We start from the raw sequence: 72,089 nt of genomic DNA on the forward strand, positions 1-72,089 counted from the left end.
AAAGAGGCAGAACGTCCACAATGATACACTTGGCCAAAAAGGGCGTATGCGTTTTTTCCTGAATATATTCAGGAAAAAACGCATACGCCCTTTTTGGCCAACCAAGCAAGCTTGCAAAGGAAATCTGCACTACAATGAAGTCTCACTTCCCCCCGGTCAAAAGGGCCATCTGAAAAAAGTGTAAAATCCAGAAAGGCAGGACAGGCCATGGAGAACTGGGAGCCTTGGTATGCTGATGGGCGGGATGTAAATTGCCAACAGACACTCGGGACAAGTGTATGGTGTTTCCTGAAACATCTAAAAAACAAAGCAACAGAGCCTAGGGCACTTCCACTTATGGTCCTATAGCTTAGGGAAATTAAAATCAAAAAGACACAGCCACCCCAAAGTTTGGAACGGCTCTGTTTACAAGAACCTCGTTTACAGTACAAGTTCAACATCGCAGAAAGTGAAAAATGGATAAAGAAGTTGTGGTATTTACTTACAAAGCAATATCACTCAGCAATGAAATCTATGTCATCAGGCCCTTAGCAGCACAATGAGTGGATTCAGGTACGATGATTCTAACTGAAATAAGTCACACAGAAAAAGAAACGTCATAAGATATCAGTAATACACGGAATGTAAACTTGGCTACACAGGAACTGAATTACAGAACAGAACAGGGTCTCAAATTTAGAAAACCAACTTATGCTTGCTTAAGGGGAAAGGTGAGTTGGGGTGCTGCATAAAACCAGAGATTGAAATGAGCACAGATAAAGTTCCTTAAGCCAAATATGGAATAGACAAGAGCTACTCCTTGCTCAACGAAATGGACTCAACACTGCATATTAAACGCCTAAGTATTTACCTGACTAGTAAGTATCTTAAAACCTATGGATTGCTATGTCTCCCAAAGAGAATCAAGCATGTGTACAGGGGCATAAACACAGCAGTGATAGGATTGGAGAGGTTCGGTGAGCAAATGAAGACCCTTTGAAGTCATATTGCATGGTACCCATTCCACGGGTCTCAACTCTCCAGGTTTAAGGTATTCTTCCTTCAGCTAAAACATGCATGTGTAACCCAGAGTATGATCAACCATGTGATCGTGAGACGTGTTCAAATATGTCTCAGTTTTCGTACCCTGGTACTCGGGTGCAACATTCCAGACGCTTTACTAACACTCTCCCGACTTGGAGAGTCAGTCCCTTTAACCTCCTGTTTGGCCCAGTTTGCAATTTCTGTGGAAGATGAACAGGAATAGCGAGAACCAATGAGAGACTAGCTGGAGGTGTCTGGACGGGCAAATTTAACTCTCATTTCCCACCAGGAAGAGGAATTAACCAAAGGCTCAGCATGCCGTGCCGGAACCAGATTAGGGCCTGAAGCCATCCTGCGGTGTTGCGGCCAGGTTACAAGAAAGCGAGTTGAAGAAAGGAGCTCAGGGGCACTGTAATTCACAAACCTGCAGAGTTATAAATGACAGCTATCGTCCAAAAATATACTGAAGTAAGGCTGCCAAGAGGACTTGAAAGCGGGGCAGAATTGCAGGAAACCGATTTCAGGAGGTAGACTGGAATTGCATTGAAAGCATAGGAAAAGAGGCAGAACGTCCACAATGATGCACTTGGCCAAAAAGGGCGTATGCATTTTTTCCTGAATATATTCAGGAAAAAACGCATACGCCCTTTTTGGCCAACCAAGCAAGCTTGCAAAGGAAATCTGCACTACAATGAAGTCTCACTTCCCCCCGGTCAAAAGGGCCATCTGAAAAAAGTGTAAAATCCAGAAAGGCAGGACAGGCCATGGAGAACTGGGAGCCTTGTTATGCTGATGGGCGGGATGTAAATTGCCAACAGACACTCGGGAGAAGTGTATGGTGTTTCCTGAAACATCTAAAAAACAAAGCAACAGAGCCTAGGGCACTTCCACTTATGGTCCTATAGCTTAGGGAAATTAAAATCAAAAAGACACAGCCACTCCAAAGTTTGGGACGCCTCTGTTTACAAGAACCTCGTTTACAGTACAAGTTCAACATCGCAGAAAGTGAAAAATGGATAAAGAAGTTGTGGTATTTACTTACAAAGCAATATCACTCAGCAATGAAATCTATGTCATCAGGCCCTTAGCAGCACAATGAGTGGATTCAGGTATGATGATTCTAACTGAAATAAGTCACACAGAAAAAGAAACATCATAAGATATCAGTAATACACGGAATGTAAACTTGGCTACACAGGAACTGAATTACAGAACAGAACAGGGTCTCAAATTTAGAAAACCAACTTATGCTTGCTTAAGGGGAAAGGTGAGTTGGGGTGCTGCATAAAACCAGAGATTGAAATGAGCACAGATAAAGTTCCTTAAGCCAAATATGGAATAGACAAGAGCTACTCCTTGCTCAACGAAATGGACTCATCACTGCATATTAAACGCCTAAGAATGTACCTGACTGGTAAGTATCTTAAAACCTATGGATTGCTATGTCTCCAAAAGAGAAACAAGCGTGTGTACAGGGGCATAAACGCAGCAGTGATAGGATTGGAGAGGTTCGGTGAGCAAATGAAGACCCTTTGAAGTCATATTGCATGGTACCCATTCCACGGGTCTCAACTCTCCAGGTTTAAGGTATTCTTCCTTCAGCTAAAACATGCATGTGTAACCCAGAGTATGATCAACCATGTGATCGTGAGACGTGTTCAAATATGTCTCAGTTTTCGTACCCTGGTACTCGGGTGCAACATTCCAGACGCTTTACTAACACTCTCCCGACTTGGAGAGTCAGTCCCTTTAACCTCCTGTTTGGCCCAGTTTGCAATTTCTGTGGAAGATGAACAGGAATAGCGAGAACCAATGAGAGACTAGCTGGAGGTGTCTGGACGGGCAAATTTAACTCTCATTTCCCACCAGGAAGAGGAATTAACCAAAGGCTCAGCATGCCGTGCCGGAACCAGATTAGGGCCTGAAGCCATCCTGCGGTGTTGCGGCCAGCTCAAAAGAAAGCGAGTTGAAGAAAGGAGCTCAGGGGCACTGTAATTCACAAACCTGCAGAGTTATAAATGACAGCTATCGTCCAAAAATATACTGAAGTAAGGCTGCCAAGAGGACTTGAAAGCGGGGCAGAATTGCAGGAAACCGATTTCAGGAGGTAGACTGGAATTGCATTGAAAGCATAGGAAAAGAGGCAGAACGTCCACAATGATGCACTTGGCCAAAAAGGGCATATGTGTTTTTTCCTGAATATATTCAGGAAAAAACGCATACGCCCTTTTCGGCGAACCAAGCAAGCTTGCAAAGGAAATCTGCACTACAATGAAGTCTCACTTCCCCCTGGTCAAAAGGGCCATCTGAAAAAAGTGTAAAATCCAGAAAGGCAGGACAGGCCATGGAGAACTGGGAGCCTTGTTATGCTGATGGGCGGGATGTAAATTGCCAACAGACACTCGGGACAAGTGTATGGTGTTTCCTGAAACATCTAAAAAACAAAGCAACAGAGCCTAGGGCACTTCCACTTATGGTCCTATAGCTTAGGGAAATTAAAATCAAAAAGACACAGCCACCCCAAAATTTGGGACGCCTCTGTTTACAAGAACCTCGTTTACCGTACAAGTTCAGTATCACAGAAAATGAAAAATGGATAAAGAACTTGTGGTACTTACGTACAATGCAGTATCACTCAGCAATGAAATCTATGTCATCAGGCCCGTAGCAGCATAATGAGTGGATTCAGGTACGATGATTCTAACTGAAATAAGTCACACAGAAAAAGAAACGTCATAAGATATCACTAATACACGGAATGTAAACTTGGCTACACAGGAACTGAATTCCAAAACAGAACAGGGTCTCAAATTTAGAAAACCAACTTATGCTTGCTTAAGGGGAAAGGTGAGTTGGGGTGCTGCATAAAACCAGAGATTGAAATGAGCACAGATAAAGTTCCTTAAGCCAAATATGGAATAGACAAGAGCTACTCCTTGCTCAACGAAATGGACTCAACACCCCATATGAAACGCCTAAGAATGTACCTGACTAGTAATTATCTTAAAACCTATGGATTGCTATGTCTCCAAAAGAGAATCAAGCGTGTGTACAGGGGCATAAACGCAGCAGTGATAGGATTGGAGAGGTTCGGTGAGCAAATGAAGACCCTTTGAAGTCATATTGCATGGTACCCATTCCACGGGTTTCAACTACCCAGGTTTAAGGTATTCTTCCTTCAGCAAAAACATGCATGTGGAACCCAGAGTATGATCAACCGTGTGAATGGGAGACGTGTTCAAATATGTCTCAGTTTTCCTCCCCTGATACTCGGGTGTAACATTCCAGACGCTTTACTAACACTCTCCCCACTTGGAGAGTCAACGCCTTTAACCTCCTGTTTGGCCCAGTTTGCAATTTCTGCGGAAGATGAACAGGAATAGCGAGAACCAATGAGAGACTAGCTGGAGGTGTCTGGACGGGCAAATTTAACTCTCATTGCCCACCAGGAAGAGGAAATAACCAAAGGCTCAGCGTGCCGTGCCGGAACAAGATTAGGGCCTGAAGCCATCCTGCGGTGTTGCGGCCAGCTCACAAGAAAGCAAGTTGAAGAAAGGAGCTCAGGGGCACTGTAATTCACAAACCTGCAGAGTTATAAATGACAGCTATCGTCCAAAAATATACTGAAGTAAGGCTGCCAAGAGGACTTGAAAGCGGGGCAGAATTGCAGGAAACCGATTTCAGGAGGTAGAGTGGAATTGCATTGAAAGCATAGGAAAAGAGGCAGAACGTCCACAATGATGCACTTGGCCAAAAAGGGCGTATGCGTTTTTTCCTGAATATATTCAGGAAAAAACGCATACGCCCTTTTTGGCCAACCAAGCAAGCTTGCAAAGGAAATCTGCACTACAATGAAGTCTCACTTCCCCCCGGTCAAAAGGGCCATCTGAAAAAAGTGTAAAATCCAGAAAGGCAGGACAGGCCATGGAGAACTGGGAGCCTTGTTATGCTGATGGGCGGGATGTAAATTGCCAACAGACACTCGGGACAAGTGTATGGTGTTTCCTGAAACATCTAAAAAACAAAGCAACAGAGCCTAGGGCACTTCCACTTATGGTCCTATAGCTTAGGGAAATTAAAATCAAAAAGACACAGCCACCCCAAAGTTTGGAACGGCTCTGTTTACAAGAACCTCGTTTACAGTACAAGTTCAACATCGCAGAAAGTGAAAAATGGATAAAGAAGTTGTGGTATTTACTTACAAAGCAATATCACTCAGCAATGAAATCTATGTCATCAGGCCCTTAGCAGCACAATGAGTGGATTCAGGTACGATGATTCTAACTGAAATAAGTCACACAGAAAAAGAAACGTCATAAGATATCAGTAATACACGGAATGTAAACTTGGCTACACAGGAACTGAATTACAGAACAGAACAGGGTCTCAAATTTAGAAAACCAACTTATGCTTGCTTAAGGGGAAAGGTGAGTTGGGGTGCTGCATAAAACCAGAGATTGAAATGAGCACAGATAAAGTTCCTTAAGCCAAATATGGTATAGACAAGAGCTACTCCTTGCTCAACGAAATGGACTCAACACTGCATATTAAACGCCTAAGTATTTACCTGACTAGTAAGTATCTTAAAACCTATGGATTGCTATGTCTCCCAAAGAGAATCAAGCATGTGTACAGGGGCATAAACACAGCAGTGATAGGATTGGAGAGGTTCGGTGAGCAAATGAAGACCCTTTGAAGTCATATTGCATGGTACCCATTCCACGGGTCTCAACTCTCCAGGTTTAAGGTATTCTTCCTTCAGCTAAAACATGCATGTGTAACCCAGAGTATGATCAACCATGTGATCGTGAGACGTGTTCAAATATGTCTCAGTTTTCGTACCCTGGTACTCGGGTGCAACATTCCAGACGCTTTACTAACACTCTCCCGACTTGGAGAGTCAGTCCCTTTAACCTCCTGTTTGGCCCAGTTTGCAATTTCTGTGGAAGATGAACAGGAATAGCGAGAACCAATGAGAGACTAGCTGGAGGTGTCTGGACGGGCAAATTTAACTCTCATTTCCCACCAGGAAGAGGAATTAACCAAAGGCTCAGCATGCCGTGCCGGAACCAGATTAGGGCCTGAAGCCATCCTGCGGTGTTGCGGCCAGGTTACAAGAAAGCGAGTTGAAGAAAGGAGCTCAGGGGCACTGTAATTCACAAACCTGCAGAGTTATAAATGACAGCTATCGTCCAAAAATATACTGAAGTAAGGCTGCCAAGAGGACTTGAAAGCGGGGCAGAATTGCAGGAAACCGATTTCAGGAGGTAGACTGGAATTGCATTGAAAGCATAGGAAAAGAGGCAGAACGTCCACAATGATGCACTTGGCCAAAAAGGGCGTATGCATTTTTTCCTGAATATATTCAGGAAAAAACGCATACGCCCTTTTTGGCCAACCAAGCAAGCTTGCAAAGGAAATCTGCACTACAATGAAGTCTCACTTCCCCCCGGTCAAAAGGGCCATCTGAAAAAAGTGTAAAATCCAGAAAGGCAGGACAGGCCATGGAGAACTGGGAGCCTTGTTATGCTGATGGGCGGGATGTAAATTGCCAACAGACACTCGGGAGAAGTGTATGGTGTTTCCTGAAACATCTAAAAAACAAAGCAACAGAGCCTAGGGCACTTCCACTTATGGTCCTATAGCTTAGGGAAATTAAAATCAAAAAGACACAGCCACTCCAAAGTTTGGGACGGCTCTGTTTACAAGAACCTCGTTTACAGTACAAGTTCAACATCGCAGAAAGTGAAAAATGGATAAAGAAGTTGTGGTATTTACTTACAAAGCAATATCACTCAGCAATGAAATCTATGTCATCAGGCCCTTAGCAGCACAATGAGTGGATTCAGGTATGATGATTCTAACTGAAATAAGTCACACAGAAAAAGAAACATCATAAGATATCAGTAATACACGGAATGTAAACTTGGCTACACAGTAACTGAATTACAGAACAGAACAGGGTCTCAAATTTAGAAAACCAACTTATGCTTGCTTAAGGGGAAAGGTGAGTTGGGGTGCTGCATAAAACCAGAGATTGAAATGAGCACAGATAAAGTTCCTTAAGCCAAATATGGAATAGACAAGAGCTACTCCTTGCTCAACGAAATGGACTCATCACTGCATATTAAACGCCTAAGAATGTACCTGACTGGTAAGTATCTTAAAACCTATGGATTGCTATGTCTCCAAAAGAGAATCAAGCGTGTGTACAGGGGCATAAACGCAGCAGTGATAGGATTGGAGAGGTTCGGTGAGCAAATGAAGACCCTTTGAAGTCATATTGCATGGTACCCATTCCACGGGTCTCAACTCTCCAGGTTTAAGGTATTCTTCCTTCAGCTAAAACATGCATGTGTAACCCAGAGTATGATCAACCATGTGATCGTGAGACGTGTTCAAATATGTCTCAGTTTTCGTACCCTGGTACTCGGGTGCAACATTCCAGACGCTTTACTAACACTCTCCCGACTTGGAGAGTCAGTCCCTTTAACCTCCTGTTTGGCCCAGTTTGCAATTTCTGTGGAAGATGAACAGGAATAGCGAGAACCAATGAGAGACTAGCTGGAGGTGTCTGGACGGGCAAATTTAACTCTCATTTCCCACCAGGAAGAGGAATTAACCAAAGGCTCAGCATGCCGTGCCGGAACCAGATTAGGGCCTGAAGCCATCCTGCGGTGTTGCGGCCAGGTTACAAGAAAGCGAGTTGAAGAAAGGAGCTCAGGGGCACTGTAATTCACAAACCTGCAGAGTTATAAATGACAGCTATCGTCCAAAAATATACTGAAGTAAGGCTGCCAAGAGGACTTGAAAGCGGGGCAGAATTGCAGGAAACCGATTTCAGGAGGTAGACTGGAATTGCATTGAAAGCATAGGAAAAGAGGCAGAACGTCCACAATGATGCACTTGGCCAAAAAGGGCATATGTGTTTTTTCCTGAATATATTCAGGAAAAAACGCATACGCCCTTTTCGGCGAACAAAGCAAGCTTGCAAAGGAAATCTGCACTACAATGAAGTCTCACTTCCCCCTGGTCAAAAGGGCCATCTGAAAAAAGTGTAAAATCCAGAAAGGCAGGACAGGCCATGGAGAACTGGGAGCCTTGTTATGCTGATGGGCGGGATGTAAATTGCCAACAGACACTCGGGAGAAGTGTATGGTGTTTCCTGAAACATCTAAAAAACAAAGCAACAGAGCCTAGGGCACTTCCACTTATGGTCCTATAGCTTAGGGAAATTAAAATCAAAAAGACACAGCCACCCCAAAATTTGGGACGCCTCTGTTTACAAGAACCTCGTTTACCGTACAAGTTCAGTATCACAGAAAATGAAAAATGGATAAAGAACTTGTGGTACTTACGTACAATGCAGTATCACTCAGCAATGAAATCTATGTCATCAGGCCCGTAGCAGCATAATGAGTGGATTCAGGTACGATGATTCTAACTGATATAAGTCACACAGAAAAAGAAACATCATAAAATATCAGTAATACACGGAATGTAAACTTGGCTACACAGGAACTGAATTCCAAAACAGAACAGGGTCTCAAATTTAGAAAACGAACTTATGCTTGCTTAAGGGGAAAGGTGAGTTGGGGTGCTGCATAAAACCAGAGATTGAAATGAGCACAGATAAAGTTCCTTAAGCCAAATATGGAATAGACAAGAGCTACTCCTTGCTCAACGAAATGGACTCAACACCCCATATGAAACGCCTAAGAATGTACCTGACTAGTAATTATCTTAAAACCTATGGATTGCTATGTCTCCAAAAGAGAATCAAGCGTGTGTACAGGGGCATAAACGCAGCAGTGATAGGATTGGAGAGGTTCGGTGAGCAAATGAAGACCCTTTGAAGTCATATTGCATGGTACCCATTCCACGGGTTTCAACTACCCAGGTTTAAGGTATTCTTCCTTCAGCAAAAACATGCATCTGGAACCCAGAGTATGATCAACCGTGTGAATGGGAGACGTGTTCAAATATGTCTCAGTTTTCCTCCCCTGATACTCGGGTGTAACATTCCAGACGCTTTACTAACACTCTCCCCACTTGGAGAGTCAACGCCTTTAACCTCCTGTTTGGCCCAGTTTGCAATTTCTGCGGAAGATGAACAGGAATAGCGAGAACCAATGAGAGACTAGCTGGAGGTGTCTGGACGGGCAAATTTAACTCTCATTGCCCACCAGGAAGAGGAAATAACCAAAGGCTCAGCGTGCCGTGCCGGAACAAGATTAGGGCCTGAAGCCATCCTGCGGTGTTGCGGCCAGCTCACAAGAAAGCAAGTTGAAGAAAGGAGCTCAGGGGCACTGTAATTCACAAACCTGCAGAGTTATAAATGACAGCTATCGTCCAAAAATATACTGAAGTAAGGCTGCCAAGAGGACTTGAAAGCGGGGCAGAATTGCAGGAAACCGATTTCAGGAGGTAGACTGGAATTGCATTGAAAGCATAGGAAAAGAGGCAGAACGTCCACAATGATGCACTTGGCCAAAAAGGGCGTATGCGTTTTTTCCTGAATATATTCAGGAAAAAACGCATACGCCCTTTTTGGCCAACCAAGCAAGCTTGCAAAGGAAATCTGCACTACAATGAAGTCTCACTTCCCCCCGGTCAAAAGGGCCATCTGAAAAAAGTGTAAAATCCAGAAAGGCAGGACAGGCCATGGAGAACTGGGAGCCTTGTTATGCTGATGGGCGGGATGTAAATTGCCAACAGACACTCGGGACAAGTGTATGGTGTTTCCTGAAACATCTAAAAAACAAAGCAACAGAGCCTAGGGCACTTCCACTTATGGTCCTATAGCTTAGGGAAATTAAAATCAAAAAGACACAGCCACCCCAAAGTTTGGAACGGCTCTGTTTACAAGAACCTCGTTTACAGTACAAGTTCAACATCGCAGAAAGTGAAAAATGGATAAAGAAGTTGTGGTATTTACTTACAAAGCAATATCACTCAGCAATGAAATCTATGTCATCAGGCCCTTAGCAGCACAATGAGTGGATTCAGGTACGATGATTCTAACTGAAATAAGTCACACAGAAAAAGAAACGTCATAAGATATCAGTAATACACGGAATGTAAACTTGGCTACACAGGAACTGAATTACAGAACAGAACAGGGTCTCAAATTTAGAAAACCAACTTATGCTTGCTTAAGGGGAAAGGTGAGTTGGGGTGCTGCATAAAACCAGAGATTGAAATGAGCACAGATAAAGTTCCTTAAGCCAAATATGGAATAGACAAGAGCTACTCCTTGCTCAACGAAATGGACTCAACACTGCATATTAAACGCCTAAGTATTTACCTGACTAGTAAGTATCTTAAAACCTATGGATTGCTATGTCTCCCAAAGAGAATCAAGCATGTGTACAGGGGCATAAACACAGCAGTGATAGGATTGGAGAGGTTCGGTGAGCAAATGAAGACCCTTTGAAGTCATATTGCATGGTACCCATTCCACGGGTCTCAACTCTCCAGGTTTAAGGTATTCTTCCTTCAGCTAAAACATGCATGTGTAACCCAGAGTATGATCAACCATGTGATCGTGAGACGTGTTCAAATATGTCTCAGTTTTCGTACCCTGGTACTCGGGTGCAACATTCCAGACGCTTTACTAACACTCTCCCGACTTGGAGAGTCAGTCCCTTTAACCTCCTGTTTGGCCCAGTTTGCAATTTCTGTGGAAGATGAACAGGAATAGCGAGAACCAATGAGAGACTAGCTGGAGGTGTCTGGACGGGCAAATTTAACTCTCATTTCCCACCAGGAAGAGGAATTAACCAAAGGCTCAGCATGCCGTGCCGGAACCAGATTAGGGCCTGAAGCCATCCTGCGGTGTTGCGGCCAGGTTACAAGAAAGCGAGTTGAAGAAAGGAGCTCAGGGGCACTGTAATTCACAAACCTGCAGAGTTATAAATGACAGCTATCGTCCAAAAATATACTGAAGTAAGGCTGCCAAGAGGACTTGAAAGCGGGGCAGAATTGCAGGAAACCGATTTCAGGAGGTAGACTGGAATTGCATTGAAAGCATAGGAAAAGAGGCAGAACGTCCACAATGATGCACTTGGCCAAAAAGGGCGTATGCATTTTTTCCTGAATATATTCAGGAAAAAACGCATACGCCCTTTTTGGCCAACCAAGCAAGCTTGCAAAGGAAATCTGCACTACAATGAAGTCTCACTTCCCCCCGGTCAAAAGGGCCATCTGAAAAAAGTGTAAAATCCAGAAAGGCAGGACAGGCCATGGAGAACTGGGAGCCTTGTTATGCTGATGGGCGGGATGTAAATTGCCAACAGACACTCGGGAGAAGTGTATGGTGTTTCCTGAAACATCTAAAAAACAAAGCAACAGAGCCTAGGGCACTTCCACTTATGGTCCTATAGCTTAGGGAAATTAAAATCAAAAAGACACAGCCACTCCAAAGTTTGGGACGGCTCTGTTTACAAGAACCTCGTTTACAGTACAAGTTCAACATCGCAGAAAGTGAAAAATGGATAAAGAAGTTGTGGTATTTACTTACAAAGCAATATCACTCAGCAATGAAATCTATGTCATCAGGCCCTTAGCAGCACAATGAGTGGATTCAGGTATGATGATTCTAACTGAAATAAGTCACACAGAAAAAGAAACATCATAAGATATCAGTAATACACGGAATGTAAACTTGGCTACACAGTAACTGAATTACAGAACAGAACAGGGTCTCAAATTTAGAAAACCAACTTATGCTTGCTTAAGGGGAAAGGTGAGTTGGGGTGCTGCATAAAACCAGAGATTGAAATGAGCACAGATAAAGTTCCTTAAGCCAAATATGGAATAGACAAGAGCTACTCCTTGCTCAACGAAATGGACTCATCACTGCATATTAAACGCCTAAGAATGTACCTGACTGGTAAGTATCTTAAAACCTATGGATTGCTATGTCTCCAAAAGAGAATCAAGCGTGTGTACAGGGGCATAAACGCAGCAGTGATAGGATTGGAGAGGTTCGGTGAGCAAATGAAGACCCTTTGAAGTCATATTGCATGGTACCCATTCCACGGGTCTCAACTCTCCAGGTTTAAGGTATTCTTCCTTCAGCTAAAACATGCATGTGTAACCCAGAGTATGATCAACCATGTGATCGTGAGACGTGTTCAAATATGTCTCAGTTTTCGTACCCTGGTACTCGGGTGCAACATTCCAGACGCTTTACTAACACTCTCCCGACTTGGAGAGTCAGTCCCTTTAACCTCCTGTTTGGCCCAGTTTGCAATTTCTGTGGAAGATGAACAGGAATAGCGAGAACCAATGAGAGACTAGCTGGAGGTGTCTGGACGGGCAAATTTAACTCTCATTTCCCACCAGGAAGAGGAATTAACCAAAGGCTCAGCATGCCGTGCCGGAACCAGATTAGGGCCTGAAGCCATCCTGCGGTGTTGCGGCCAGGTTACAAGAAAGCGAGTTGAAGAAAGGAGCTCAGGGGCACTGTAATTCACAAACCTGCAGAGTTATAAATGACAGCTATCGTCCAAAAATATACTGAAGTAAGGCTGCCAAGAGGACTTGAAAGCGGGGCAGAATTGCAGGAAACCGATTTCAGGAGGTAGACTGGAATTGCATTGAAAGCATAGGAAAAGAGGCAGAACGTCCACAATGATGCACTTGGCCAAAAAGGGCATATGTGTTTTTTCCTGAATATATTCAGGAAAAAACGCATACGCCCTTTTCGGCGAACAAAGCAAGCTTGCAAAGGAAATCTGCACTACAATGAAGTCTCACTTCCCCCTGGTCAAAAGGGCCATCTGAAAAAAGTGTAAAATCCAGAAAGGCAGGACAGGCCATGGAGAACTGGGAGCCTTGTTATGCTGATGGGCGGGATGTAAATTGCCAACAGACACTCGGGAGAAGTGTATGGTGTTTCCTGAAACATCTAAAAAACAAAGCAACAGAGCCTAGGGCACTTCCACTTATGGTCCTATAGCTTAGGGAAATTAAAATCAAAAAGACACAGCCACCCCAAAATTTGGGACGCCTCTGTTTACAAGAACCTCGTTTACCGTACAAGTTCAGTATCACAGAAAATGAAAAATGGATAAAGAACTTGTGGTACTTACGTACAATGCAGTATCACTCAGCAATGAAATCTATGTCATCAGGCCCGTAGCAGCATAATGAGTGGATTCAGGTACGATGATTCTAACTGAAATAAGTCACACAGAAAAAGAAACATCATAAGATATCACTAATACACGGAATGTAAACTTGGCTACACAGGAACTGAATTCCAAAACAGAACAGGGTCTCAAATTTAGAAAACCAACTTATGCTTGCTTAAGGGGAAAGGTGAGTTGGGGTGCTGCATAAAACCAGAGATTGAAATGAGCACAGATAAAGTTCCTTAAGCCAAATATGGAATAGACAAGAGCTACTCCTTGCTCAACGAAATGGACTCAACACCCCATATTAAACGCCTAAGAATGTACCTGACTAGTAATTATCTTAAAACCTATGGATTGCTATGTCTCCAAAAGAGAATCAAGCGTGTGTACAGGGGCATAAACGCAGCAGTGATAGGATTGGAGAGGTTCGGTGAGCAAATGAAGACCCTTTGAAGTCATATTGCATGGTACCCATTCCACGGGTCTCAACTCTGCAGGTTTAAGGTATTCTTCTTTCAGGTAAAACATGCATGTGGAACCCAGAGTATGATCAACTGTGTGAACGGGAGACGTGTTCAAATATATCTCAGTTTTCCTTCCCTGGTACTCGGGTGTAACATTCCAGACGCTTTACTAACACTCTCCCCACTTGGAGAGTCAACGCCTTTAACCTCCTGTTTGGCCCAGTTTGCAATTTCTGCGGAAGATGAACAGGAATAGCGAGAACCAATGAGAGACTAGCTGGAGGTGTCTGGACGGGCAAATTTAACTCTCATTGCCCACCAGGAAGAGGAAATAACCAAAGGCTCAGCGTGCCGTGCCGGAACAAGATTAGGGCCTGAAGCCATCCTGCGGTGTTGCGGCCAGCTCACAAGAAAGCGAGTTGAAGAAAGGAGCTCAGGGGCACTGTAATTCACAAACCTGCAGAGTTATAAATGACAGCTATCGTCCAAAAATATACTGAAGTAAGGCTGCCAAGAGGACTTGAAAGCGGGGCAGAATTGCAGGAAACCGATTTCAGGAGGTAGACTGGAATTGCATTGAAAGCATAGGAAAAGAGGCAGAACGTCCACAATGATGCACTTGGCCAAAAAGGGCATATGCGTTTTTTCCTGAATATATTCAGGAAAAAACGCATACGCCCTTTTTGGCCAACCAAGCAAGCTTGCAAAGGAAATCTGCACTACAATGAAGTCTCACTTCCCCCCGGTCAAAAGGGCCATCTGAAAAAAGTGTAAAATCCATAAAGGCAGGACAGGCCATGGAGAACTGGGAGCCTTGTTATGCTGATGGACGGGATGTAAATTGCCAAAAGACACTCGGGAGAAGTGTATGGTGTTTCCTGAAACATCTAAAAAACAAAGCAACAGAGCCTAGGGCACTTCCACTTATGGTCCTATAGCTTAGGGAAATTAAAATCAAAAAGACACAGCCACCCCAAAGTTTGGGACGCCTCTGTTTACAAGAACCTCGTTTACCGTACAAGTTCAACATCACAGAAAGTGAAAAATGGATAAAGAACTTGTGGTACTTACGTACAATGCAGTATCAATCAGCAATGAAATCTATGTCATCAGCCTCGTAGCAGCATAATGAGTGGATTCAGGTACGATGATTCTAACTGAAATAAGTCACACAGAAAAAGAAACATCATAAGATATCACTAATACAGGGAATGTAAACTTGGCTACACAGGAACTGAATTCCAAAACAAAACAGGGTCTCAAATTTAGAAAACCAACTTATGCTTGCTTAAGGGGAAAGGTGAGTTGGGGTGCTGCATAAAACCAGAGATTGAAATGAGCACAGATAAAGTTCCTTAAGCCAAATATGGAATAGACAAGAGCTACTCCTTGCTCAACGAAATGGACTCAACACCCCATATTAAACGCCTAAGAATGTACCTGACTAGTAAGTATCTTAAAACCTATGGAATGCTATGTCTCTGAAAGAGAATCAGCATGTGTACAGGGGCATAAACGCAGCAGTGATAGGATTGGAGAGGTTCGGTGAGCAAATGAAGACCCTTTGAAGTCATATTGCATGGTACCCATTCCACGGGTTTCAACTACCCAGGTTTAAGGTATTCTTCCTTCAGCTAAAACATGCATGTGGAACCTAGAGTATGATCAACCATGTGATCGGGAGACGTGTTCAAATATGTCTCAGTTTTCGTACCCTGGTACTCGGGTGCAACATTCCAGACGCTTTACTAACACTCTCCCCACTTGGAGAGTCAGTCCCTTTAACCTCCTGTTTGGCCCAGTTTGCAATTTCTGCGCAAGATGAACAGGAATAGCGAGAACCAATGAGAGACTAGCTGGAGGTGTCTGGACGGGCAAATTTAACTCTCATTTCCCACCAGGAAGAGGAATTAACCAAAGGCTCAGCGTGCCGTGCCGGAACCAGATTAGGGCCTGAAGCCATCCTGTGGTGTTGTGGCTAGGTCACAAGAGAGCGAGTTGAAGAAAGGAGCTCAGGAGCACTGTAATTCACAAACCTGCAGAGTTATAAATGACAGCTATCGTCCAAAAATATACTGAAGTAAGGCTGCCAAGAGGACTTGAAAGCGGGGCAGAATTGCAGGAAACCGATTTCAGGAGGTAGACTGGAATTGCATTGAAAGCATAGGAAAAGAGGCAGAACGTCCACAATGATGCACTTGGCCAAAAAGGGCGTATGCGTTTTTTCCTGAATATATTCAGGAAAAAACGCATACGCCCTTTTTGGCCAACCAAGCAAGCTTGCAAAGGAAATCTGCACTACAATGAAGTCTCACTTCCCCCCGGTCAAAAGGGCCATCTGAAAAAAGTGTAAAATCCAGAAAGGCAGGACAGGCCATGGAGAACTGGGAGCCTTGTTATGCTGATGGGCGGGATGTAAATTGCCAACAGACACTCGGGACAAGTGTATGGTGTTTCCTGAAACATCTAAAAAACAAAGCAACAGAGCCTAGGGCACTTCCACTTATGGTCCTATAGCTTAGGGAAATTAAAATCAAAAAGACACAGCCACCCCAAAGTTTGGAACGGCTCTGTTTACAAGAACCTCGTTTACAGTACAAGTTCAACATCGCAGAAAGTGAAAAATGGATAAAGAAGTTGTGGTATTTACTTACAAAGCAATATCACTCAGCAATGAAATCTATGTCATCAGGCCCTTAGCAGCACAATGAGTGGATTCAGGTATGATGATTCTAACTGAAATAAGTCACACAGAAAAAGAAACATCATAAGATATCAGTAATACACGGAATGTAAACTTGGCTACACAGGAACTGAATTACAGAACAGAACAGGGTCTCAAATTTAGAAAACCAACTTATGCTTGCTTAAGGGGAAAGGTGAGTTGGGGTGCTGCATAAAACCAGAGATTGAAATGAGCACAGATAAAGTTCCTTAAGCCAAATATGGAATAGACAAGAGCTACTCCTTGCTCAACGAAATGGACTCATCACTGCATATTAAACGCCTAAGAATGTACCTGACTGGTAAGTATCTTAAAACCTATGGATTGCTATGTCTCCAAAAGAGAATCAAGCGTGTGTACAGGGGCATAAACGCAGCAGTGATAGGATTGGAGAGGTTCGGTGAGCAAATGAAGACCCTTTGAAGTCATATTGCATGGTACCCATTCCACGGGTCTCAACTCTCCAGGTTTAAGGTATTCTTCCTTCAGCTAAAACATGCATGTGTAACCCAGAGTATGATCAACCATGTGATCGTGAGACGTGTTCAAATATGTCTCAGTTTTCGTACCCTGGTACTCGGGTGCAACATTCCAGACGCTTTACTAACACTCTCCCGACTTGGAGAGTCAGTCCCTTTAACCTCCTGTTTGGCCCAGTTTGCAATTTCTGTGGAAGATGAACAGGAATAGCGAGAACCAATGAGAGACTAGCTGGAGGTGTCTGGACGGGCAAATTTAACTCTCATTTCCCACCAGGAAGAGGAATTAACCAAAGGCTCAGCATGCCGTGCCGGAACCAGATTAGGGCCTGAAGCCATCCTGCGGTGTTGCGGCCAGGTTACAAGAAAGCGAGTTGAAGAAAGGAGCTCAGGGGCACTGTAATTCACAAACCTGCAGAGTTATAAATGACAGCTATCGTCCAAAAATATACTGAAGTAAGGCTGCCAAGAGGACTTGAAAGCGGGGCAGAATTGCAGGAAACCGATTTCAGGAGGTAGACTGGAATTGCATTGAAAGCATAGGAAAAGAGGCAGAACGTCCACAATGATGCACTTGGCCAAAAAGTGCATATGTGTTTTTTCCTGAATATATTCAGGAAAAAACGCATACGCCGTTTTCGGCGAACCAAGCAAGCTTGCAAAGGAAATCTGCACTACAATGAAGTCTCACTTCCCCCTGGTCAAAAGGGCCATCTGAAAAAAGTGTAAAATCCAGAAAGGCAGGACAGGCCATGGAGAACTGGGAGCCTTGTTATGCTGATGGGCGGGATGTAAATTGCCAACAGACACTCGGGAGAAGTGTATGGTGTTTCCTGAAACATCTAAAAAACAAAGCAACAGAGCCTAGGGCACTTCCACTTATGGTCCTATAGCTTAGGGAAATTAAAATCAAAAAGACACAGCCACCCCAAAATTTGGGACGCCTCTGTTTACAAGAACCTCGTTTACCGTACAAGTTCAGTATCACAGAAAATGAAAAATGGATAAAGAACTTGTGGTACTTACGTACAATGCAGTATCACTCAGCAATGAAATCTATGTCATCAGGCCCGTAGCAGCATAATGAGTGGATTCAGGTACGATGATTCTAACTGAAATAAGTCACACAGAAAAAGAAACATCATAAGATATCACTAATACACGGAATGTAAACTTGGCTACACAGGAACTGAATTCCAAAACAGAACAGGGTCTCAAATTTAGAAAACCAACTTATGCTTGCTTAAGGGGAAAGGTGAGTTGGGGTGCTGCATAAAACCAGAGATTGAAATGAGCACAGATAAAGTTCCTTAAGCCAAATATGGAATAGACAAGAGCTACTCCTTGCTCAACGAAATGGACTCAACACCCCATATTAAACGCCTAAGAATGTACCTGACTAGTAATTATCTTAAAACCTATGGATTGCTATGTCTCCAAAAGAGAATCAAGCGTGTGTACAGGGGCATAAACGCAGCAGTGATAGGATTGGAGAGGTTCGGTGAGCAAATGAAGACCCTTTGAAGTCATATTGCATGGTACCCATTCCACGGGTCTCAACTCTGCAGGTTTAAGGTATTCTTCTTTCAGGTAAAACATGCATGTGGAACCCAGAGTATGATCAAATGTGTGAACGGGAGACGTGTTCAAATATATCTCAGTTTTCCTTCCCTGGTACTCGGGTGTAAGATTCCAGACGCTTTACTAACACTCTCCCCACTTGGAGAGTCAACGCCTTTAACCTCCTGTTTGGCCCAGTTTGCAATTTCTGCGGAAGATGAACAGGAATAGCGAGAACCAATGAGAGACTAGCTGGAGGTGTCTGGACGGGCAAATTTAACTCTCATTGCCCACCAGGAAGAGGAAATAACCAAAGGCTCAGCGTGCCGTGCCGGAACAAGATTAGGGCCTGAAGCCATCCTGCGGTGTTGCGGCCAGCTCACAAGAAAGCGAGTTGAAGAAAGGAGCTCAGGGGCACTGTAATTCACAAACCTGCAGAGTTATAAATGACAGCTATCGTCCAAAAATATACTGAAGTAAGGCTGCCAAGAGGACTTGAAAGCGGGGCAGAATTGCAGGAAACCGATTTCAGGAGGTAGACTGGAATTGCATTGAAAGCATAGGAAAAGAGGCAGAACGTCCACAATGATGCACTTGGCCAAAAAGGGCGTATGCGTTTTTTCCTGAATATATTCAGGAAAAAACGCATACGCCCTTTTTGGCCAACCAAGCAAGCTTGCAAAGGAAATCTGCACTACAATGAAGTCTCACTTCCCCCCGGTCAAAAGGGCCATCTGAAAAAAGTGTAAAATCCAGAAAGGCAGGACAGGCCATGGAGAACTGGGAGCCTTGTTATGCTGATGGACGGGATGTAAATTGCCAAAAGACACTCGGGAGAAGTGTATGGTGTTTCCTGAAACATCTAAAAAACAAAGCAACAGAGCCTAGGGCACTTCCACTTATGGTCCTATAGCTTAGGGAAATTAAAATCAAAAAGACACAGCCACCCCAAAGTTTGGGACGCCTCTGTTTACAAGAACCTCGTTTACCGTACAAGTTCAACATCACAGAAAGTGAAAAATGGATAAAGAACTTGTGGTACTTACGTACAATGCAGTATCAATCAGCAATGAAATCTATGTCATCAGCCTCGTAGCAGCATAATGAGTGGATTCAGGTACGATGATTCTAACTGAAATAAGTCACACAGAAAAAGAAACATCATAAGATATCACTAATACAGGGAATGTAAACTTGGCTACACAGGAACTGAATTCTAAAACAAAACAGGGTCTCAAATTTAGAAAACCAACTTATGCTTGCTTAAGGGGAAAGGTGAGTTGGGGTGCTGCATAAAACCAGAGATTGAAATGAGCACAGATAAAGTTCCTTAAGCCAAATATGGAATAGACAAGAGCTACTCCTTGCTCAACGAAATGGACTCAACACCCCATATTAAACGCCTAAGAATGTACCTGACTAGTAAGTATCTTAAAACCTATGGAATGCTATGTCTCTGAAAGAGAATCAGCATGTGTACAGGGGCATAAACGCAGCAGTGATAGGATTGGAGAGGTTCGGTGAGCAAATGAAGACCCTTTGAAGTCATATTGCATGGTACCCATTCCACGGGTTTCAACTACCCAGGTTTAAGGTATTCTTCCTTCAGCTAAAACATGCATGTGGAACCTAGAGTATGATCAACCATGTGATCGGGAGACGTGTTCAAATATGTCTCAGTTTTCGTACCCTGGTTCTCGGGTGCAACATTCCAGACGCTTTACTAACACTCTCCCCACTTGGAGAGTCAGTCCCTTTAACCTCCTGTTTGGCCCAGTTTGCAATTTCTGCGCAAGATGAACAGGAATAGCGAGAACCAATGAGAGACTAGCTGGAGGTGTCTGGACGGGCAAATTTAACTCTCATTTCCCACCAGGAAGAGGAATTAACCAAAGGCTCAGCGTGCCGTGCCGGAACCAGATTAGGGCCTGAAGCCATCCTGTGGTGTTGTGGCCAGGTCACAAGAGAGCGAGTTGAAGAAAGGAGCTCAGGAGCACTGTAATTCACAAACCTGCAGAGTTATAAATGACAGCTATCGTCCAAAAATATACTGAAGTAAGGCTGCCAAGAGGACTTGAAAGCGGGGCAGAATTGCAGGAAACCGATTTCAGGAGGTAGACTGGAATTGCATTGAAAGCATAGGAAAAGAGGCAGAACGTCCACAATGATGCACTTGGCCAAAAAGGGCGTATGCGTTTTTTCCTGAATATATTCAGGAAAAAACGCATACGCCCTTTTTGGCCAACCAAGCAAGCTTGCAAAGGAAATCTGCACTACAATGAAGTCTCACTTCCCCCCGGTCAAAAGGGCCATCTGAAAAAAGTGTAAAATCCAGAAAGGCAGGACAGGCCATGGAGAACTGGGAGCCTTGTTATGCTGATGGGCGGGATGTAAATTGCCAACAGACACTCGGGACAAGTGTATGGTGTTTCCTGAAACATCTAAAAAACAAAGCAACAGAGCCTAGGGCACTTCCACTTATGGTCCTATAGCTTAGGGAAATTAAAATCAAAAAGACACAGCCACCCCAAAGTTTGGAACGGCTCTGTTTACAAGAACCTCGTTTACAGTACAAGTTCAACATCGCAGAAAGTGAAAAATGGATAAAGAAGTTGTGTTATTTACTTACAAAGCAATATCACTCAGCAATGAAATCTATGTCATCAGGCCCTTAGCAGCACAATGAGTGGATTCAGGTACGATGATTCTAACTGAAATAAGTCACACAGAAAAAGAAACGTCATAAGATATCAGTAATACACGGAATGTAAACTTGGCTACACAGGAACTGAATTACAGAACAGAACAGGGTCTCAAATTTAGAAAACCAACTTATGCTTGCTTAAGGGGAAAGGTGAGTTGGGGTGCTGCATAAAACCAGAGATTGAAATGAGCACAGATAAAGTTCCTTAAGCCAAATATGGAATAGACAAGAGCTACTCCTTGCTCAACGAAATGGACTCAACACTGCATATTAAACGCCTAAGTATTTACCTGACTAGTAAGTATCTTAAAACCTATGGATTGCTATGTCTCCCAAAGAGAATCAAGCATGTGTACAGGGGCATAAACACAGCAGTGATAGGATTGGAGAGGTTCGGTGAGCAAATGAAGACCCTTTGAAGTCATATTGCATGGTACCCATTCCACGGGTCTCAACTCTCCAGGTTTAAGGTATTCTTCCTTCAGCTAAAACATGCATGTGTAACCCAGAGTATGATCAACCATGTGATCGTGAGACGTGTTCAAATATGTCTCAGTTTTCGTACCCTGGTACTCGGGTGCAACATTCCAGACGCTTTACTAACACTCTCCCGACTTGGAGAGTCAGTCCCTTTAACCTCCTGTTTGGCCCAGTTTGCAATTTCTGTGGAAGATGAACAGGAATAGCGAGAACCAATGAGAGACTAGCTGGAGGTGTCTGGACGGGCAAATTTAACTCTCATTTCCCACCAGGAAGAGGAATTAACCAAAGGCTCAGCATGCCGTGCCGGAACCAGATTAGGGCCTGAAGCCATCCTGCGGTGTTGCGGCCAGGTTACAAGAAAGCGAGTTGAAGAAAGGAGCTCAGGGGCACTGTAATTCACAAACCTGCAGAGTTATAAATGACAGCTATCGTCCAAAAATATACTGAAGTAAGGCTGCCAAGAGGACTTGAAAGCGGGGCAGAATTGCAGGAAACCGATTTCAGGAGGTAGACTGGAATTGCATTGAAAGCATAGGAAAAGAGGCAGAACGTCCACAATGATGCACTTGGCCAAAAAGGGCGTATGCATTTTTTCCTGAATATATTCAGGAAAAAACGCATACGCCCTTTTTGGCCAACCAAGCAAGCTTGCAAAGGAAATCTGCACTACAATGAAGTCTCACTTCCCCCCGGTCAAAAGGGCCATCTGAAAAAAGTGTAAAATCCAGAAAGGCAGGACAGGCCATGGAGAACTGGGAGCCTTGTTATGCTGATGGGCGGGATGTAAATTGCCAACAGACACTCGGGAGAAGTGTATGGTGTTTCCTGAAACATCTAAAAAACAAAGCAACAGAGCCTAGGGCACTTCCACTTATGGTCCTATAGCTTAGGGAAATTAAAATCAAAAAGACACAGCCACTCCAAAGTTTGGGATGGCTCTGTTTACAAGAACCTCGTTTACAGTACAAGTTCAACATCGCAGAAAGTGAAAAATGGATAAAGAAGTTGTGGTATTTACTTACAAAGCAATATCACTCAGCAATGAAATCTATGTCATCAGGCCCTTAGCAGCACAATGAGTGGATTCAGGTATGATGATTCTAACTGAAATAAGTCACACAGAAAAAGAAACATCATAAGATATCAGTAATACACGGAATGTAAACTTGGCTACACAGGAACTGAATTACAGAACAGAACAGGGTCTCAAATTTAGAAAACCAACTTATGCTTGCTTAAGGGGAAAGGTGAGTTGGGGTGCTGCATAAAACCAGAGATTGAAATGAGCACAGATAAAGTTCCTTAAGCCAAATATGGAATAGACAAGAGCTACTCCTTGCTCAACGAAATGGACTCATCACTGCATATTAAACGCCTAAGAATGTACCTGACTGGTAAGTATCTTAAAACCTATGGATTGCTATGTCTCCAAAAGAGAATCAAGCGTGTGTACAGGGGCATAAACGCAGCAGTGATAGGATTGGAGAGGTTCGGTGAGCAAATGAAGACCCTTTGAAGTCATATTGCATGGTACCCATTCCACGGGTCTCAACTCTCCAGGTTTAAGGTATTCTTCCTTCAGCTAAAACATGCATGTGTAACCCAGAGTATGATCAACCATGTGATCGTGAGACGTGTTCAAATATGTCTCAGTTTTCGTACCCTGGTACTCGGGTGCAACATTCCAGACGCTTTACTAACACTCTCCCGACTTGGAGAGTCAGTCCCTTTAACCTCCTGTTTGGCCCAGTTTGCAATTTCTGTGGAAGATGAACAGGAATAGCGAGAACCAATGAGAGACTAGCTGGAGGTGTCTGGACGGGCAAATTTAACTCTCATTTCCCACCAGGAAGAGGAATTAACCAAAGGCTCAGCATGCCGTGCCGGAACCAGATTAGGGCCTGAAGCCATCCTGCGGTGTTGCGGCCAGCTCAAAAGAAAGCGAGTTGAAGAAAGGAGCTCAGGGGCACTGTAATTCACAAACCTGCAGAGTTATAAATGACAGCTATCGTCCAAAAATATACTGAAGTAAGGCTGCCAAGAGGACTTGAAAGCGGGGCAGAATTGCAGGAAACCGATTTCAGGAGGTAGACTGGAATTGCATTGAAAGCATAGGAAAAGAGGCAGAACGTCCACAATGATGCACTTGGCCAAAAAGGGCATATGTGTTTTTTCCTGAATATATTCAGGAAAAAACGCATACGCCGTTTTCGGCGAACCAAGCAAGCTTGCAAAGGAAATCTGCACTACAATGAAGTCTCACTTCCCCCTGGTCAAAAGGGCCATCTGAAAAAAGTGTAAAATCCAGAAAGGCAGGACAGGCCATGGAGAACTGGGAGCCTTGTTATGCTGATGGGCGGGATGTAAATTGCCAACAGACACTCGGGAGAAGTGTATGGTGTTTCCTGAAAAATCTAAAAAACAAAGCAACAGAGCCTAGGGCACTTCCACTTATGGTCCTATAGCTTAGGGAAATTAAAATCAAAAAGACACAGCCACCCCAAAATTTGGGACGCCTCTGTTTACAAGAACCTCGTTTACCGTACAAGTTCAGTATCACAGAAAATGAAAAATGGATAAAGAACTTGTGGTACTTACGTACAATGCAGTATCACTCAGCAATGAAATCTATGTCATCAGGCCCGTAGCAGCATAATGAGTGGATTCAGGTACGATGATTCTAACTGAAATAAGTCACACAGAAAAAGAAACATCATAAGATATCACTAATACACGGAATGTAAACTTGGCTACACAGGAACTGAATTCCAAAACAGAACAGGGTCTCAAATTTAGAAAACCAACTTATGCTTGCTTAAGGGGAAAGGTGAGTTGGGGTGCTGCATAAAACCAGAGATTGAAATGAGCACAGATAAAGTTCCTTAAGCCAAATATGGAATAGACAAGAGCTACTCCTTGCTCAACGAAATGGACTCAACACCCCATATTAAACGCCTAAGAATGTACCTGACTAGTAATTATCTTAAAACCTATGGATTGCTATGTCTCCAAAAGAGAATCAAGCGTGTGTACAGGGGCATAAACGCAGCAGTGATAGGATTGGAGAGGTTCGGTGAGCAAATGAAGACCCTTTGAAGTCATATTGCATGGTACCCATTCCACGGGTTTCAACTACCCAGGTTTAAGGTATTCTTCCTTCAGCAAAAACATGCATGTGGAACCCAGAGTATGATCAACCGTGTGAATGGGAGACGTGTTCAAATATGTCTCAGTTTTCCTCCCCTGATACTCGGGTGCAACATTCCAGACGCTTTACTAACACTCTCCCCACTTGGAGAGTCAACGCCTTTAACCTCCTGTTTGGTCCAGTTTGCAATTTCTGCGGAAGATGAACAGGAATAGCGAGAACCAATGAGAGACTAGCTGGAGGTGTCTGGACGGGCAAATTTAACTCTCATTGCCCACCAGGAAGAGGAAATAACCAAAGGCTCAGCGTGCCGTGCCGGAACAAGATTAGGGCCTGAAGCCATCCTGCGGTGTTGCGGCCAGCTCACAAGAAAGCGAGTTGAAGAAAGGAGCTCAGGGGCACTGTAATTCACAAACCTGCAGAGTTATAAATGACAGCTATCGTCCAAAAATATACTGAAGTAAGGCTGCCAAGAGGACTTGAAAGCGGGGCAGAATTGCAGGAAACCGATTTCAGGAGGTAGACTGGAATTGCATTGAAAGCATAGGAAAAGAGGCAGAACGTCCACAATGATGCACTTGGCCAAAAAGGGCATATGCGTTTTTTCCTGAATATATTCAGGAAAAAACGCATACGCCCTTTTTGGCCAACCAAGCAAGCTTGCAAAGGAAATCTGCACTACAATGAAGTCTCACTTCCCCCCGGTCAAAAGGGCCATCTGAAAAAAGTGTAAAATCCAGAAAGGCAGGACAGGCCATGGAGAACTGGGAGCCTTGTTATGCTGATGGACGGGATGTAAATTGCCAAAAGACACTCGGGAGAAGTGTATGGTGTTTCCTGAAACATCTAAAAAACAAAGCAACAGAGCCTAGGGCACTTCCACTTATGGTCCTATAGCTTACGGAAATTAAAATCAAAAAGACACAGCCACCCCAAAGTTTGGGACGCCTCTGTTTACAAGAACCTCGTTTACCGTACAAGTTCAACATCACAGAAAGTGAAAAATGGATAAAGAACTTGTGGTACTTACGTACAATGCAGTATCAATCAGCAATGAAATCTATGTCATCAGCCTCGTAGCAGCATAATGAGTGGATTCAGGTACGATGATTCTAACTGAAATAAGTCACACAGAAAAAGAAACATCATAAGATATCACTAATACAGGGAATGTAAACTTGGCTACACAGGAACTGAATTCCAAAACAAAACAGGGTCTCAAATTTAGAAAACCAACTTATGCTTGCTTAAGGGGAAAGGTGAGTTGGGGTGCTGCATAAAACCAGAGATTGAAATGAGCACAGATAAAGTTCCTTAAGCCAAATATGGAATAGACAAGAGCTACTCCTTGCTCAACGAAATGGACTCAACACCCCATATTAAACGCCTAAGAATGTACCTGACTAGTAAGTATCTTAAAACCTATGGAATGCTATGTCTCTGAAAGAGAATCAGCATGTGTACAGGGGCATAAACGCAGCAGTGATAGGATTGGAGAGGTTCGGTGAGCAAATGAAGACCCTTTGAAGTCATATTGCATGGTACCCATTCCACGGGTTTCAACTACCCAGGTTTAAGGTATTCTTCCTTCAGCTAAAACATGCATGTGGAACCTAGAGTATGATCAACCATGTGATCGGGAGACGTGTTCAAATATGTCTCAGTTTTCGTACCCTGGTTCTCGGGTGCAACATTCCAGACGCTTTACTAACACTCTCCCCACTTGGAGAGTCAGTCCCTTTAACCTCCTGTTTGGCCCAGTTTGCAATTTCTGCGCAAGATGAACAGGAATAGCGAGAACCAATGAGAGACTAGCTGGAGGTGTCTGGACGGGCAAATTTAACTCTCATTTCCCACCAGGAAGAGGAATTAACCAAAGGCTCAGCGTGCCGTGCCGGAACAAGATTAGGGCCTGAAGCCATCCTGTGGTGTTGCGGCCAGGTCACAAGAGAGCGAGTTGAAGAAAGGAGCTCAGGAGCACTGTAATTCACAAACCTGCAGAGTTATAAATGACAGCTATCGTCCAAAAATATACTGAAGTAAGGCTGCCAAGAGGACTTGAAAGCGGGGCAGAATTGCAGGAAACCGATTTCAGGAGGTAGACTGGAATTGCATTGAAAGCATAGGAAAAGAGGCAGAACGTCCACAATGATACACTTGGCCAAAAAGGGCGTATGCGTTTTTTCCTGAATATATTCAGGAAAAAACGCATACGCCCTTTTTGGCCAACCAAGCAAGCTTGCAAAGGAAATCTGCACTACAATGAAGTCTCACTTCCCCCCGGTCAAAAGGGCCATCTGAAAAAAGTGTAAAATCCAGAAAGGCAGGACAGGCCATGGAGAACTGGGAGCCTTTTTATGCTGATGGACGGGATGTAAATTGCCAAAAGACACTCGGGAGAAGTGTATGGTGTTTCCTGAAACATCTAAAAAACAAAGCAACAGAGCCTAGGGCACATCCACTTATGGTCCTATAGCTTAGGGAAATTAAAATCAAAAAGACACAGCCACCCCAAAGTTTGGAACGGCTCTGTTTACAAGAACCTTGTTTACAGTACAAGTTCAACATCGCAGAAAGTGAAAAATGGATAAAGAAGTTGTGGTATTTACTTACAAAGCAATATCACTCAGCAATGAAATCTATGTCATCAGGCCCTTAGCAGCACAATGAGTGGATTCAGGTATGATGATTCTAACTGAAATAAGTCACACAGAAAAAGAAACATCATAAGATATCAGTAATACACGGAATGTAAACTTGGCTACACAGGAACTGAATTACAGAACAGAACAGGGTCTCAAATTTAGAAAACCAACTTATGCTTGCTTAAGGGGAAAGGTGAGTTGGGGTGCTGCATAAAACCAGAGATTGAAATGAGCACAGATAAAGTTCCTTAAGCCAAATATGGAATAGACAAGAGCTACTCCTTGCTCAACGAAATGGACTCATCACTGCATATTAAACGCCTAAGAATGTACCTGACTGGTAAGTATCTTAAAACCTATGGATTGCTATGTCTCCAAAAGAGAATCAAGCGTGTGTACAGGGGCATAAACGCAGCAGTGATAGGATTGGAGAGGTTCGGTGAGCAAATGAAGACCCTTTGAAGTCATATTGCATGGTACCCATTCCACGGGTCTCAACTCTCCAGGTTTAAGGTATTCTTCCTTCAGCTAAAACATGCATGTGTAACCCAGAGTATGATCAACCATGTGATCGTGAGACGTGTTCAAATATGTCTCAGTTTTCGTACCCTGGTACTCGGGTGCAACATTCCAGACGCTTTACTAACACTCTCCCGACTTGGAGAGTCAGTCCCTTTAACCTCCTGTTTGGCCCAGTTTGCAATTTCTGTGGAAGATGAACAGGAATAGCGAGAACCAATGAGAGACTAGCTGGAGGTGTCTGGACGGGCAAATTTAACTCTCATTTCCCACCAGGAAGAGGAATTAACCAAAGGCTCAGCATGCCGTGCCGGAACCAGATTAGGGCCTGAAGCCATCCTGCGGTGTTGCGGCCAGCTCAAAAGAAAGCGAGTTGAAGAAAGGAGCTCAGGGGCACTGTAATTCACAAACCTGCAGAGTTATAAATGACAGCTATCGTCCAAAAATATACTGAAGTAAGGCTGCCAAGAGGACTTGAAAGCGGGGCAGAATTGCAGGAAACCGATTTCAGGAGGTAGACTGGAATTGCATTGAAAGCATAGGAAAAGAGGCAGAACGTCCACAATGATGCACTTGGCCAAAAAGGGCATATGTGTTTTTTCCTGAATATATTCAGGAAAAAACGCATACGCCCTTTTCGGCGAACCAAGCAAGCTTGCAAAGGAAATCTGCACTACAATGAAGTCTCACTTCCCCCTGGTCAAAAGGGCCATCTGAAAAAAGTGTAAAATCCAGAAAGGCAGGACAGGCCATGGAGAACTGGGAGCCTTGTTATGCTGATGGGCGGGATGTAAATTGCCAACAGACACTCGGGAGAAGTGTATGGTGTTTCCTGAAACATCTAAAAAACAAAGCAACAGAGCCTAGGGCACTTCCACTTATGGTCCTATAGCTTAGGGAAATTAAAATCAAAAAGACACAGCCACCCCAAAATTTGGGACGCCTCTGTTTACAAGAACCTCGTTTACCGTACAAGTTCACTATCACAGAAAATGAAAAATGGATAAAGAACTTGTGGTACTTACGTACAATGCAGTATCACTCAGCAATGAAATCTATGTCATCAGGCCCGTAGCAGCATAATGAGTGGATTCAGGTACGATGATTCTAACTGAAATAAGTCACACAGAAAAAGAAACGTCATAAGATATCACTAATACACGGAATGTAAACTTGGCTACACAGGAACTGAATTCCAAAACAGAACAGGGTCTCAAATTTAGAAAACCAACTTATGCTTGCTTAAGGGGAAAGGTGAGTTGGGGTGCTGCATAAAACCAGAGATTGAAATGAGCACAGATAAAGTTCCTTAAGCCAAATATGGAATAGACAAGAGCTACTCCTTGCTCAACGAAATGGACTCAACACCCCATATGAATCGCCTAAGAATGTACCTGACTAGTAATTATCTTAAAACCTATGGATTGCTATGTCTCCAAAAGAGAATCAAGCGTGTGTACAGGGGCATAAACGCAGCAGTGATAGGATTGGAGAGGTTCGGTGAGCAAATGAAGACCCTTTGAAGTCATATTGCATGGTACCCATTCCACGGGTTTCAACTACCCAGGTTTAAGGTATTCTTCCTTCAGCAAAAACATGCATGTGTAACCCAGAGTATGATCAACCATGTGATCGTGAGACGTGTTCAAATATGTCTCAGTTTTCGTACCCTGGTACTCGGGTGCAACATTCCAGACGCTTTACTAACACTCTCCCGACTTGGAGAGTCAGTCCCTTTAACCTCCTGTTTGGCCCAGTTTGCAATTTCTGCGGAAGATGAACAGGAATAGCGAGAACCAATGAGAGACTAGCTGGAGGTGTCTGGACGGGCAAATTTAACTCTCATTTCCCACCAGGAAGAGGAAATAACCAAAGGCTCAGCGTGCCGTGCCGGAACAAGATTAGGGCCTGAAGCCATCCTGCGGTGTTGCGGCCAGCTCAAAAGAAAGCGAGTTGAAGAAAGGAGCTCAGGGGCACTGTAATTCACAAACCTGCAGAGTTATAAATGACAGCTATCGTCCAAAAATATACTGAAGTAAGGCTGCCAAGAGGACTTGAAAGCGGGGCAGAATTGCAGGAAACCGATTTCAGGAGGTAGACTGGAATTGCATTGAAAGCATAGGAAAAGAGGCAGAACGTCCACAATGATGCACTTGGCCAAAAAGGGCATATGTGTTTTTTCCTGAATATATTCAGGAAAAAACGCATACGCCCTTTTCGGCGAACCAAGCAAGCTTGCAAAGGAAATCTGCACTACAATGAAGTCTCACTTCCCCCTGGTCAAAAGGGCCATCTGAAAAAAGTGTAAAATCCAGAAAGGCAGGACAGGCCATGGAGAACTGGGAGCCTTGTTATGCTGATGGGCGGGATGTAAATTGCCAACAGACACTCGGGAGAAGTGTATGGTGTTTCCTGAAACATCTAAAAAACAAAGCAACAGAGCCTAGGGCACTTCCACTTATGGTCCTATAGCTTAGGGAAATTAAAATCAAAAAGACACAGCCACCCCAAAATTTGGGACGCCTCTGTTTACAAGAACCTCGTTTACCGTACAAGTTCACTATCACAGAAAATGAAAAATGGATAAAGAACTTGTGGTACTTACGTACAATGCAGTATCACTCAGCAATGAAATCTATGTCATCAGGCCCGTAGCAGCATAATGAGTGGATTCAGGTACGATGATTCTAACTGAAATAAGTCACACAGAAAAAGAAACGTCATAAGATATCACTAATACACGGAATGTAAACTTGGCTACACAGGAACTGAATTCCAAAACAGAACAGGGTCTCAAATTTAGAAAACCAACTTATGCTTGCTTAAGGGGAAAGGTGAGTTGGGGTGCTGCATAAAACCAGAGATTGAAATGAGCACAGATAAAGTTCCTTAAGCCAAATATGGAATAGACAAGAGCTACTCCTTGCTCAACGAAATGGACTCAACACCCCATATGAATCGCCTAAGAATGTACCTGACTAGTAATTATCTTAAAACCTATGGATTGCTATGTCTCCAAAAGAGAATCAAGCGTGTGTACAGGGGCATAAACGCAGCAGTGATAGGATTGGAGAGGTTCGGTGAGCAAATGAAGACCCTTTGAAGTCATATTGCATGGTACCCATTCCACGGGTTTCAACTACCCAGGTTTAAGGTATTCTTCCTTCAGCAAAAACATGCATGTGGAACCCAGAGTATGATCAACCGTGTGAATGGGAGACGTGTTCAAATATGTCTCAGTTTTCCTCCCCTGATACTCGGGTGCAACATTCCAGACGCTTTACTAACACTCTCCCCACTTGGAGAGTCAACGCCTTTAACCTCCTGTTTGGCCCAGTTTGCAATTTCTGCGGAAGATGAACAGGAATAGGGAGAACCAATGAGACACTAGCTGGAGGTGTCTGGACGGGCAAATTTAACTCTCATTGCCCACCAGGAAGAGGAAATAACCAAAGGCTCAGCGTGCCGTGCCGGAACAAGATTAGGGCCTGAAGCCATCCTGCGGTGTTGCGGCCAGCTCAAAAGAAAGCGAGTTGAAGAAAGGAGCTCAGGGGCACTGTAATTCACAAACCTGCAGAGTTATAAATGACAGCTATCGTCCAAAAATATACTGAAGTAAGGCTGCCAAGAGGACTTGAAAGCGGGGCAGAATTGCAGGAAACCGATTTCAGGAGGTAGACTGGAATTGCATTGAAAGCATAGGAAAAGAGGCAGAACGTCCACAATGATGCACTTGGCCAAAAAGGGCGTATGCGTTTTTTCCTGAATATATTCAGGAAAAAACGTATACGCCCTTTTTGGCCAACCAAGCAAGCTTGCAAAGGAAATCTGCACTACAATGAAGTCTCACTTCCCCCCGGTCAAAAGGGCCATCTGAAGAAAGTGTAAAATCCAGAAAGGCAGGACAGGCCATGGAGAACTGGGAGCCTTGTTATGCTGATGGGCGGGATGTAAATTGCCAACAGACACTCGGGAGAAGTGTATGGTGTTTCCTGAAACATCTAAAAAACAAAGCAACAGAGCCTAGGGCACTTCCACTTATGGTCCTATAGCTTACGGAAATTAAAATCAAAAAGACACAGCCACCCCAAAGTTTGGGACGCCTCTGTTTACAAGAACCTCGTTTACCGTACAAGTTCAACATCACAGAAAGTGAAAAATGGATAAAGAACTTGTGGTACTTACGTACAATGCAGTATCAATCAGCAATGAAATCTATGTCATCAGCCTCGTAGCAGCATAATGAGTGGATTCAGGTACGATGATTCTAACTGAAATAAGTCACACAGAAAAAGAAACATCATAAGATATCACTAATACAGGGAATGTAAACTTGGCTACACAGGAACTGAATTCCAAAACAAAACAGGGTCTCAAATTTAGAAAACCAACTTATGCTTGCTTAAGGGGAAAGGTGAGTTGGGGTGCTGCATAAAACCAGAGATTGAAATGAGCACAGATAAAGTTCCTTAAGCCAAATATGGAATAGACAAGAGCTACTCCTTGCTCAAAGAAATGGACTCAACACCCCATATTAAACGCCTAAGAATGTACCTGACTAGTAAGTATCTTAAAACCTATGGAATGCTATGTCTCTGAAAGAGAATCAGCATGTGTACAGGGGCATAAACGCAGCAGTGATAGGATTGGAGAGGTTCGGTGAGCAAATGAAGACCCTTTGAAGTCATATTGCATGGTACCCATTCCACGGGTTTCAACTACCCAGGTTTAAGGTATTCTTCCTTCAGCTAAAACATGCATGTGGAACCTAGAGTATGATCAACCATGTGATCGGGAGACGTGTTCAAATATGTCTCAGTTTTCGTACCCTGGTTCTCGGGTGCAACATTCCAGACGCTTTACTAACACTCTCCCCACTTGGAGAGTCAGTCCCTTTAACCTCCTGTTTGGCCCAGTTTGCAATTTCTGCGCAAGATGAACAGGAATAGCGAGAACCAATGAGAGACTAGCTGGAGGTGTCTGGACGGGCAAATTTAACTCTCATTTCCCACCAGGAAGAGGAATTAACCAAAGGCTCAGCGTGCCGTGCCGGAACCAGATTAGGGCCTGAAGCCATCCTGTGGTGTTGTGGCCAGGTCACAAGAGAGCGAGTTGAAGAAAGGAGCTCAGGAGCACTGTAGTTCACAAACCTGCAGAGTTATAAATGACAGCTATCGTCCAAAAATATACTGAAGTAAGGCTGCCAAGAGGACTTGAAAGCGGGGCAGAATTGCAGGAAACCGATTTCAGGAGGTAGACTGGAATTGCATTGAAAGCATAGGAAAAGAGGCAGAACGTCCACAATGATGCACTTGGCCAAAAAGGGCGTATGCGTTTTTTCCGGAATATATTCAGGAAAAAACGCATACGCCCTTTTTGGCCAACCAAGCAAGCTTGCAAAGGAAATCTGCACTACAATGAAGTCTCACTTCCCCCCGGTCAAAAGGGCCATCTGAAAAAAGTGTAAAATCCAGAAAGGCAGGACAGGCCATGGAGAACTGGGAGCCTTGTTATGCTGATGGGCGGGATGTAAATTGCCAACAGACACTCGGGACAAGTGTATGGTGTTTCCTGAAACATCTAAAAAACAAAGCAACAGAGCCTAGGGCACTTCCACTTATGGTCCTATAGCTTAGGGAAATTAAAATCAAAAAGACACAGGCACCCCAAAGTTTGGAATGGCTCTGTTTACAAGAACCTCGTTTACAGTACAAGTTCAACATCGCAGAAAGTGAAAAATGGATAAAGAAGTTGTGGTATTTACTTACAAAGCAATATCACTCAGCAATGAAATCTATGTCATCAGGCCCTTAGCAGCACAATGAGTGGATTCAGGTACGATGATTCTAACTGAAATAAGTCACACAGAAAAAGAAACATCATAAGATATCAGTAATACACGGAATGTAAACTTGGCTACACAGGAACTGAATTACAGAACAGAACAGGGTCTCAAATTTAGAAAACCAACTTATGCTTGCTTAAGGGGAAAGGTGAGTTGGGGTGCTGCATAAAACCAGAGATTGAAATGAGCACAGATAAAGTTCCTTAAGCCAAATATGGAATAGACAAGAGCTACTCCTTGCTCAACGAAATGGACTCAACACTGCATATTAAACGCCTAAGAATTTACCTGACTAGTAAGTATCTTAAAACCTATGGATTGCTATGTCTCCCAAAGAGAATCAAGCATGTGTACAGGGGCATAAACACAGCAGTGATAGGATTGGAGAGGTTCGGTGAGCAAATGAAGACCCTTTGAAGTCATATTGCATGGTACCCATTCCACGGGTCTCAACTCTCCAGGTTTAAGGTATTCTTCCTTCAGCTAAAACATGCATGTGTAACCCAGAGTATGATCAACCATGTGATCGTGAGACGTGCTCAAATATGTCTCAGTTTTCGTACCCTGGTACTCGGGTGCAACATTCCAGACGCTTTACTAACACTCTCCCGACTTGGAGAGTCAGTCCCTTTAACCTCCTGTTTGGCCCAGTTTGCAATTTCTGTGGAAGATGAACAGGAATAGCGAGAACCAATGAGAGACTAGCTGGAGGTGTCTGGACGGGCAAATTTAACTCTCATTTCCCACCAGGAAGAGGAATTTACCAAAGGCTCAGCATGCCGTGCCGGAACCAGATTAGGGCCTGAAGCCATCCTGCGGTGTTGCGGCCAGGTTACAAGAAAGCGAGTTGAAGAAAGGAGCTCAGGGGCACTGTAATTCACAAACCTGCAGAGTTATAAATGACAGCTATCGTCCAAAAATATACTGAAGTAAGGCTGTCAAGAGGACTTGAAAGCGGGGCAGAATTGCAGGAAACCGATTTCAGGAGGTAGACTGGAATTGCATTGAAAGCATAGGAAAAGAGGCAGAACGTCCACAATGATGCACTTGGCCAAAAAGGGCGTATGCGTTTTTTCCTGAATATATTCAGGAAAAAACGCATACGCCCTTTTCGGCCAACCAAGCAAGCTTGCAAAGGAAATCTGCACTACAATGAAGTCTCACTTCCCCCCGGTCAAAAGGGCCATCTGAAAAAAGTGTAAAATCCAGAAAGGCAGGACAGGCCATGGAGAACTGGGAGCCTTGTTATGCTGATGGGCGGGATGTAAATTGCCAACAGACACTCGGGACAAGTGTATGGTGTTTCCTGAAACATCTAAAAAACAAAGCAACAGAGCCTAGGGCACATCCACTTATGGTCCTATAGCTTAGGGAAATTAAAATCAAAAAGACACAGCCACCCCAAAGTTTGGGCGCCTCTGTTTACAAGAACCTCATTTACCGTACAAGTTCAGTATCACAGAAAGTGAAAAATGGATAAAGAACTTGTGGTACTTACGTATAATGCAGTATCACTCAGCAATGAAATCTATGTCATCAGGCCCGTAGCAGCATAATGAGTGGATTCAGGTACGATGATTCTAACTGAAATAAGTCACACAGAAAAAGAAACATCATAAGATATCACTAATACACGGAATGTAAACTTGGCTACAGAGGAACTGAATTACAGAACAGAACAGGGTCTCAAATTTAGAAAACCAACATATGCTTGCTTAAGGGGAAAGGTGAGTTGGGGTGCTGCATAAAACCAGAGATTGAAATGAGCACAGATAAAGTTCCTTAAGCCAAATATGGAATAGACAAGAGCTACTCCTTGCTCAACGAAATGGACTCAACTCCGCATATTAAACGCCTAAGAATGTACCTGACTAGTAAGTATCTTAAAACCTATGGATTGCTATGTCTCCAAAAGAGAATCAAGCGTGTGTACAGGGGCATAAACGCAGCAGTGATAGGATTGGAGAGGTTCGGTGAGCAAATGAAGACCCTTTGAAGTCATATTGCATGGTACCCATTCCACGGGTCTCAACTCTGCAGGTTTAAGGTATTCTTCTTTCAGGTAAAACATGCATGTGGAACCCAGAGTATGATCAACCGTGTGAACGGGAGACGTGTTCAAATATGTCTCAGTTTTCCTTCCCTGGTACTCGGGTGCAACATTCCAGACGCTTTACTAACACTCTCCCCACTTTGAGAGTCAACGCCTTTAACCTCCTGTTTGGCCCAGTTTGCAATTTCTGCGGAAGATGAACAGGAATAGCGAGAACCAATGAGAGACTAGCTGGAGGTGTCTGGACGGGCAAATTTAACTCTCATTTCCCACCAGGAAGAGGAAATAACCAAAGGCTCAGCGTGCCGTGCCGGAACAAGATTAGGGCCTGAAGCCATCCTGCGGTGTTGCGGCCAGCTCACAAGAAAGCGAGTTGAAGAAAGGAGCTCAGGGGCACTGTAATTCACAAACCTGCAGAGTTATAAATGACAGCTATCGTCCAAAAATATACTGAAGTAAGGCTGCCAAGAGGACTTGAAAGCGGGGCAGAATTGCAGGAAACCGATTTCAGGAGGTAGACTGGAATTGCATTGAAAGCATAGGAAAAGAGGCAGAACGTCCACAATGATGCACTTGGCCAAAAAGGGCGTATGCGTTTTTTCCTGAATATATTCAGGAAAAAACGCATACGCCCTTTTTGGCCAACCAAGCAAGCTTGCAAAGGAAATCTGCACTACAATGAAGTCTCACTTCCCCCCGGTCAAAAGGGCCATCTGAAGAAAGTGTAAAATCCAGAAAGGCAGGACAGGCCATGGAGAACTGGGAGCCTTGTTATGCTGATGGGCGGGATGTAAATTGCCAACAGACACTCGGGAGAAGTGTATGGTGTTTCCTGAAACATCTAAAAAACAAAGCAACAGAGCCTAGGGCACTTCCACTTATGGTCCTATAGCTTACGGAAATTAAAATCAAAAAGACACAGCCACCCCAAAGTTTGGGACGCCTCTGTTTACAAGAACCTCGTTTACCGTACAAGTTCAACATCACAGAAAGTGAAAAATGGATAAAGAACTTGTGGTACTTACGTACAATGCAGTATCAATCAGCAATGAAATCTATGTCATCAGCCTCGTAGCAGCATAATGAGTGGATTCAGGTACGATGATTCTAACTGAAATAAGTCACACAGAAAAAGAAACATCATAAGATATCACTAATACAGGGAATGTAAACTTGGCTACACAGGAACTGAATTCCAAAACAAAACAGGGTCTCAAATTTAGAAAAACAACTTATGCTTGCTTAAGGGGAAAGGTGAGTTGGGGTGCTGCATAAAACCAGAGATTGAAATGAGCACAGATAAAGTTCCTTAAGCCAAATATGGAATAGACAAGAGCTACTCCTTGCTCAAAGAAATGGACTCAACACCCCATATTAAACGCCTAAGAATGTACCTGACTAGTAAGTATCTTAAAACCTATGGAATGCTATGTCTCTGAAAGAGAATCAGCATGTGTACAGGGGCATAAACGCAGCAGTGATAGGATTGGAGAGGTTCGGTGAGCAAATGAAGACCCTTTGAAGTCATATTGCATGGTACCCATTCCACGGGTTTCAACTACCCAGGTTTAAGGTATTCTTCCTTCAGCTAAAACATGCATGTGGAACCTAGAGTATGATCAACCATGTGATCGGGAGACGTGTTCAAATATGTCTCAGTTTTCGTACCCTGGTTCTCGGGTGCAACATTCCAGACGCTTTACTAACACTCTCCCGACTTGGAGAGTCAGTCCCTTTAACCTCCTGTTTGGCCCAGTTTGCAATTTCTGTGGAAGATGAACAGGAATAGCGAGAACCAATGAGAGACTAGCTGGAGGTGTCTGGACGGGCAAATTTAACTCTCATTTCCCACCAGGAAGAGGAATTTACCAAAGGCTCAGCATGCCGTGCCGGAACCAGATTAGGGTCTGAAGCCATCCTGCGGTGTTGCGGCCAGGTTACAAGAAAGCGAGTTGAAGAAAGGAGCTCAGGGGCACTGTAATTCACAAACCTGCAGAGTTATAAATGACAGCTATCGTCCAAAAATATACTGAAGTAAGGCTGCCAAGAGGACTTGAAAGCGGGGCAGAATTGCAGGAAACCGATTTCAGGAGGTAGACTGGAATTGCATTGAAAGCATAGGAAAAGAGGCAGAACGTCCACAATGATGCACTTGGCCAAAAAGGGCGTATGCGTTTTTTCCTGAATATATTCAGGAAAAAACGCATACGCCCTTTTTGGCCAACCAAGCAAGCTTGCAAAGGAAATCTGCACTACAATGAAGTCTCACTTCCCCCCGGTCAAAAGGGCCATCTGAAAAAAGTGTAAAATCCAGAAAGGCAGGACAGGCCATGGAGAACTGGGAGCCTTGTTATGCTGATGGGCGGGATGTAAATTGCCAACAGAGACTCGGGACAAGTGTATGGTGTTTCCTGAAACATCTAAAAAACAAAGCAACAGAGCCTAGGGCACATCCACTTATGGTCCTATAGCTTAGGGAAATTAAAATCAAAAAGACACAGCCACCCCAAAGTTTGGGCGCCTCTGTTTACAAGAACCTCATTTACCGTACAAGTTCAGTATCACAGAAAGTGAAAAATGGATAAAGAACTTGTGGTACTTACGTATAATGCAGTATCACTCAGCAATGAAATCTATGTCATCAGGCCCGTAGCAGCATAATGAGTGGATTCAGGTACGATGATTCTAACTGAAATAAGTCACACAGAAAAAGAAACATCATAAGATATCACTAATACACGGAATGTAAACTTGGCTACAGAGGAACTGAATTACAGAACAGAACAGGGTCTCAAATTTAGAAAACCAACATATGCTTGCTTAAGGGGAAAGGTGAGTTGGGGTGCTGCATAAAACCAGAGATTGAAATGAGCACAGATAAAGTTCCTTAAGCCAAATATGGAATAGACAAGAGCTACTCCTTTCTCAACGAAATGGACTCAACTCCGCATATTAAACGCCTAAGAATGTACCTGACTAGTAAGTATCTTAAAACCTATGGATTCCTATGTCTCCAAAAGAGAATCAAGCGTGTGTACAGGGGCATAAACGCAGCAGTGATAGGATTGGAGAGGTTCGGTGAGCAAATGAAGACCCTTTGAAGTCATATTGCATGGTACCCATTCCACGGGTCTCAACTCTGCAGGTTTAAGGTATTCTTCTTTCAGGTAAAACATGCATGTGGAACCCAGAGTATGATCAACCGTGTGAACGGGAGACGTGTTCAAATATGTCTCAGTTTTCCTTCCCTGGTACTCGGGTGCAACATTCCAGACGCTTTACTAACACTCTCCCCACTTGGAGAGTCAACGCCTTTAACCTCCTGTTTGGCCCAGTTTGCAATTTCTGCGGAAGATGAACAGGAATAGCGAGAACCAATGAGAGACTAGCTGGAGGTGTCTGGACGGGCAAATTTAACTCTCATTGCCCACCAGGAAGAGGAAATAACCAAAGGCTCAGCGTGCCGTGCCGGAACAAGATTAGGGCCTGAAGCCATCCTGCGGTGTTGCGGCCAGCTCACAAGAAAGCGAGTTGAAGAAAGGAGCTCAGGGGCACTGTAATTCACAAACCTGCAGAGTTATAAATGACAGCTATCGTCCAAAAATATACTGAAGTAAGGCTGCCAAGAGGACTTGAAAGCGGGGAAGAATTGCAGGAAACCGATTTCAGGAGGTAGACTGGAATTGCATTGAAAGCATAGGAAAAGAGGCAGAACGTCCACAATGATGCACTTGGCCAAAAAGGGCGTATGCGTTTTTTCCTGAATATATTCAGGAAAAAACGCATACGCCCTTTTTGGCCAACCAAGCAAGCTTGCAAAGGAAATCTGCACTACAATGAAGTCTCACTTCCCCCCGGTCAAAAGGGCCATCTGAAGAAAGTGTAAAATCCAGAAAGGCAGGACAGGCCATGGATAACTGGGAGCCTTGTTATGCTGATGGGCGGGATGTAAATTGCCAAGAGACACTCGGGAGAAGTGTATGGTGTTTCCTGAAACATCTAAAAAACAAAGCAACAGAGCCTAGGGCACTTCCACTTATGGTCCTATAGCTTACGGAAATTAAAATCAAAAAGACACAGCCACCCCAAAGTTTGGGATGCCTCTGTTTACAAGAACCTCATTTACCGTACAAGTTCAACATCACAGAAAGTGAAAAATGGATAAGGAACTTGTGGTACTTACGTACAATGCAGTATCAATCAGCAATGAAATCTATGTCATCAGCCTCGTAGCAGCATAATGAGTGGATTCAGGTACGATGATTCTAACTGAAATAAGTCACACAGAAAAAGAAACATCATAAGATATCACTAATACAGGGAATGTAAACTTGGCTACACAGGAACTGAATTCCAAAACAAAACAGGGTCTCAAATTTAGAAAACCAACTTATGCTTGCTTAAGGGGAAAGGTGAGTTGGGGTGCTGCATAAAACCAGAGATTGAAATGAGCACAGATAAAGTTCCTTAAGCCAAATATGGAATAGACAAGAGCTACTCCTTGCTCAAAGAAATGGACTCAACACCCCATATTAAACGCCTAAGAATGTACCTGACTAGTAAGTATCTTAAAACCTATGGAATGCTATGTCTCTGAAAGAGAATCAGCATGTGTACAGGGGCATAAACGCAGCAGTGATAGGATTGGAGAGGTTCGGTGAGCAAATGAAGACCCTTTGAAGTCATATTGCATGGTACCCATTCCACGGGTTTCAACTACCCAGGTTTAAGGTATTCTTCCTTCAGCTAAAACATGCATGTGGAACCTAGAGTATGATCAACCATGTGATCGGGAGACGTGTTCAAATATGTCTCAGTTTTCGTACCCTGGTTCTCGGGTGCAACATTCCAGACGCTTTACTAACACTCTCCCCACTTGGAGAGTCAGTCCCTTTAACCTCCTGTTTGGCCCAGTTTGCAATTTCTGCGCAAGATGAACAGGAATAGCGAGAACCAATGAGAGACTAGCTGGAGGTGTCTGGACGGGCAAATTTAACTCTCATTTCCCACCAGGAAGAGGAATTAACCAAAGGCTCAGCATGCCGTGCCGGAACCAGATTAGGGCCTGAAGCCATCCTGTGGTGTTGTGGCCAGGTCACAAGAGAGCGAGTTGAAGAAAGGAGCTCAGGAGCACTGTAATTCACAAACCTGCAGAGTTATAAATGACAGCTATCGTCCAAAAATATACTGAAGTAAGGCTGCCAAGAGGACTTGAAAGCGGGGCAGAATTGCAGGAAACCGATTTCAGGAGGTAGACTGGAATTGCATTGAAAGCATAGGAAAAGAGGCAGAACGTCCACAATGATGCACTTGGCCAAAAAGGGCGTATGCGTTTTTTCCTGAATATATTCAGGAAAAAACGCATACGCCCTTTTTGGCCAACCAAGCAAGCTTGCAAAGGAAATCTGCACTACAATGAAGTCTCACTTCCCCCCGGTCAAAAGGGCCATCTGAAAAAAGTGTAAAATCCAGAAAGGCAGGACAGGCCATGGAGAACTGGGAGCCTTGTTATGCTGATGGGCGGGATGTAAATTGCCAACAGACACTCGGGACAAGTGTATGGTGTTTCCTGAAACATCTAAAAAACAAAGCAACAGAGCCTAGGGCACTTCCACTTATGGTCCTATAGCTTAGGGAAATTAAAATCAAAAAGACACAGCCACCCCAAAGTTTGGAACGGCTCTGTTTACAAGAACCTCGTTTACAGTACAAGTTCAACATCGCAGAAAGTGAAAAATGGATAAAGAAGTTGTGGTATTTACTTACAAAGCAATATCACTCAGCAATGAAATCTATGTCATCAGGCCCTTAGCAGCACAATGAGTGGATTCAGGTACGATGATTCTAACTGAAATAAGTCACACAGAAAAAGAAACATCATAAGATATCAGTAATACACGGAATGTAAACTTGGCTACACAGGAACTGAATTACAGAACAGAACAGGGTCTCAAATTTAGAAAACCAACTTATGCTTGCTTAAGGGGAAAGGTGAGTTGGGGTGCTGCATAAAACCAGAGATTGAAATGAGCACAGATAAAGTTCCTTAAGCCAAATATGGAATAGACAAGAGCTACTCCTTGCTCAACGAAATGGACTCAACACTGCATATTAAACGCCTAAGAATTTACCTGACTAGTAAGTATCTTAAAACCTATGGATTGCTATGTCTCCCAAAGAGAATCAAGCATGTGTACAGGGGCATAAACACAGCAGTGATAGGATTGGAGAGGTTCGGTGAGCAAATGAAGACCCTTTGAAGTCATATTGCATGGTACCCATTCCACGGGTCTGAACTCTCCAGGTTTAAGGTATTCTTCCTTCAGCTAAAACATGCATGTGTAACCCAGAGTATGATCAACCATGTGATCGTGAGACGTGTTCAAATATGTCTCAGTTTTCGTACCCTGGTACTCGGGTGCAACATTCCAGACGCTTTACTAACACTCTCCCGACTTGGAGAGTCAGTCCCTTTAACCTCCTGTTTGGCCCAGTTTGCAATTTCTGTGGAAGATGAACAGGAATAGCGAGAACCAATGAGAGACTAGCTGGAGGTGTCTGGACGGGCAAATTTAACTCTCATTTCCCACCAGGAAGAGGAATTTACCAAAGGCTCAGCATGCCGTGCCGGAACCAGATTAGGGCCTGAAGCCATCCTGCGGTGTTGCGGCCAGGTTACAAGAAAGCGAGTTGAAGAAAGGAGCTCAGGGGCACTGTAATTCACAAACCTGCAGAGTTATAAATGACAGCTATCGTCCAAAAATATACTGAAGTAAGGCTGCCAAGAGGACTTGAAAGCGGGGCAGAATTGCAGGTAACCGATTTCAGGAGGTAGACTGGAATTGCATTGAAAGCATAGGAAAAGAGGCAGAACGTCCACAATGATGCACTTGGCCAAAAAGGGCGTATGCGTTTTTTCCTGAATATATTCAGGAAAAAACGCATACGCCCTTTTTGGCCAACCAAGCAAGCTTGCAAAGGAAATCTGCACTACAATGAAGTCTCACTTCCCCCCGGTCAAAAGGGCCATCTGAAAAAAGTGTAAAATCCAGAAAGGCAGGACAGGCCATGGAGAACTGGGAGCCTTGTTATGCTGATGGGCGGGATGTAAATTGCCAACAGACACTCGGGACAAGTGTATGGTGTTTCCTGAAACATCTAAAAAACAAAGCAACAGAGCCTAGGGCACTTCCACTTATGGTCCTATAGCTTAGGGAAATTAAAATCAAAAAGACACAGCCACCCCAAAGTTTGGGACGCCTCTGTTTACAAGAACCTCGTTTACAGTACAAGTTCAACATCGCAGAAAGTGAAAAATGGATAAAGAAGTTGTGGTATTTACTTACAAAGCAATATCACTCAGCAATGAAATCTATGTCATCAGGCCCTTAGCAGCACAATGAGTGGATTCAGGTATGATGATTCTAACTGAAATAAGTCACACAGAAAAAGAAACATCATAAGATATCAGTAATACACGGAATGTAAACTTGGCTACACAGGAACTGAATTACAGAACAGAACAGGGTCTCAAATTTAGAAAACCAACTTATGCTTGCTTAAGGGGAAAGGTGAGTTGGGGTGCTGCATAAAACCAGAGATTGAAATGAGCACAGATAAAGTTCCTTAAGCCAAATATGGAATAGACAAGAGCTACTCCTTGCTCAACGAAATGGACTCAACACCGCATATTAAACGCCTAAGAATGTACCTGACTGGTAAGTATCTTAAAACCTATGGATTGCTATGTCTCCAAAAGAGAATCAAGCGTGTGTACAGGGGCATAAACGCAGCAGTGATAGGATTGGAGAGGTTCGGTGAGCAAATGAAGACCCTTTGAAGTCATATTGCATGGTACCCATTCCACGGGTCTCAACTCTCCAGGTTTAAGGTATTCTTCCTTCAGCTAAAACATGCATGTGGAACCCAGAGTATGATCAACCGTGTGAACGGGAGACGTGTTCAAATATGTCTCAGTTTTCCTCCCCTGGTACTCGGGTGCAACATTCCACACGCTTTACTAACACTCTCCCCACTTGGAGAGTCAGCGCCTTTAACCTCCTGTTTGGCCCAGTTTGCAATTTCTGCGGAAGATGAATAGGAATAGCGAGAACCAATGAGAGACTAGCTGGAGGTGTCTGGACGGGCAAATTTAACTCTCATTTCCCACCAGGAAGAGGAAATAACCAAAGGCTCAGCGTGCCGTGCCGGAACCAGATTAGGGCCTGAAGCCATCCTGCGGTGTTGTGGCCAGGTCACAAGAAAGCGAGTTGAAGAAAGGAGCTCAGGGGCACTGTAATTCACAAACCTGCAGAGATATAAATGACAGCTATCGTCCAAAAATATACTGAAGTAAGGCTGCCAAGAGGACTTGAAAGCGGGGCAGAATTGCAGGAAACCGATTTCAGGAGGTAGACTGGAATTGCATTGAAAGCATAGGAAAAGAGGCAGAACGTCCACAATGATGCACTTGGCCAAAAAGGGCGTATGCGTTTTTTCCTGAATATATTCAGGAAAAAACGCATAGGCCCTTTTCGGCCAACCATGCAAGCTTGCAAAGGAAATCTGCACTACAATGAAGTCTCACTTCCCCCCGTCAAAAGGGCCATCTGAAAAAAGTGTAAATTCCGGAAAGGCAGGACAGGCCATGGAGAACTGGGAGCCTTGTTATGCTGATGGGCGGGATGTAAATTGCCAACAGACACTCGGGAGAAGTGTATGGTGTTTCCTGAACCATCTGAAAAACAAAGCAACAGAGCCTAGGGCACTTCCACTTATGGTCCTATAGCTTAGGGAAATTAAAATCAAAAAGACACAGCCACCCCAAAGTTTGGGACGCCTCTGTTTACAAGAACCTCGTTTACCGTACAAGTTCAGTATCGCAGAAACTGAAAAATGGATAAAGAAGTTGTGGTATTTACTTACAAAGCAATATCACTCAGCAATGAAATGTATGTCATCAGGCCCTTAGCAGCACAATGAGTGGATTCAGGTATGATGATTCTAACTGAAATAAGTCACACAGAAAAGGAAACATCATAAGATATCACTAATATACGGAATGTAAACTTGGCTACACAGGAACTGAATTACAGAACAGAACAGGGTCTCAAATTTAGAAAACCAACTTATGCTTGCTTAAGGGGAAAGGTGAGTTGGGGTGCTGCATAAAACCAGAGATTGAAATGAGCACAGATAAAGTTCCTTAAGCCAAATATGGAATAGACAAGAGCTACTCCTTGCTCAACGAAATGGACTCAACACCCCATATTAAACGCCTAAGAATGTACCTGACTAGTAAGTATCTTAAAACCTATGGATTGCTATGTCTCCGAAAGAGAATCAAGCATGTGTACAGGGGCATAAACGCAGCAGTGATAGGATTGGAGAGGTTCGGTGAGCAAATGAAGACCCTTTGAAGTCATATTGCATGGTACCCATTCCACGGGTTTCAACTACCCAGGTTTAAGGTATTCTTCCTTCAGCTAAAACATGCATGTGGAACCTAGAGTATGATCAACCATGTGATTGGGAGACGTGTTCAAATATGTCTCAGTTTTCATACCCTGGTACTTGGGTGCAACATTCCAGATGCTTTACTAACACTCTCCCGACTTGGAGAGTCAGTCCCTTTAACCTCCTGTTTGGCCCAGTTTGTAATTTCTGCGGAAGATGAACAGGAATAGCGAGAACCAATGAGAGACTAGCTGGAGGTGTCTGGACGGGCAAATTTAACTCTCATTTCCCACCAGGAAGAGGAATTAACCAAAGGCTCAACATGCCGTGCCGGAACCAGATTAGGGCCTGAAGCCATCCTGCGGTGTTGCGGCCAGCTCACAAGAAAGCGAGTTGAAGAAAGGAGCTCAGGGGCACTGTAATTCACAAACCTGCAGAGTTATAAATGACAGCTATCGTCCAAAAATATACTGAAGTAAGGCTGCCAAGAGGACTTGAAAGCGGGGCAGAATTGCAGGAAACCGATTTCAGGAGGTAGACTGGAATTGCATTGAAAGCATAGGAAAAGAGGCAGAACGTCCTCAATGATGCACTTGGCCAAAAAGGGCGTATGCGTTTTTTCCTGAATATATTCAGGAAAAAACGCATACGCCCTTTTTGGCCAACCAAGCAAGCTTGCAAAGGAAATCTGCACTACAATGAAGTCTCACTTCCCCCCGGTCAAAAGGGCCATCTGAAAAAAGTGTAAAATCCAGAAAGGCAGGACAGGCCATGGAGAACTGGGAGCCTTGTTATGCTGATGGGTGGGATGTAAATTGCCAACAGACACTCGGGAGAAGTGTATGGTGTTTCCTGAAACATCTAAAAAACAAAGCAACAGAGCCTAGGGCACTTCCACTTATGGTCCTATAGCTTAGGGAAATTAAAATCAAAAATACACAGCCACCCCAAAGTATGGAACGGCTCTGTTTACAAGAACCTCGTTTACAGTACAAGTTCAACATCGCAGAAACTGAAAAATGGATAAAGAAGTTGTGGTATTTACTTACAAAGCAATATCACTCAGCAATGAAATGTATGTCATCAGGCCCTTAGAAACACAATGAGTGGATTCAGGTATGATGATTCTAACTGAAATAAGTCACACAGAAAAGGAAACATCATAAGATATCAGTAATACACGGAATGTAAACTTGGCTACAAAGGAACTGAATTACAGAACAGAACAGTGTCTCAAATTGAGAAAACCAACTATGCTTGCTTAAGGGGAAAGGTGAGTTGGGGTGCTGCATAAAACCAGAGATTGAAATGAGCACAGATAAAGTTCCTTAAGCCAAATATGGAATAGACAAGAGCTACTCCTTGCTCAACAAAATGGACTCAACACCGCATATTAAACGCCTAAGAATGTACCTGACTAGTAAGTATCTTAAAACCTATGGAATGCTATGTCTCCGAAAGAGAATCAAGCATGTGTACAGGGGCATAAACGCAGCAGTGATAGGATTGGAGAGGTTCGGTGAGCAAATGAAGACCCTTTGAAGTCATATTGCATGGTACCCATTCCACGGGTTTCAACTACCCAGGTTTAAGGTATTCTTCCTTCAGCTAAAACATGCATGTGGAACCTAGAGTATGATCAACCATTTGATCGGGAGACGTGTTCAAATATGTCTCAGTTTTCGTACCCTGGTACTCGGGTGCAACATTCCAGACACTTAACTAACACTCTCCCGACTTGGAGAGTCAGTCCCTTTAACCTCCTGTTTGGCCCAGTTTGCAATTTCTGCGGAAGATGAACAGGAATAGCGAGAACCAATGAGAGACTAGCTGGAGGTGTCTGGACGGGTAAATTTAACTCTCATATCCCACCAGGAAGAGGAATTAACCAAAGGCTCAGCATGCTGTGCCGGAACCAGATTAGGGTCTGAAGCCATCCTGCGGTGTTGTGGCCAGGTCACAAGAAAGCGAGTTGAAGAAAGGAGCTCAGGGGCACTGTAATTCACAAACCTGCAGAGTTATAAATGACAGCTATCGTCCAAAAATATACTGAAGTAAGGCTGCCAAGAGGACTTGAAAGCGGGGCAGAATTGCAGGAAACCGATTTCAGGAGGTAGACTGGAATTGCATTGAAAGCATAGGAAAAGAGACAGAACGTCCACAATGATGCACTTGGCCAAAAAGGGCGTATGCGTTTTTTCCTGAATATATTCAGGAAAAAACGCATACGCCCTTTTTGGCCAACCAAGCAAACTTGCAAAGGAAATCTGCACTACAATGAAGTCTCACTTCCCCCCGGTCAAAAGGGCCATCTGAAACATGTGTAAATTCCAGAAAGGCAGGACAGGCCATGGAGAACTGGGAGCCTTGTTATGCTGATGGGCGGGATGTAAATTGCCAACAGACACTCGGGAGAAGTGTATGGTGTTTCCTGAAACATCTGAAAAACAAAGCAACAGAGCCTAGGGCACTTCCACTTATGGTCCTATAGCTTACGGAAATTAAAATCAAAAAGACACAGCCACCCCAAAGTTTGGGACGCCTCTGTTTACAAGAACCTCGTTTACCGTACTAGTTCAGTATCACAGAAAGTGAAAAATGGATAAAGAACTTGTGGTACTTATGTACAATGCAGTATCACTCAGCAATGAAATCTATGTCATCAGGCCCTTAGCATCACAATGAGTGGATTCAGGTATGATGATTCTAACTGAAATAAGTCACACAGAAATGGAAACATCATAAGATATCAGTAATACACGGAATGTAAACTTGGCTACACAGGAACTGAATTACAGAACAGAACAGGGTCTCAAATTTAGAAAACCAACTTATGCTTGCTTAAGGGGAAAGGTGAGTTGGGGTGCTGCATAAAACCAGAGATTGAAATGAGCACAGATAAAGTTCCTTAAGCCAAATATGGAATAGACAAGAGCTACTCCTTGCTCAACGAAATGGACTCAACACCCCATATTAAACGCCTAAGAACGTACCTGACTAGTAAGTATCTTAAAACCTATGGATTGCTATGTCTCCGAAAGAGAATCAAGCATGTGTACAGGGGCATAAACGCAGCAGTGATAGGATTGGAGAGGTTCGGTGAGCAAATGAAGACCCTTTGAAGTCATATTGCATGGTACCCATTGCACGGGTTTCAACTACCCAGGTTTAAGGTATTCTTCCTTCAGCTAAAACATGCATGTGGAACCTAGAGTATGATCAACCATGTGATTGGGAGATGTGTTCAAATATGTCTCAGTTTTCATACCCTGGTACTCGGGTGCAACATTCCAGATGCTTTACTAACACTCTCCCGACTTGGAGAGTCAGTCCCTTTAACCTCCTGTTTGGCCCAGTTTGTAATTTCTGCGGAAGATGAACAGGAATAGCGAGAACCAATGAGAGACTAGCTGGAGGTGTCTGGACGGGCAAATTTAACTCTCATTTCCCACCAGGAAGAGGAATTAACCAAAGGCTCAGCGTGCCGTGCCGGAACCAGATTAGGGCCTGAAGCCATCCTGCGGTGTTGCGGCCAGCTCACAAGAAAGCGAGTTGAAGAAAGGAGCTCAGGGGCACTGTAATTCACAAACCTGCAGAGTTATAAATGACAGCTATCGTCCAAAAATATACCAAAGTAAGGCTGCCAAGAGGACTTGAAAGCGGGGCAGAATTGCAGGAAACCGATTTCAGGAGGTAGACTGGAATTGCATTGAAAGCATAGGAAAAGAGGCAGAACGTCCTCAATTATGCACTTGGCCAAAAAGGGCGTATGCGTTTTTTCCTGAATATATTCAGGAAAAAACGCATACGCACTTTTTGGCCAACCAAGCAAACTTGCAAAGGAAATCTGCACTACAATGAAGTCTCACTTCCCCCCGGTCAAAAGGGCCATCTGAAAAAAGTGTAAAATCCAGAAAGGCAGGACAGGCCATGGAGAACTGGGAGCCTTGTTATGCTGATGGGTGGGATGTAAATTGCCAACAGACACTCGGGAGAAGTGTATGGTGCTTCCTGAAACATCTAAAAAACAAAGCAACAGAGCCTAGGGCACTTCCACTTATGGTCCTATAGCTTAGGGAAATTAAAATCAAAAATACACAGCCACCCCAAAGTATGGAACGGCTCTGTTTACAAGAACCTCGTTTACAGTACAAGTTCAACATCGCAGAAACTGAAAATTGGATAAAGAAGTTGTGGTATTTACTTACAAAGCAATATCAATCAGCAATGAAATGTATGTCATCAGGCCCTTAGCAGCACAATGAGTGGATTCAGGTATGATGATTCTAACTGAAATAAGTCACACAGAAAAGGAAACATCATAAGATATCAGTAATAAACGGAATGTAAACTTGGCTACACAGGAACTGAATTACAGAACAGAACAGTGTCTCAAATAGAGAAAACCAACTTATGCTTGCTTAAGGGGAAAGGTGAGTTGGGGTGCTGCATAAAACCAGAGATTGAAATGAGCACAGATAAAGTTCCTTAAGCCAAATATGGAATAGACAAGAGCTACACCTTGCTCAACGAAATGGATTCAACACCCCATATTAAACGCCTAAGAATGTACCTGACTAGTAAGTATCTTAAAACCTATGGAATGCTATGTCTCCAAAAGAGAATCAAGCATGTGTACAGGGGCATAAACGCAGCAGTGATAGGATTGGAGAGGTTCGGTGAGCAAATGAAGACCCTTTGAAGTCATATTGCATGGTACCCATTCCACGGGTCTCAACTCTCCAGGTTTAAGGTATTCTTCCTTCAGCAAAAACATGCATGTGGAACCCAGAGTATGATCAACCGTGTGATCGGGAGACGTGTTCAAATATGTCTCAGTTTTCCTCCCCTGGTACTCGGGTGCAACATTCCAGATGCTTTACTAACACTCTCCCGACTTTGAGAGTCAGCGCCTTTAACCTCCTGTTTGGCCCAGTTTGCAATTTCTGCGGAAGATGAACAGGAATAACGAGAACCAATGAGAGACTAGCTGGAGGTGTCTGGACGGGCAAATTTAACTCTCATTTCCCACCAGGAAGAGGAAATAACCAAAGGGTCAGCGTGCCGTGCCGGAACCAGATTAGGGCCTGAAGCCATCCTGCGGTGTTGCGGCCAGCTCACAAGAAAGCGAGTTGAAGAAAGGAGCTCAGGGGCACTGTAATTCACAAACCTGCAGAGTTATAAATGACAGCTATCGTCCAAAAATATACTGAAGTAAGGCTGCCAAGAGGACTTGAAAGCGGGGCAGAATTGCAGGAAACCGATTTCAGGAGGTAGACTGGAATTGCATTGAAAGCATAGGAAAAGAGGCAGAACGTCCACAATGATGCACTTGGCCAAAAAGGGCGTATGCGTTTTTTCCTGAATATATTCAGGAAAAAACGCATACACACTTTTTGGCCAACCAAGCAAGCTTGCAAAGGAAATCTGCACTACAATGAAGTCTCACTTCCCCCCGGTCAAAAGGGCCATCTGAAAAAAGTGTAAAATCCAGAAAGGCAGGACAGGCCATGGAGAACTGGGAGCCTTGTTATGCTGATGGGCGTGATGTAAATTGCCAACAGACACTCGGGAGAAGTGTATGGTGTTTCCTGAAACATCTAAAAAACAAAGCAACAGAGCCTAGGGCACTTCCACTTATGGTCCTATAGCTTAGGGAAATTAAAATCAAAAAGACACAGCCACCCCAAAGTTTGGGACGCCTCTGTTTACAAGAACCTCGTTTACCGTACAAGTTCAGTATCACAGAAAGTGAAAAATGGATAAAGAACTTGTGGTATTTACTTACAAAGCAATATCACTCAGCAATGAAATCTATGTCATCAAGCCCTTAGCAGCACAATGAGTGGATTCAGGTATGATGATTCTAACGGAAATAAGTCACACAGAAAAAGAAACATCATAAGATATCAGTAATACACGGAATGTAAACTTGGCTACACAGGAACTGAATTCCAAAACAGAACAGGGTCTCAAATTTAGAAAACCAACTTATGCTTGCTTAAGGGGAAAGGTGAGTTGGGGTGCTGCATAAAACCAGAGATTGAAATGAGCACAGATAAAGTTCCTTAAGTCAAATATGGAATAGACAAGAGCTACTCCTTGCTCAACGAAATGGACTCAACATCGCATATTAAACGCCTAAGAATGTACCTGACTAGTAAGTATCTTAAAACCTATGGAATGCTATGTCTCCGAAAGAGAATCAAGCATGTGTACAGGGGCATAAACGCAGCAGTGATAGGATTGGAGAGGTTCGGTGAGCAAATGAAGACCCTTTGAAGTCATATTGCATGGTACCCATTCCACGGGTTTCAACTACCCAGGTTTAAGGTATTCTTCCTTCAGCTAAAACATGCATGTGGAACCTAGAGTATGATCAACCATGTGATCGGGAGACGTGTTCAAATATGTCTCAGTTTTCGTACCCTGGTACTCGGGTGCAACATTCCAGACGCTTTACTAACACTCTCCCGACTTGGAGAGTCAGTCCCTTTAACCTCCTGTTTGGCCCAGTTTGCAATTTCTGCGGAAGATGAACAGGAATAGCGAGAACCAATGAGAGACTAGCTGGAGGTGTCTGGACGGGTAAATTTAACTCTCATTTCCCACCAGGAAGAGGAATTAACCAAAGGCTCAGCGTGCTGTGCCGGAACAAGATTAGGGCCTGAAGCCATCCTGCGGTGTTGTGGCCAGCTCACAAGAAAGCGAGTTGAAGAAAGGAGCTCAGGGGCACTGTAATTCACAAACCTGCAGAGTTATAAATGACAGCTATCTTCCAAAAATATACTGAAGTAAGGCTGCCAAGAGGACTTGAAAGCGGGGCAGAATTGCAGGAAACCGATTTCAGGAGGTAGACTGGAATTGCATTGAAAGCATAGGAAAAGAGGCAGAACTTCCACAATGATGCACTTGGCCAAAAAGGGCGTATGCGTTTTTTCCTGAATATATTCAGGAAAAAACGCATACGCCGTTTTTGGCCAACCAAGCAAGCTTGCAAAGGAAATCTGCACTACAATGAAGTCTCACTTCCCCCCGGTCAAAAGGGCCATCTGAAAAAAGTGTAAAATGCAGAAAGGCAGGACAGGCCATGGAGAACTGGGAGCCTTGTTATGCTAATGGGCAGGATGTAAATTGCCAACAGACACTCGGGAAAAGTGTATGGTGTTTCCTGAAACATCAAAAAACAAAGCAACAGAGCCTAGGGCACTTCCACTTATGGTCCTATAGCTTAGGGAAATTAAAATCAAAAAGACACAGCCACCCCAAAGTTTGGGACGCCTCTGTTTACAAGAACCTCGTTTACCGTACAAGTTCAGTATCACAGAAAGTGAAAAATGGATAAAGAACTTGTGGTACTTACGTACAATGCAGTATCACTCAGCAATGAAATCTATGTCATCAGGCCCGTAGCAGCATAATGAGTGGATTCAGGTACGATGATTCTAACTGAAATAAGTCACACAGAAAAAGAAACATCATACGATATCACTAATACACGGAATGTAAACTTGGCTACACAGGAACTGAATTCCAAAACAGAACAGGGTCTCAAATTTAGAAAACGAACTTATGCTTGCTTAAGGGGAAAGGTGAGTTGGGGTGCTGCATAAAACCAGAGATTGAAATGAGCACAGATAAATTTCCTTAAGCCAAATATGGAATAGACAAGAGCTACTCTTTGCTCAACGAAATGGACTCGACTCCCCATATTAAACGCCTAAGAATGTACCTGACTAGTAAGTATCTTAAAACCTATGGATTGCTATGTCTCCGAAAGAGAATCAAGCGTGTGTACAGGGGCATAAACGCAGCAGTGATAGGATTGGAGAGGTTTGGTGAGCAAATGAAGACCCTTTGAAGTCATATTGCATGGTACCCATTCCACGGGTCTCAACTCTCCAGGTTTAAGGTATTCTTCCTTCAGCAAAAACATGCATGTGGATCCCAGAGTATGATCAACCGTGTGATCGGGAGACGTGTTCAAATATGTCTCAGTTTTCCTCCCCTGGTACTCGGGTGCAACATTCCAGACACTTTACTAACACTCTCCCGACTTTGAGAGTCAGCGCCTTTAACCTCCTGTTGGGCCCAGTTTGCAATTTCTGCGCAAGATGAACAGGAATAACGAGAACCAATGAGAGACTAGCTGGAGGTGTCTGGACGGGCAAATTTAACTCTCATTTCCCACCAGGAAGAGGAAATAACCAAAGGCTCAGCGTGCCGTGCCGGAACCAGATTAGGGCCTGAAGCCATCCTGCGGTGTTGCGGCCAGGTCACAAGAAAGCGAGTTGAAGAAAGGAGCTCAGGGGCACTGTAATTCACAAACCTGCAGAGTTATAAATGACAGCTATCGTCCAAAAATATACTGAAGTAAGGCTGCCAAGAGGACTTGAAAGCGGGGCAGAATTGCAGGAAACCGATTTCAGGAGGTAGACTGGAATTGCATTGAAAACATAGGAAAAGAGGCAGAGCGTCCACAATGATGCACTTGGCCAAAAAGTGCATATGCATTTTTTCCTGAATATATTCAGGAAAAAACGCATACGCCCTTTTTGGCCAACCAAGCAAGCTTGCAAAGGAAATCTGCACTACAATGAAGTCTCACTTCCCCCCGGTCAAAAGGGCCATCTGAAAAAAGTGTAAAATCCAGAAAGGCAGGACAGGCCATGGAGAACTGGGAGCCTTGTTATGCTGATGGGCGGGATGTAAATTGCCAACAGACACTCGGGAGAAGTGTATGGTGTTTCCTGAAACATCTAAAAAACAAAGCAACAGAGCCTAGGGCACTTCCACTTATGGTCCTATAGCTTAGGGAAATTAAAATCAAAAAGACACAGCCACCCCAAAGTTTGGGACGCCTCTGTTTACAAGAACCTCGTTTACTGTACAAGTTCAGTATCACAGAAAGTGAAAAATGGATAAAGAACTTGTGGTACTTACGTACAATGCAGTATCACTCAGCAGTGAAATTTATGTCATCAGGCCCTTAGCAGCATAATGAGTGGATTCAGGTACGATGATTCTAACTGAAATAAGTCACACAGAAAAAGAAACATCATAAGATATCAGTAATACACGGAATGTAAGCTTTTCTACACAGGAACTGAATTACAGAACAGAACAGGGTCTCAAATTTAGAAAACCAACTTATGCTTGCTTAAGGGGAAAGGTGAGTTGGGGTGCTGCATAAAACCAGTGATTGAAATGAGCACAGATAAAGTTCCTTAAGCCAAATATGGAATAGACAAGAGCTACTCCTTGCTCAACGAAATGGACTCAACACCGCATATTAAACGCCTAAGAATGTACCTGACTAGTAAGTATCTTAAAACCTATGGATTGCTATGTCTCCGAAAGAGAATCAAGCATGTGTACAGGGGCATAAACGCAGCAGTGATAGGATTGGAGAGGTTCGGTGAGCAAATGAAGACCCTTTGAAGTCATATTGCATGGTACCCATTCCACGGGTTTCAACTACCCAGTTTTAAGGTATTCTTCCTTCAGCTAAAACATGCATGTGGAACCTAGAGTATGATCAACCATGTGATCGGGAGACGTGTTCAAATATGTCTCAGTTCTCGTACCCTGGTACTCGGGTGCAACATTCCAGATGCTTTACTAACACTCTCCCGACTTGGAGAGTCAGTCCCTTTAACCTCCTGTTTGGCCCAGTTTGCAATTTCTGTGGAAGATGAACAGGAATAGCGAGAACCAATGAGAGACTAGCTGGAGGTGTTGGACGGGCAAATTTAACTCTCATTTCCCACCAGGCAGAGGAATTAACCAAAGGCTCAGCGTGCCGTGCCGGAACCAGATTAGGGCCTGAAGCTATCCTGCGGTGTTGCGGCCAGGTCACAATAAAGCGAGTTGAAGAAAGGAACTCAGGGGCACTGTAATTCACAAACTTGCAGAGTTATAAATGACAGCTATCGTCCAAAAATATACTGAAGTAAGGCTGTCAAGAGGACTTGAAAGCGGGGCAGAATTGCAGGAAACCGATTTCAGGAGGTAGACTGGAATTGCACTGAAAGCATAGGAAAAGAGACAGAACGTCCACAATGATACACTTGGCCAAAAAGGGCGTATGCGTTTTTTCCTGAATATATTCAGGAAAAAACGCATACGCCCTTTTTGGCCAACCAAGCAAGCTTGCAAAGGAAATCTGCACTACAATGAAGTCTCACTTCCCCCCGGTCAAAAGGGACATCTGGAAAAAGTGTAAAATGCAGAAAGGCAGGACAGGCCATGGAGAACTGGGAGCCTTCTTATGCTGATGGGCGGGATGTAAATTGCCAACAGACACTCGGGAGAAGTGTATGGTGTTTCCTGAAACATCTAAAAAACAAAGCAACAGAGCCTAGGGCACTTCCACTTATGGTCCTATAGCTTAGGGAAATTAAAATCAAAAAGACACAGCCACCCCAAAGTTTGGGACTCCTCTGTTTACAAGAACCTCATTTACTGTACAAGTTCAGTATCACAGAAAGTGAAAAATGGATAAAGAACTTGTGGTACTTACGTACAATGCAGTATCACTCAGCAATGAAATCTATGTCATCAGGCCCGTAGCAGCATAATGAGTGGATTCAGGTACGATGATTCTAACTGAAATAAGTCACACAGAAAAAGAAACATCATAAGATATCACTAATACACGGAATGTAAACTTGGCTACACAGGAACTGAATTACAGAACAGAACAGGGTCTCAAATTTAGAAAACCAACTTATGCTTGCTTAAGGGGAAAGGTGAGTTGGGGTGCTGCATAAAACCAGAGATTGAAATGAGCACAGATAAAGTTCCTTAAGCCAAATATGGAATAGACAAGAGCTACTCCTTACTCAACGAAATGGACTCAACACCGCATATTAAACGCCTAAGAATGTACCTGACTAGTAAGTATCTTAAAACCTATGGATTGCTATGTCTCCGAAAGAGAATCAAGCATGTGTACAGGGGCATAAACGCAGCAGTGATAGGATTGGAGAGGTTCGGTGAGCAAATGAAGACCCTTTGAAGTCATATTGCATGGTACCCATTCCACGGGTTTCAACTACCAAGGTATAAGGTATTCTTCCTTCAGCTAAAACATGCATGTGGAACCTAGAGTATGATCAACCATGTGATCGGGAGACGTGTTCAAATATGTCTCAGTTTTCGTACCCTGGTACTCGGGTGCAACATTCCAGACGCTTTACTAACACTCTCCCGACTTGGAGAGTCAGTCCCTTTAACCTCCTGTTTGGCCCAGTTTGCAATTTCTGCGGAAGATGAACAGGAATAAGGAGAACCAATGAGAGACTAGCTGGAGGTGTCTGGACGGGCAAATTTAACTCTCATTTCCCACCAGGAAGAGGAAATAACCAAAGGCTCAGCGTGCCGTGCCGGAACCAGATTAGGGCCTGAAGCCATCCTGCGGTGTTGCGGCCAGCTCACAAGAAAGCGAGTTGAAGAAAGGAGCTCAGGGGCACTGTAATTCACAAACCTGCAGAGTTATAAATGACAGCTATCGTCCAAAAATATACTGAAGTAAGGCTGCCAAGAGGACTTGAAAGCGGGGCAGAATTGCAGGAAACCGATTTCAGGAGGTAGACTGGAATTGCATTGAAAGCATAGGAAAAGAGGCAGAACGTCCACAATGATGCACTTGGCCAAAAAGGGCGTATGCGTTTTTTCCTGAATATATTCAGGAAAAAACGCATACGCCCTTTTTGGCCAACCAAGCAAGCTTGCAAAGGAAATCTGCACTACAATGAAGTCTCACTTCCCCCCGGTCAAAAGGGCCATCTGAAAAAAGTGTAAAATCCAGAAAGGCAGGACAGGCCATGGAGAACTGGGAGCCTTGTTATGCTGATGGGCGGGATGTAAATTGCCAACAGACACTCGGGACAAGTGTATGGTGTTTCCTGAAACATCTAAAAAACAAAGCAACAGAGCCTAGGGCACTTCCACTTATGGTCCTATAGCTTAGGGAAATTAAAATCAAAAAGAGACAGCCACCCCAAAGTTTGGGATGGCTCTGTTTACAAGAACATCGTTTACAGTACAAGTTCAACATCGCAGAAAGTGAAAAATGGATAAAGAAGTTGTGGTATTTACTTACAAAGCAATATCACTCAGCAATGAAATCTATGTCATCAGGCCCTTAGCAGCACAATGAGTGGATTCAGGTATGATGATTCTAACTGAAATAAGTCACACAGAAAAAGAAACATCATAAGATATCAGTAATACAAGAAATGTAAACTTGGCTACACAGGAACTGAATTACAGAACAGAACAGGGTCTCAAATTTAGAAAACCAACTTATGCTTGATTAAGGGGAAAGGTGAGTTGGGGTGCTGCATAAAACCAGAGATTGAAATGAGCACAGATAAAGTTCCTTAAGCCAAATATGGAATAGACAAGAGCTACTCCTTGCTCAACGAAATGGACTCAACACTGCATATTAAACGCCTAAGAATGTACCTGGCTAGTAAGTATCTTAAAACCTATGGATTGCTATGTCTCCAAAAGAGAATCAAGCGTGTGTACAGGGGCATAAACGCAGCAGTGATAGGATTGGAGAGGTTCGGTGAGCAAATGAAGACCCTTTGAAGTCATATTGCATGGTACCCATTCCACGGGTTTCAACCCTCCAGGTTTAAGGTATTCTTCCTTCAGCTAAAACATGCATGTGGACCCCAGAGTATGATCAACCGTGTGAACGGGAGACGTGTTCAAATATGTCTCAGTTTTCCTCCCCTGGTACTCGGGTGCAACATTCCAGACGCTTTACTAACACTCTCCCCACTTGGAGAGTCAGTCCCTTTAACCTCCTGTTTGGCCCAGTTTGCAATTTCTGCATAAGATGAACAGGAATAGGGAGAACCAATGAGAGACTAGCTGGAGGTGTCTGGACGGGCAAATTTAACTCTCATTTCCCACCAGGAAGAGGAAATAACCAAATGCTCAGCGTGCCGTGCCGGAACCAGATTAGGGCCTGAAGCCATCCTGCGGTGCTGCGGCCAGCTCAAAAGAAAGCGAGTTGAAGAAAGGAGCTCAGGGGCACTGTAATTCACAAACCTGCAGAGTTATAAATGACAGCTATCGTCCAAAAATATACTGAAGTAAGGCTGCCAAGAGGACTTGAAAGCGGGGCAGAATTGCAGGAAACCGATTTCAGGAGGTAGACTGGAATTGCATTGAAAGCATAGGAAAAGAGGCAGAACGTCCACAATGATGCACTTGGCCAAAAAGGGCGTATGCGTTTTTTCCTGAATATATTCAGGAAAAAACGCATACGCCCTTTTTGGCCAACCAAGCAAGCTTGCAAAGGAAATCTGCACTACAATGAAGTCTCACTTCCCCCCGGTCAAAAGGGCCATCTGAAAAAAGTGTAAAATCCAGAAAGGCAGGACAGGCCATGGAGAACTGGGAGCCTTGTTATGCTGATGGGCGGGATGTAAATTGCCAACAGACACTCGGGAGAAGTGTATGGTGTTTCCTGAAACATCTAAAAAACAAAGCAACAGAGCCTAGGGCACTTCCACTTATGGTCCTATAGCTTAGGGAAATTAAAATCAAAAAGACACAGTCACCTCAAAGGTTAGGACGGCTCTGTTTACATGAACCTCGTTTACGGTACAAGTTCAATATCACAGAATGTGAAAAATGGATAAGGAAGTTGTGGTACTTACGTTCAATGCAATATCACTCAGCAATGAAATCTATGTCATCAGGCCCGTAGCAGCATAATAAGTGGATTCAGGTATGATGATTCTAACTGAAATAAGTCACACAGAAAAAGAAACATCATAAGGTATCAGTAATACACGGAATGTATACTTGGCTACACAGGAACTGAATTACAAAACAGAACAGGGTCTCAAATTTAGAAAAGCAACTTATGCTTGCTTAAGGGGAAAGGTGACTTGGCGTGCTGCATAAAACCAGAGATCAAAATGAGCACAGATAAAGTTCCTTAAGCCAAATATGGAATAGACAAGAGCTACTCCTTGCTCAACGAAATGGACTCAACACCGCATATTAAACGCCTACGAATGTACCTGACTAGTAAGTATCTTAAAACCTATGGAATGCTATGTCTCCGAAAGAGAATCAAGCATGTGTACAGGGGCATAAACGCAGCAGTGATAGGATTGGAGAGGTTCGGTGAGCAAATGAAGACCCTTTGAAGTCATATTGCATGGTACCCATTACACGGGTTTCAACTACCCAGGTTTAAGGTATTCTTCCTTCAGCTAAAACATGCATGTGGAACCTAGAGTATGATCAACAATTTGATCGGGAGACGTGTTCAAATATGTCTCAGTTTTCGTACCCTGGTACTCGGGTGTAACATTCCAGATGCTTTACTAACACTCTCCCGACTTGGAGAGTCAGTCCCTTTAACCTCCTGTTTGGCCCAGTTTGCAATTTCTGCGGAAGATGAACAGGAATAGCGAGAACCAATGAGAGACTAGCTGGAGGTATCTGGACGGGTAAATTTAACTCTCATTTCCCACCAGGAAGAGGAATTAACCAAAGGCTCAGCGTGCTGTGCCGGAACGAGATTAGGGCCTGAAGCCATCCTGCGGTGTTGTGGCCAGGTCACAAGAAAGCGAGTTGAAGAAAGGAGCTCAGGGGCACTGTAATTCACAAACCTGCAGAGTTATAAATGACAGCTATCGTCCAAAAATATACTGAAGTAAGGCTGCCGAGAGGACTTGAAAGCGGGGCAGAATTGCAGGAAACCGATTTCAGGAGGTAGACTGGAATTGCATTGAAAGCATAGGAAAAGAGACAGAACGTCCACAATGATGCACTTGGCCAAAAAGGGCGTATGCGTTTTTTCCTGAATATATTCAGGAAAAAACGCATACGCCCTTTTTGGCCAACCAAGCAAGCTTGCAAAGGAAATCTGCACTACAATGAAGTCTCACTTCCCCCCGGTCAAAAGGGCCATCTGAAAAAAGTGTAAATTCCAGAAAGGCAGGACAGGCCATGGAGAACTGGGAGCCTTGTTATGCTGATGGGCGGGATGTAAATTGCCAACAGACACTCGGGAGAAGTGTATGGTGTTTCCTGAAACATCTAAAAAACAAAGCAACAGAGCCTAGGGCACTTCCACTTATGGTCCTATAGCTTAGGGAAATTAAAATCAAAAAGACACAGCCACCCCAAAGTTTGGGATGGCTCTCTTTACAAGAACTTCATTTACAGTACAAGTTCAACATCGCAGAAAGTGAAAAATGGATAAAAAAGTTGTGGTATTTACTTACAAAGCAATATCACTCAGCAATGAAATCTATGTCATCAGGCCCTTAGCAGCACAATGAGTGGATTCAGGTCTGATGATTCTAACTGAAATAAGTCACACAGAAAAAGAAACATCATAAGATATCAGTAATACACGGAATGTAAGCTTGGCTACACAGGAACTGAATTACAGAACAGAACAGGGTCTCAAATTTAGAAAACCAACTTATGCTTGCTTAAGGGGAAAGGTGAGTTGGGGTGCTGCATAAAACCAGAGATTGAAATGAGCACAGATAAAGTTCCTTAAGCCAAATATGGAATAGACAAGAGCTACACCTTGCTCAACGAAATGGACTCAACACCGCATATTAAACGCCTAAGAATGTACCTGACTAGTAAGTATCTTAAAACCTATGGATTGCTATGTCTCCGAAAGAGAATCAAGCATGTGTACAGGGGCATAAACGCAGCAGTGATAGGATTGGAGAGGTTCGGTGAGCAAATGAAGACCCTTCGAAGTCATATTGCATGGTACCCATTCCACGGGTTTCAACTACCGAGGTTTAAGGTATTCTTCCTTCAGCTAAAACATGCATGTGGAACCTAGAGTATGATCAACCATGTGATCGGGAGACGTGTTCAAATATGTCTCAGTTTTCGTACCCTGGTACTCGGGTGCAACATTCCAGACGCTTTACTAACACTCTCCCGACTTGGAGAGTCAGTCCCTTTAACCTCCTGTTTGGCCCACTTTGCAATTTCTGCGGAAGATGAACAGGAATAGCGAGAACCAATGAGAGACTAGCTGGAGGTGTCTGGACGGGCAAATTTAACTCTCATTTCCCACCAGGAAGAGGAATTAACCAAAGGCTCAGCGTGCCGTGCCGGAACCAGATTAGGGCCTGAAGCCATCCTGCGGTGTTGCGGCCAGGTCAAAAGAAAGCGAGTTGAAGAAAGGAGCTCAGGGGCACTGTAATGCACAAACCTGCAGAGTTATAAATGACAGCTATCGTCCAAAAATATACTGAAGTAAGGCTGCCAAGAGGACTTGAAAGCGGGGCAGAATTGCAGGAAACCGATTTCAGGAGGTAGACTGGAATTGCATTGAAAGCATAGGAAAAGAGGCAGAACGTCCACAATGATGCACTTGGCCAAAAAGGGCGTATGCGTTTCTTCCTGAATATATTCAGGAAAAAACGCATACGCCCTTTTTGGCCAACCAAGCAAGCTTGCAAAGGAAATCTGCACTACAATGAAGTCTCACTTCCCCCCGGTCAAAAGGGCCATCTGAAAAAAGTGTAAAATGCAGAAAGGCAGGACAGGCCATGGAGAACTGGGAGCCTTGTTATGCTAATTGGCAGGATGTAAATTGCCAACAGACACTCGGGAAAAGTGTATGGTGTTTCCTGAAACATCTAAAACACAAAGCAACAGAGCCTAGGGCACTTCCACTTATGGTCCTATAGCTTAGGGAAATTAAAATCAAAAAGACACAGCCACCCCAAAGTTTGGGATGGCTCTGTTTACAAGAACCTCGTTTACCGTACAAGTTCAGTATCACAGAAAGTGAAAAATGGATAAAGAACTTGTGGTACTTACGTACAATGCAGTATCACTCAGCAATGAAATCTATGTCATCAGGCCCGTAGCAGCATAATGAGTGGATTCAGGTACGATGATTCTAACGGAAATAAGTCACACAGAAAAAGAAACATCATAAGATATCACTAATACACGGAATGTAAACTTGGCTACACAGGAACTGAATTCCAAAACAGAACAGGGTCTCAAATTTAGAAAACCAACTTATGCTTGCTTAAGGGGAAAGGTGAGTTGGGGTGCTGCATAAAACCAGAGATTGAAATGAGCACAGATAAATTTCCTTAAGCCAAATATGGAATAGACAAGAGCTACTCCTTGCTCAACGAAATGGACTCGACTCCCCATATTAAACGCCTAAGAATGTACCTGACTAGTAAGTATCTTAAAACCTATGGATTGCTATGTCTCCGAAAGAGAATCAAGCGTGTGTACAGGGGCATAAACGCAGCAGTGATAGGATTGGAGAGGTTCGGTGAGCAAATGAAGACCCTTTGAAGTCATATTGCATGGTACCCATTCCACGGGTCTCAACTCTCCAGGTTTAAGGTATTCTTCCTTCAGCAAAAACATGCGTGTGGAACCCAGAGTATGATCAACCGTGTGATCGGGAGACGTGTTCAAATATGTCTCAGTTTTCCTCCCCTGGTACTCGGGTGCAACATTCCAGACGCTTTACTAACACTCTCCCGACTTTGAGAGTCAGCGCCTTTAACCTCCTGTTTGGCCCAGTTTGCAATTTCTGCGGAAGATGAACAGGAATAACGAGAACCAATGAGAGACTAGCTGGAGGTGTCTGGACGGGCAAATTTAACTCTCATTTCCCACCAGGAAGAGGAAATAACCAAAGGGTCAGCGTGCCGTGCCGGAACCAGATTAGGGCCTGAAGCCATCCTGCGGTGTTGCGGCCAGCTCACAAGAAAGCGAGTTGAAGAAAGGAGCTCAGGGGCACTGTAATTCACAAACCTGCAGAGTTATAAATGACAGCTATCGTCCAAAAATATACTGAAGTAAGGCTGCCAAGAGGACTTGAAAGCGGGGCAGAATTGCAGGAAACCGATTTCAGGAGGTAGACTAGAATTGCATTGAAAACGTAGGAAAAGAGGCAGAGCGTCCACAATGATGCACTTGGCCAAAAAGTGCATATGCATTTTTTCCTGAATATATTCAGGAAAAAACGCATATGCCCTTTTTGGCCAACCAAGCAAGCTTGCAAAGGAAATCTGCACTACAATGAAGTCTCACTTCCCCCCGGTCAAAAGGGCCATCTGAAAAAAGTGTAAAATCCAGAAAGGCAGGACAGGCCATGGAGAACTGGGAGCCTTGTTATGCTGATGGGCGGGATGTAAATTGCCAACAGACACTCGGGAGAAGTGTATGGTGTTTCCTGAAACATCTAAAAAACAAAGCAGCAGAGCCTAGGGCACTTCCACTTATGGACCTATAGCTTAGGGAAATTAAAATCAAAAAGACACAGCCACCCCAAAGTTTGGAACGGCTCTGTTTACAAGAACCTCGTTTACAGTACAAGTTCAACATCGCAGAAAGTGAAAAATGGATAAAGAAGTTGTGGTATTTACTTACAAAGCAATATCACTCAGCAATGAAATCTATGTCATCAGGCCCTTAGCAGCACAATGAGTGGATTCAGGTATGATGATTCTAACTGAAATAAGTCACACAGAAAAAGAAACATCATAAGATATCAGTAATACACGGAATGTAAACTTGGCTACACAGGAACTGAATTACAGAACAGAACAGGGTCTCAAATTTAGAAAACCAACTTATGCTTGCTTAAGGGGAAAGGTGAGTTGCGGTGCTGCATAAAACCAGAGATTGAAATGAGCACAGATAAAGTTCCTTAAGCCAAATATGGAATAGACAAGAGCTACACCTTGCTCAACGAAATGGACTCAACACCGCATATTAAACGCCTAAGAATGTACCTGACTAGTAAGTATCTTAAAACCTATGGATTGCTATGTCTCCGAAAGAGAATCAAGCATGTGTACAGGGGCATAAACGCAGCAGTGATAGGATTGGAGAGGTTCGGTGAGCAAATGAAGACCCTTCGAAGTCATATTGCATGGTACCCATTCCACGGGTTTCAACTACCCAGGTTTAAGGTATTCTTCCTTCAGCTAAAACATGCATGTGGAACCTAGAGTATGATCAACCATGTGATCGGGAGACGTGTTCAAATATGTCTCAGTTTTCGTACCCTGGTACTCGGGTGCAACATTCCAGACGCTTTACTAACACTCTCCCGACTTGGAGAGTCAGTCCCTTTAACCTCCTGTTTGGCCCACTTTGCAATTTCTGCGGAAGATGAACAGGAATAGCGAGAACCAATGAGAGACTAGCTGGAGGTGTCTGGACGGGCAAATTTAACTCTCATTTCCCACCAGGAAGAGGAATTAACCAAAGGCTCAGCGTGCCGTGCCGGAACCAGATTAGGGCCTGAAGCCATCCTGCGGTGTTGCGGCCAGGTCAGAAGAAAGCGAGTTGAAGAAAGGAGCTCAGGGGCACTGTAATGCACAAACCTGCAGAGTTATAAATGACAGCTATCGTCCAAAAATATACTGAAGTAAGGCTGCCAAGAGGACTTGAAAGCGGGGCAGAATTGCAGGAAACCGATTTCAGGAGGTAGACTGGAATTGCATTGAAAGCATAGGAAAAGAGGCAGAACGTCCACAATGATGCACTTGGCCAAAAAGGGCGTATGCGTTTCTTCCTGAATATATTCAGGAAAAAACGCATACGCCCTTTTTGGCCAACCAAGCAAGCTTGCAAAGGAAATCTGCACTACAATGAAGTCTCACTTCCCCCCGGTCAAAAGGGCCATCTGAAAAAAGTGTAAAATGCAGAAAGGCAGGACAGGCCATGGAGAACTGGAAGCCTTGTTATGCTAATTGGCAGGATGTAAATTGCCAACAGACACTCGGGAAAAGTGTAAGGTGTTTCCTGAAACATCTAAAACACAAAGCAACAGAGCCTAGGGCACTTCCACTTATGGTCCTATAGCTTAGGGAAATTAAAATCAAAAAGACACAGCCATCCCAAAGTTTGGGACACCTCTGTTTACAAGAACCTCGTTTACCGTACAAGTTCAGTATCACAGAAAGTGAAAAATGGATAAAGAAGTTGTGGTATTTACTTACAAAGCAATATCACTCAGCAATGAAATCTATGTCATCAAGCCCTTAGCAGCACAATGAGTGGATTCAGGTATGATGATTCTAACGGAAATAAGTCACACAGAAAAGGAAACATCATAAGATATCAGTGATACACGGAATGTAAACTTGGCTACACAGGAACTGAATTACAGAACAGAAAAGGGTCTCAAATTTAGAAAACCAACTTATGCTTGCTTAAGGGTAAAGGTGAGTTGGGGTGCTGCATAAAACCAGAGATTGAAATGAGCACAGATAAAGTTCCTTAAGCCAAATATGGAATAGACAAGAGCTACTCCTTGCTCAACGAAATGGACTCAACACTGCATATTAAACGCCTAAGAATGTACCTGACTAGTAAGTATCTTAAAACCTATGGATTGCTATGTCTCCGAAAGAGAATCAAGCATGTGTACAGGGGCATAAATGCAGCAGTGATAGGATTGGAGAGGTTCGGTGAGCAAATGAAGACCCTTTGAAGTCATATTGCATGGTACCCATTCCACGGGTTTCAACTACCCAGGTTTAAGGTATTCTTCCTTCAGCTAAAACATGCATGTGGAACCCAGAGTATGATCAACCGTGTGAACGGGAGACGTGTTCAAATATGTCTCAGTTTTCCTCCCCTGGTACTCGGGTGCAACATTCCAGACGCTTTACTAACACTCTCCCGACTTGGAGAGTCAGTCCCTTTAACCTCCTGTTTGGCCCAGTTTGCAATTTCTGCGGAAGATGAACAGGAATAGCGAGAACCAATGAGAGACTAGCTGGAGGTGTCTGCACGGGCAAATTTAACTCTCATTTCCCACCAGGAAGAGGAATTAACCAAAGGCTCAGCGTGCCGTGCCGGAACCAGATTAGGGCCTGAAGCCATGCTGCGGTGTTGCGGCCAGCTCACAAGAAAGCGAGTTGAAGAAAGGAGCTCAGGGGCACTGTAATTCACAAACCTGCAGAGTTATAAATGACAGCTATCGTCCAAAAATATACCGAAGTAAGGCTGCCAAGAGGACTGGAAAGCGAGGCAGAATTGCAGGAAACCGATTTCAGGAGGTAGACTGGAATTGCATTGAAAGCATAGGATAAGAGGCAGAACGTCCTCAATGATGCACTTGGCCAAAAAGGGCGTATGCGTTTTTTCCTGAATATATTCAGGAAAAAACGCATACGCCCTTTTTGGCCAACCAAGCAAACTTGCAAAGGAAATCTGCACTACAATGAAGTCTCACTTCCCCCCGGTCAAAAGGGCCATCTGATAAAAGTGTAAAATCCAGAAAGGCAGGACAGGCCATGGAGAACTGGGAGCCTTGTTATGCTGATGGGTGGGATGTAAATTGCCAACAGACACTCGGGAGAAGTGTATGGTGCTTCCTGAAACATCTAAAAAACAAAGCAACAGAGCCTAGGGCACTTCCACTTATGGTCCTATAGCTTAGGGAAATTAAAATCAAAAAGACACAGCCACCCCAAAGTTTGGGACGCCTCTGTTTACAAGAACCTCGTTTACAGTACAAGTTCAGTATCACAGAAAGTGAAAAATGGATAAAGAAGTTGTGGTATTTACTTACAAAGCAATATCACTCAGCAATGAAATCTATGTCATCAAGCCCTTAGCAGCACAATGAGTGGATTCAGGTATGATGATTCTAACGGAAATAAGTCACACAGAAAAAGAAACATCATAAGATATCACTAATACACGGAATGTAAACTTGGCTACACAGGAACTGAATTCCAAAACAGAACAGGGTCTCAAATTTAGAAAACCAACTTATGCTTGCTTAAGGGGAAAGGTGAGTTGGGGTGCTGCATAAAACCAGAGATTGAAATGAGCACAGATAATGTTCCTTAAGCCAAATATGGAATAGACAAGAGCTACTCCTTGCTCAACGAAATGGACTCAACACCCCATATTAAACGCCTAAGAATGTACCTGACTAGTAAGTATCTTAAAACCTATGGATTGCTATGTCTCCGAAAGAGAATCAAGCATGTGTACAGGGGCATAAATGCAGCAGTGATAGGATTGGAGAGGTTCGGTGAGCAAATGAAGACCCTTTGAAGTCATATTGCATGGTACCCATTCCACGGGTGTCAACTACCCAGGTTTAAGGTATTCTTCCTTCAGCTAAAACATGCATGTGGAACCTAGAGTATGATCAACCATGTGATCGGGAATCGTGTTCAAATATGTCTCAGATTTCGTACGCTTGTACTCGGGTGTAACATTCCAGACGCTTTACTAACACTCTCCCGACTTGGAGAGTCAGTCCCTTTAACCTCCTGTTTGGCCCAGTTTGCAATTTCTGCGGAAGATGAACAGGAATAGCGAGAACCAATGAGAGACTAGCTGGAGGTGTCTGCACGGGCAAATTTAACTCTCATTTCCCACCAGGAAGAGGAATTAACCAAAGGCTCAGCGTGCCGTGCCGGAACCAGATTAGGGCCTGAAGCCATGCTGCGGTGTTGCGGCCAGCTCACAAGAAAGCGAGTTGAAGAAAGGAGCTCAGGGGCACTGTAATTCACAAACCTGCAGAGTTATAAATGACAGCTATCGTCCAAAAATATACTGAAGTAAGGCTGCCAAGAGGACATGAAAGCGAGGCAGAATTGCAGGAAACCGATTTCAGGAGGTAGACTGGAATTGCATTGAAAGCATAGGATAAGAGGCAGAACGTCCTCAATGATGCACTTGGCCAAAAAGGGCGTATGCGTTTTTTCCTGAATATATTCAGGAAAAAACGCATACGCCCTTTTTGGCCAACCAAGCAAACTTGCAAAGGAAATCTGCACTACAATGAAGTCTCACTTCCCACCGGTCAAAAGGGCCATCTGAAAAAAGTGTAAAATCCAGAAAGGCAGGACAGGCCATGGAGAACTGGGAGCCTTGTTATGCTGATGGGTGGGATGTAAATTGCCAACAGACACTCGGGAGAAGTGTATGGTGCTTCCTGAAACATCTAAAAAACAAAGCAACAGAGCCTAGGGCACTTCCACTTATGGTCCTATAGCTTAGGGAAATTAAAATCAAAAAGACACAGCCACCCCAAAGTATGGAACGGCTCTGTTTACAAGAACCTCGTTTACAGTACAAGTTCAACATCGCAGAAAATGAAAAATGGATAAAGAAGTTGTGGTATTTACTTACAAAGCAATATCACTCAGCAATGAAATCTATGTCATCAGGCCCTTAGCAGCACAATGAGTGGATTCAGGTATGATGATTCTAACTGAAATAAGTCACACAGAAAAGGAAACATCATAAGATATCAGTAATACACGGAATGTAAACTTGGCTACACAGGAACTGAATTACAGAACAGAACAGTGTCTCAAATTGAGAAAACCAACTTATGCTTGCTTAAGGGGAAAGGTGAGTTGGGGTGCTGCATAAAACCAGAGATTGAAATGAGCACAGATAAAGTTCCTTAAGTCAAATATGGAATAGACAAGAGCTACTCCTTGCTCAACGAAATGGACTCAACACCGCATATTAAACGCCTAAGAATGTACCTGACTAGTAAGTATCTTAAAACCTATGGAATGCTATGTCTCCGAAAGAGAATCAAGCATGTGTACAGGGGCATAAACGCAGCAGTGATAGGATTGGAGAGGTTCGGTGAGCAAATGAAGACCCTTTGAAGTCATATTGCATGGTACCCATTCCACGGGTCTCAACTCTCCAGGTTTAAGGTATTCTTCCTTCAGCTAAAACATGCATGTGGAACCCAGAGTATGATCAACCGTGTGAACGGGAGACGTGTTCAAATATGTCTCAGTTTTCCTCCCCTGGTACTCGGGTGCAACATTCCAGACGCTTTACTAACACTCTCCCGACTTTGAGAGTCAGCGCCTTTAACCTCCTGTTTGGCCCAGTTTGCAATTTCTGCGGAAGATGAACAGGAATAGTGAGAACCAATGAGAGACTAGCTGGAGGTGTCTGGACGGGCAAATTTAACTCTCATTTCCCACCAGGAAGAGGAAATAACCAAAGGCTCAGCGTGCCGTGCCGGAACCAGATTAGGGCCTGAAGCCATCCTGTGGTGTTGTGGCCAGGTCACAAGAAAGCGAGTTGAAGAAAGGAGCTCAGGGGCACTGTAATTCACAAACCTGCAGAGATATAAATGACAGCTATCGTCCAAAAATATACCGAAGTAAGGCTGCCAAGAGGACTTGAAAGCGGGGCAGAATTGCAGGAAACCGATTTCAGGAGGTAGACTGGAATTGCATTGAAAGCATAGGATAAGAGGCAGAACGTCCTCAATGATGCACTTGGCCAAAAAGGGCGTATGCGTTTTTTCCTGAATATATTCAGGAAAAAACGCATACGCCCTTTTTGGCCAACCAAGCAAACTTGCAAAGGAAATCTGCACTACAATGAAGTCTAACTTCCCCCCGGTCAAAAGGGCCATCTGAAAAAAGTGTAAAATCCAGAAAGGCAGGACAGGCCATGGAGAACTGGGAGCCTTGTTATGCTGATGGGTGGGATGTAAATTGCCAACAGACACTCGGGAGAAGTGTATGGTGCTTCCTGAAACATCTAAAAAACAAAGCAACAGAGCCTAGGGCACTTCCACTTATGGTCCTATAGCTTAGGGAAATTAAAATCAAAAAGACACAGCCACCCCAAAGTATGGAACGGCTCTGTTTACAAGAACCTCGTTTACAGTACAAGTTCAACATCGCAGAAACTGAAAAATGGATAAAGAAGTTGTGGTATTTACTTACAAAGCAATATCACTCAGCAATGAAATCTATGTCATCAGGCCCTTAGCAGCACAATGAGTGGATTCAGGTATGATGATTCTAACTGAAATAAGTCACACAGAAAAGGAAACATCATAAGATATCAGTGATACACGGAATGTAAACTTGGCTACACAGGAACTGAATTACAGAAAAGAACAGTGTCTCAAATTGAGAAAACCAACTTATGCTGGCTTAAGGGGAAAGGTGAGTTGGGGTGCTGCATAAAACCAGAGATTGAAATGAGCACAGATAAAGTTCCTTAAGCCAAATATGGAATAGACAAGAGCTACTCCTTGCTCAACGAAATGGACTCAACACCGCATATTAAACGCCTAAGAATGTACCTGACTGGTAAGTATCTTAAAACCTATGGATTGCTATGTCTCCAAAAGAGAATCAAGCGTGTGTACAGGGGCATAAACGCAGCAGTGATAGGATTGGAGAGGTTCGGTGAGCAAATGAAGACCCTTTGAAGTCATATTGCATGGTACCCATTCCACGGGTCTCAACTCTCCAGGTTTAAGGTATTCATCCTTCAGCTAAAACAAGCATGTGGAACCCAGAGTATGATCAACCGTGTGAAAGGGAGACGTGTTCAAATATGTCTCAGTTTTCCTCCCCTGGTACTCGGGTGCAACATTCCAGACGCTTTACTAACACTCTCCCCACTTGGAGAGTCAGCGCCTTTAACCTCCTGTTTTGCCCAGTTTGCAATTTCTGCTGAAGATGAACAGGAATAGCGAGAACCAATGAGAGACTAGCTGGAGGTGTCTGGACGGGCAAATTTAACTCTCATTTCCCACCAGGAAGAGGAAATAACCAAAGGCTCAGCGTGCCGTGCCGGAACCAGATTAGGGCCTGAAGCCATCCTGTGGTGTTGCGGCCAGCTCACAAGAAAGCGAGTTGAAGAAAGGAGCTCAGGGGCACTGTAATTCACAAACCTGCAGAGATATAAATGACAGCTATCGTCCAAAAATATACTGAAGTAAGGCTGCCAAGAGGACTTGAAAGCGGGGCAGAATTGCAGGAAACCGATTTCAGGAGGTAGACTGGAATTGCATTGAAAGCATAGGAAAAGAGGCAGAACGTCCACAATGATGCACTTGGCCAAAAAGGGCGTATGCGATTTTTCCTGAATATATTCAGGAAAAAACGCATATGCCCTTTTCATCCAACCAAGCAAGCTTGCAAAGGAAATCTGCACTACAATGAAGTCTCACTTACCCCGGTCAAAAGGGCCATCTGAAAAAAGTGTAAATTCCAGAAAGGCAGGACAGGCCATGGAGAACTGGGAGCCTTGTTATGCTGATGGGCGGGATGTAAATTGCCAACAGACACTCGGGAGAAGTGTATGGTGTTTCCTGAAACATCTGAAAAACAAAGCAACAGAGCCTAGGGCACTTCCACTTATGGTACTATAGCTTAGGGAAATTAAAATTAAAAAGACATAGCCACCCCAAAGTTTGGGACGCCTCTGTTTACAAGAACCTCGTTTACCGTACAAGTTCAGTATCGCAGAAACTGAAAAATGGATAAAGAAGTTGTGGTATTTACTTACAAAGCAATATCACTCAGCAATGAAATGTATGTCATCAGGCCCTTAGCAGCACAATGAGTGGATTCAGGTATGATGATTCTAACTGAAATTAGTCACACAGAAAAGGAAACATCATAAGATATCAGTAATACACGGAATGTAAACTTGGCTACACAGGAACTGAATTACAGAACAGAACAGGGTCTCAAATTTAGAAAACCAACTTATGCTTGCTTAAGGGGAAAGGTGAGTTGGGGTGCTGCATAAAACCAGAGATTGAAATGAGCACAGATAAAGTTCCTTAAGCCAAATATGGAATAGACAAGAGCTACTCCTTGCTCAACGAAATGGACTCAACACCGCATATTAAACGCCTAAGAATGTACCTGACTAGTAAGTATCTTAAAACCTTTGGATTGCTATGTCTCCGAAAGAGAATCAAGCATGTGTACAGGGGCATAAATGCAGCAGTGATAGGATTGGAGAGGTTCGGTGAGCAAATGAAGACCCTTTGAAGTCATATTGCATGGTACCCATT

This window comes from Pseudorca crassidens, unplaced genomic scaffold, assembly GCF_039906515.1.
Source record: "Pseudorca crassidens isolate mPseCra1 unplaced genomic scaffold, mPseCra1.hap1 Scaffold_63, whole genome shotgun sequence".
In the NCBI taxonomy this organism is placed as follows: domain Eukaryota; kingdom Metazoa; phylum Chordata; class Mammalia; order Artiodactyla; family Delphinidae; genus Pseudorca; species Pseudorca crassidens.